This window comes from Equus caballus, chromosome 19 (assembly GCF_041296265.1).
Source record: "Equus caballus isolate H_3958 breed thoroughbred chromosome 19, TB-T2T, whole genome shotgun sequence".
Taxonomy (NCBI): domain Eukaryota; kingdom Metazoa; phylum Chordata; class Mammalia; order Perissodactyla; family Equidae; genus Equus; species Equus caballus.
Genome location: NC_091702.1, coordinates 2298167 through 2370255, shown reverse-complemented (window position 1 = coordinate 2370255; position 72089 = coordinate 2298167). Strand labels below are relative to the sequence as shown.

General features: G+C 36.0%; 3 pseudogenes; all 3 read right to left on the bottom strand.

Moving 5' to 3' along the window:
- Positions 1–22477: 22477 nt before the first annotated feature.
- Positions 22478–23434, bottom strand: LOC138919020 (olfactory receptor 7A5-like; annotated as a pseudogene).
- Positions 23435–48790: 25356 nt separating this feature from the next.
- LOC138919019 (olfactory receptor 7A10-like) lies at positions 48791–49761 on the bottom strand (annotated as a pseudogene).
- Positions 64503–65438, bottom strand: OR7A263P (olfactory receptor family 7 subfamily A member 263, pseudogene; annotated as a pseudogene).

Genomic DNA, 72089 nt, shown 5'->3' with positions numbered 1-72089 from the left:
AAGAATGAAAGTAGGCCACTATCATATGTCATACACAAAAATAGACTCAAAATGGATCAAAGACCTGAAGGTAAACTTGAAACCATAAAACTTCTGGAAAAGAATATAGGTAGTACACTCTTTGACATTGATTATAAAAGGATCTTCTCAAATACCATGTCTTCTTGGACAAGGGAAACAGAAGAAAAAAATTAACAAGTGGGACTTCATCAGACTAAAGATCTTCTGCAAGGCAAAGGAAACCAGGACAACCCACCAACTGGGAGAAAATATTTGCAAGTCATATATCTGACAAGGGGTTAATCTTCATAATATATTATAAAGAACTCACACAACTCAAAAATGAAAGTGAAACTACCTGATCAAAAAATGGGCAGAGGATATGAACAGACATTTCTCCAAAGAAGATATACAGATGGCCAATAGGCACATGAAAAGATGTTCAGCATCACTAGTTATCAGGGAAATGCAAATCAAAACTATACTAAGGTATCACCTTACACACATTAAAATGGCTATCATCGCTAAGACAAAAAGTAGCAATTGTTGGATAGGTTGTGGAGAAAAGGGAACCCTCATACACTGCTGGTGGGAATGCAAACAAGTGCAGCCACTATGGAAAACAGTTTCAAGATTTCTCAAAAAATTGAAAGTAGAAATACCATATGATCCAGCTATCCCACTACTGGGTAGCTATCCAAAGAACTTGAAATCAATGATTCAAAGAGACTTATGGACCCCTATGTTCATTGCAGCACTATTCACAATAGACAAGACATGGAAGTAACCCAAGTAACCATCAGCAGATGATTGGATAAAGAAGATATGGTATATATACACAAGGGAATACTACTCAGCCATTAAAAATAAAATTATCTCATTTGCAATATCATGGGTGGGCCTGGAGGGTATTATGTTAAGCAAAATAATCCATAAAAAGACAAACACCAGATTATTTCACTCATATGTGGAAGGTAAACATACACATGGACAAAGAGAACAGTTCAGTGGTTACTGGGGGCTGGGGGATGAGAACAGAGGGTGAAGGGGAGCACTTAAGTGGTGATGGACAAGTAATAATGTACAGTTGAAGTCTCACAATGTTGTAAACTACTATATACTCAATAAAAAATACAAAGGAGTAACACAATTTGAAAGACTGATAGAACTGATCACACAAAATTAACAATACTTTCATACATTTGCCCCAATACATTTATATACGCAAAAATTAACCAAAGGGAAAACAGCCAGTTGGTGAAAAAAAAACACCCATTCTTTTTGAATAAATACAAGCAAGCAGGAATAAAATCACCACGACCTCACCATGCAAAAGCAAATGCCTCCCACAGATCATTTACAATAAAGTACATGTCTAACAAACCCACAAATCCATTCCTACTAATTCTCTGTTTCCAAGAGACGAACTTAGAAATCAAGTGAATCCAGTTCTTGTGACTCCCTCTACATAAACTCTCCTGCCTTCCAGAGGTCCAACCTAGCAGAGCTTCATCAAAACCCTGAGTTTAAATTTTGTCAAAAGTTTAAGACTGAGAATCCTCTGGTTCATGTCCATAGGATCTTCAAACATTAACTTGTGGTGGAAACACTGTCCCTCATATCTCCAGAAAATTGCTATTCCATTCTTCAGAACATGGGAGAATTGTGTTCCTGTAATAGAAAATCTTGGGCACAAAATTCCTTGCCTTCCTGATACATTTGCCAAAACAACTTGCAATTCCTATTTATATCACAAGTTAAGAGCTGATATTTCATCCTTCATTATGAAACATTTGCTAATTACAAGAGATCTATTTAGATCATTTTATGCCAAATTATCTGAACTTACCAGCTTATAGGGTCTTTCCTATTTAATTTTTACAAAAGTGTGTTCTATGAGATAGTATGTTTATGAACTCCAGTCTATATTGCAGAAATGGTGCTCAGAGAGATTTAGTGATCTGTCCAAATTTACAAGTTAGACATGGGGTCTTGATTGGAATTCTGTCAGAATGCTTTCAGTTCTGAAACATCAGGCCATTGGTTCTCAATCAGAGGTGACTTTGCCCCTGAGACACTTGACCATGTTGAAGGAATATTGCTAGTCACCTAAAATGCACAGGACAACACACAACATAAATACTTATCCAGCCCCAAAAGTCAATAGTGAGAAGGTGAGAAAAGTCATTCAAGACCAGCACTTCCGTGACTTCAAACTGCAGGTGAGTCACCAAGGAACCTAGTTCAAATGCAGATTCTGATTCAGCAGGTCTCCTTCGGTGCAAGAGACTCTAAATTTCTAAGAAGCTCCTGGGTGATGATACTGAAGATCCTAATCTGTGGACCAGTCTTTGAGTAAAAAGGCTGTGGTACTGTATTAGAGTCAGGTGTAGGTATTTTTAGGACTTCACCAAAATTGCCTCTTCAGGTAATTTTTTAAAAATTTGTTGAGGTAACATTGGTTTATAACATTGTATGCATTTCAGGAGTACATCACTATATTTCAACTTCTGCATAGCCTACATCATGTTCACCACCAAAAATCTAATTCCCTCCCTCATGGTACAAGTGTCCCCATTTGACCCATTTGCCCTACCCCTACCTGACCTCCCCTCTGGTAACCACCACTTTGTTCTCTGTATGTGTTTGCTTTTTTATTATCCACACATGAGTGAAATCGTATAGTATTTGTCTTTCTCTGTCTGAGTTGTTTTTGCTTAGCGTAATACCCTCGAGGTCTATCCATATTGAAAATTGCAAGATTTCATCTTTCTTATGGATGAGTAATATCCCATTGTACATACAAACAACACGATTTTTATCCATTTGATAGTTGATGGACACTTAGATTGTTTCCAGGTCTTGGCTACTGTGAATAATATTGCAATAGACATAGTGGTGCATATATATTTTTGAATTAATGTTTTGCTTTCTTTCAATAAACACCCAGAAGTGAAATAGCTAGATCATATGTTAGACTAAATTCTTTGTGGAATTTCCATACTGGTCTCCACAGTGGCTGCAACATTTACATTCCCACCAGCAGAGTATGAGAAGCCCCTTTTCTCCACATCCGTGTTACTTTTCAATTTCTGGTGGTTTGTTTAGCTTTTTTTAATGATAGTGATTCTGACAGGTGGGAAGTCATATCTCATTGTGGTTTTGATTTGCATTTGCCTAATTAGTGATCGTGAACATTATTTCATGTGCCTATTGGCCATCTGTATATCCTCTTTGCAAAAATGTCTGTTCACATACTCTGTTTATTTTTTAATCAGGTTGTTTTTGTGTTTTTGAGTTGTATGTGTTTTAAACCTGTTTTTGATATTAACCCCTTATCAATATATGATTTGCAAATATCTTCTCCCAATTGGTAGGTTGTCTTTTCATTCTGTTGATTGTTTCTTTTGCCATGCAGAATATTTTTAGTTTGATTTGCCCCATCTGTTTATCTTTTCTTTTGTGGTTTGGGTTTTTGGTGTCATATCCCAAAATTCATTGCCAGGATGCATGTCAAGGACATTTTTTCCTACTCTTTCTCCTGGGAGTTCTATGGTTTCATGTCCTATGTGGTCTTTAATCCACTTAAAATTATTTTTTTTGAATTGTGTAAGATAGGAGTTCAATTTCTTTCTAATGTATATGGATATTCAGGTTTTCCTGCTCCATTTATTAAAGACATTATCCTTTCTTAAACAAGTATTCTGGGCTCTATTGTTAAATACTGGTTGCCCATATATACATGGGTTTATTTCTGGATTCTTGATACTGTTTCACTGGTCTTTGTGGTTCTTTATATACCAGTACCATATTGTTTTAATTACTATAACTTTGTAACCAAATTTGAAATCAGAAAGTGTGATGCCTCCAGCTTGGTTGTGTGTTTTTTTTTTTCCTGAGAATTTCTTTGGTCATTCAGGGTCTTTTGTGATTCCATAAAAATGTGAGGATTTTTAAAAATATTTCTGTGAAAAGAGGCATTGTAATTTTGATAGTGATTGCATAGAATCCATAGACAGCTTTAGGTAGTATGGACATTTTAAGAATATTAGATTGTTCAATCCATGAACGAGGACAATCATTCTACATATTTGTGTTTTTTCATTTTATTTCATTAATGTCTTCTAGTTCTATTTGTATAGAAATTTCACTTCCTTGGTTAACTTTATTCTTGAGTACTTTATTGTTTTTGATGCTATTGTAAAGATAGTATTTTCTCTATTTCCTCTTTAGATTGCTCATTTTTGGTGTATAGAAATACAACTGATTCTTATATGTGGATTTTCTGTTCTAAAACTTAACTGAATTTGTCTATTACTTCTAACAGTTTTTGGTGGGGTCTTTATGGCTCTCTACATAAGATATCATGTTTTGAATGGGGACTGTTTTACTTCTTCCTTTCTGGTTTCAATGTATTTTATTTCTTTTTCTTGTCTAATTGCTCTGACTAGGATGTCTAGTACCATGTTGAATAATAGTGGTGAGAGTAACATCCTTATCTTGTTCCTAATCTTGGAGAGAAAACTTTAAGCTTTTCACTGCTGTATATTTTGTTGGCTGTGTCTTGTCATATATGGCCTTAATTATTTTGAGATGTGATTATTCTATTACAAATTTGTTGTGACAGTACGTTATGAAAGGATGTTGAATTTGCCAAAAGTGTTTTCCACATCTATTGAGCTAATCATATCTCTTTAAACTTTAATTCTATCAATGTGATGCATCATATTTATTTCTTTACGTAAAAGGAAACATCCTTACATTCTAAGAATAAATTTCACTTCTTCATGATGTATGGTCTCTTTATTTTTCTATTAATTTTTGTTTGCTGGTATTTTGTTGCAAATCCTTGCATATATATTAATCAGAGATTTTGGTATGTAGTTTTTTGCTTTCTTTTCATTTATTTTTAAAATTATTTTTACAAAGATTGACCCTAAGCTAACATCTGTTGTCAATCTTTTATTTTCCCTTCTTTTCACCAAAGCTCCCTAGGTCATAGTTCTATATTCTAGTTGTAGATCCTTCTAGTTCTGCTATGTGGGACATCAACTCAGCATGGCTTGATGAGTGTTGCTAGGTCCATGCCCAGGATCCAAACTGGTGAAACCCTGGGCCACAAAATCAGAACATGCAAGCTTAACCACTATACTATGGGACTGGGTCATCTTTTTATTTTTTATTGTGGTATAATTGACATATAATATTAGATTAATTTCAGGTATACAACATAATAATTCAATATGTGTATACATCATGGAATGATTGCAATAAGACTAATTATCCTCTGTCTCTATCGAAAGTTACATTTTTTCTAGTGAAGATAACTTTTAAGATTTACTCTCTTAACTTTCAAAGATTAAAGACAATATTATTCACTGTAGTCACCATGTTGTACATTACATCCCCTTGATTTATTTATATTGTAATTGGAAGTTTGCACTTCTTGACTCCTTTCAGCCATTTTTCCACCCCTTAATCCACCACTCTTCTGGCAACCACCAATCTTTTCTCTGTTTCTATGAGTTTTGCTTTGTTTATTATATTCCATATATAAGTGAAATCATACAATACTTATCTTTCTCTGACTGATTTATTTTACTTAGCTTAATACCCTCAAGGTCCATCCATGTTGTTGAAAATGGCAAGATTTCATTCATTTTTATGATGGAATAATGTTGTTATCGAGCAAGGGCTTGATGCTTGACACACAGAAAAGCCAGTAGTATGGCACTGGCTTTGGAGAAAAGAAAGAGCTTTATTGTGAGATTGTCTGGCAAGGAGACAGGAGCAAATCTTTCAAGTCTGTCTCCTTGATCCAAAGTTCAGGGAGAAATTTAAGGGATTGGGGGCTATTAAGCTGCAGTTGGGCCCACGTAAACTGAGTGGCTAATTTTGAATCATTCCATATAATAATCAAGCTAGTTGGCTGCTGGAAGCCACGTTTTCCTTATCAAAGTACTTCTCACTTCCAGTGGAACATTTCTGAAAATTCTTGGTTTCAGCCTCATCCCAAGGCTATGGGTTTCCCCCTGGCACATGCAGAGTGCTGTCTCTGTTATTGAGCAAGGTTAGATCAACAACCTGTTTTAAGGAAGCAAAACTAGCTTAAGCTGGCCAATGCTTTATGTGCTGTTTCAGTATTCCATTGTGTGTGTGTGTGTGTGTGAGAGAGAGAGAGAGAGAGAAAGAGAGAGAGTATCTATATCTCATATCTTCTTTATCCATCCATCCATTGATGGACACTTAGGTTGTTTCCATATCTTAGCTATTGTAAATATTGCTGCAATGACCATATGGGTACATATATGTTTTTGAATTCATGTTTCTGTTTTCTTTTGATTAATACCTAGAAGCAGAATTGGTTGATCATATGGCAGGTTTATTTTTAAGTTTGTGAGGAAACTCCATACTGTTTTCCATATTGGCTGCACCAATTTACATTCCAACCAACAGTGTGCAAGGATTCCCTTTTCTCCACATCCTCACCAACACTTTTTATATCTTGTCTTTTTGGTAGTAGTAATTCTAACAGGTGTGAGTTGATATCTCATTGTGGTTTTGACTTAGATTTCCCTGATTAGTTATATTGAACATCTATTCATACGCCTCTTGGCAGTCTATATGTGTTCTTTGGAAAAACATCTATTCAGATCCTCTGCTCATATTTTAATCAGATTCTTCATTTACTGGTGAATTGTATGAGTTCCTTATATATTTTGAATATTAACCCCTTGTCAGATATATGATTTGCAAAAATTTTCTCCCATTCATTAGTTTGCCTTTTCATTTTGTTGACGTCTTTTGCTGTGCAGAAGCTTTTAAGTTTAATGAAGTCCCACTTGTTGCTATTTGTTTTTGCTGCCTTTGCTTTTGGAGCTGTATTAAAAAAATCATTGCCAAGACTGATGTCAAAGAGCTTATCACTTATGGTTTTTTCTTTGAGTTTTATGGTTTCAGGTCTTACATCAGATCTTTAATCCATTTTCAGTTAGCTTTTGTGTATGGTATAAGATGATAATCTAGTTTCTTTTTTTTCTTTTCTTTTTTTTTTTTTTGCATACGGTTGTCCAGTTTTTCCAACAACATTAATTGAAGAAACTGTCTATTCCTCATTGTATGTTCTTGCTCCTTTGTGATAAATTAATTGCCCACATATGAGTGGATATACTTCTGGGCTCTGCATTCTGTTCCATTGATCAGTGTGCCTGTTTTGATGCCAATACCATAATGCTTTTACTACAGTAATGTAGTATTGTTTGAAATCAGAGAGCACGATGCCTCCAGCTTACTTCTTTCTTGTCTATTCAGGATCTTTTGTGGTCCCACCCAAGTTTTAAGATTGTTCTATTTCTGTGTAAAATGCTATTTGAATTCTGGTAGGGAATTGCACTGAATCTGTAAATTGCTTTGTGTAGTATGGACATTTTTACAATGTTAATTCTTTCAATCCATGTGTCCAGAATATCTTTCCATTTATTTCTGTCTTCTTCATTTATTTCATCAATGTCTTATAGTTTTCTGTGTACAGGTTTTTCACCTCTTGGTTAAATTTATTCCTAGGTATTTTATCATTTTTTGATGCAATTGTAATTGGAAATTTTTTTAAAAAATTCTCTAATAGGATTTGTTCATGTGTAGAAGTGCAACAGATTTTTTTATATTGATTTTACATCCTGCAATTTTACTGAATTTGTTTATTAGTTCTAATACTTGTTTGGTGGAGTCTAAAATGTTGTCATCTGCAAATATATACAATTTTACTTCTTCCTTTCTCATTTGGAAGTCATTTACTTCTTCTTCTTGCCTAATGGCTCTGGCTAGGATTTCCAATACTTTGTTGAATGAAAGATGAGATTGGGCATCTTGCCTTGTTTCTGATGTTAGAGAAAATGATTTTGGCTTTTCACCATTGAATTTGATATTAGTTGTGGGATTGTTACATATGGCCTTTAAATGTTGAGATATGGCCTCTCTATAAATACTTTATTGAGAGTTTATATTATAAATGGATATTGCATTTTGTCATTCATCTCCAACATTTACTGTAGTGTGTCATGATTGATTTGCAGATCTTAAACCATGCTTGCATCCCTGGAATAAATCCAACTTGATCATGGTGTAAGATCACCTTAATGTATTGTTGAATTCAGTTTGCTAATATTTTGTTGAGAATTTTTGCATATCTGTTCATCAAGGATATTGGCCCATAATTTCCTTTTCTTGTGGTATCCTTACCTAGTGTTCGTATTTGGGTAATGTTGGACTTATAAGATGACTTTAGAAGTGTTTCCTCCTCTTATACTTTTTTGGAACAGTTGAGAAGGATTGGTATTAATTCTATTTTTGATGTTTGGTAGATTTCACAAGTCAAACCTTCTAGTCTTGGACTTCTGTTTGTTGGGAGCTTTTTGATTAATCAATCAGTCTCCTTATTAGTAATCAATCTACTCAGATTTTCTATTTCTTCATGCTTCAGTCTTGGAAGGTTGTATGTTTCTACAAATTTATGCATTTCTTCTAGATTGTCCATTACGTTAGTGTATAATTGTTCATAGTAGTCTCTTATGATTCTTTTTATTTCTGTGATATCGGTTGTAATGTCTCCTTTTTCAGTGCTGACTTTATTTGAGCCCTGTCACTTCTTTTGGTGGTGAGTCTAGGTAAATATTTTTCACTAGTGTTTATCTTTTCAAACAACCAGCTTTTAGTTACATTGATCTTTTCGTTTGTGTTTTCAGTCTCTATCTCATTTGTTTCCACTATGATCTTTGTTATCTCCTTCCTTCTACTAGCATTAGACTTTATTTGTTCTCCTTTTTCTAGTTCCTTGAAATATAAAGTTAGATGTATATTTTTTGGCTGTTACTTGAGGTAGATCTATATTGTTGTGAACCTCCTTCTTAGAAATGCTTTTACTACATCCCATAAATTTTGGTATGCTGTAATTCCATTTTTACTTGTTTTAAAGTATCATTTTTATTTCTCTTTCCATTTATTCATTAACTCATTGATTATTCAGTAGCATGTTATTTAATCTCCATACGTTTGTGATTTTCCAGTTTTCTTCTTGTAATTAATTTCCAGTTTCATAAGATTGTGGTTGAAAAAGATGCTTGCTATGTGTTCAATCCTCTTAGATTTTTAAAAACATTTTATGGTCTAACATATTATCTGCCCTGGAGATTGTTTCACGTGCATGTGGGAAGAATGCATATTCTGTTGCTTTTGGATAGATGTCCAGTATATATCTTTAAAGTCCATCTATTCTAACTTGTCATTTATGGCCAATGTTTCCGTATTGATATTCTTCTTGATGAGTCATCCATTCACGTAAGTTGGGTATTAAAATCCTCTACTATTACCGTATTAGGGTTAATTTCTCCCTTTAGGTCTGTGGATATTTGCTTTATATATTTAGGTGTTCCCACATTGGGTGCATATATATTTGTAATTGTTAGATTATGTTGGATTGCATAATGCCTTTCTTTATCTGTTATTACAAACTTTGTTTAAAAATCTATTTTGTCTCAGTGTAGCTACAACAGCTTTCTTTTGGTTCTCATTTGCATAGAACATCTTTCCCCATCTTATCACTCTCAGTCATTCTTACATCTGAAATATGTCTCGTAGACAGCATATAGATGGGTCTTGATGTTTTACATATTCAGCCACTCTATATCTCCCAATTAGAGAATTGAGTCCATTTATATTTAAAATAATTATTGACAAGCCTATGCTTATTGCCACTTTTAAATTGATTTCTGATATTTTTGGATTTACTCTCTGTACTTTTCGTCTTCTCCTGATCTCTTCTTTTATGGTTTGATGACTTTCTTTAGTGTAATGCTTAGAGTCCATTCTCGTTACCTTTTGTGTATCTACTGTAGGCTTTTGCTTTGTGTTTACCATGAGTCTTACAGCTAACAACCTGTATTTATAAAAGTCTTTTTTAGGTTGATAACAACTTAAGTTTGAGCACATTCTAAAACTCTACATTTTTACTCCCCCCGTCATGTTTTATGATTTTCGTGTCACATTTGACATCTTTTTATTTTGTGTATTCCTTAACTAATCATTGTAGTAATAGTTATTTTTACTACTTTTGTCTTTAACCTTTATACTAATTTTAGATGTGATTCATCCATTTATTTTAGCATATATTTACATTTAACATATATTTACCTTTAGCAGTGAGATTTAGACTTTCATAAGTTTTGTTGCTACTAATTAGCACCTTTTCCTTTCAGCTTAAAGAAGTCACTTTAGCATTTCTTATAAGGCTGATTTAGTGGTGATGAACTCTGTTAGCTTTTCTCTGTCTGTAAAACTCTTTATTTCTCCTTCAATTCTGGATGCAAACTTAGCTGGCTTAAGTATCCTTGGTTATAAATGTTTTTCTATCAACACTTTGAATAAATTTTGCCTCTCCTTTCTGGCCTGCAAAATTTCTGCTGAAAAATCTGCTGATAGTCTTATATGTGTTCCCTTGTATGTTACAAGTTGTTTTTCTCATGCTGGTTTTAAGATTCTCTCTTCATCTTTAATTTTTAGCATTTTAATTATAATGTTTCTTGGTGTGGCTGTCTTTGGCTTCACCTTATTTGGAACTCTCAGAGCTTCCTGGATCTGGATATCTATTTCCTTCCTCAGATTAGGAAAATTTTTAATCATTGCTTTTTTTTTTTTTCAATTTTCTCTCACTCTTCTCCCTCTGGGACCCCTATTATGTAATTTTTATTACTCTTGATGTCATCCCATATGTCCCTTAATCTATCATCATTTTTAAATTACTTTTTTCTTTCTGCTTTTCCGTTTGAGTGTGTTCACCGTCTTGTCTTCATGGTCACTGATTCTTTCTTCTGCTTCATCTGGTCAGCTGTTCAACCCCCACAGAGTATTTTTCAGTTCAGTTATTGTATTCTTCAGCTCTGTGACTTCTGTTCGTAACTTTCTTATGTTTTATACCTCCTTGTTGAAGTTGTCACTGTGTTCATCCATTCCTGCTGAATTTGGTGAGCATCTTTAAGACCATTACTTTGATATCTTTATCAGGTAAGTTACTCATCTGTTTCACTAAGATTTTTTTATGAAGTTTTATCTTGTTCTTTTGTGTTTAACGTAGTCCTTTGTTTCCTCATTTTACTTGATTATATGTTTTTGTCTATGTATTGTGTGAATCAGCCACCAGTCCTGAAAGAGTGGCCTCATGTAGCAAATAAATCTTATTGTTCAGCCTTTCACTATCTCTTGGTTTTCTCTCAAATATTTATGAATGTCCAATTAGTTTGTTTCATTTTTAATAGCTCCCATTTGTTGAGGGTGCTCCAAGACCTATCAGAGTTCCAATTGGAAGAATCTCAGTGAGCACCTAGTTTCAGGCTAATTGAAATCAGACCTCAGGGGGCAGTTTTTAAAGTATGCAAGCGTATAGAGTCCTGTGGGGCTGTCATCATAAACCTTGCTGGCCTCTAGACTAGGCAATATGGAGGTATCTCCTGTGCAACAGTTGTAAAATTCAGGGCTTCACACAGATGTATAAACTTTTTTTGGGGAGATACAGGTGAGCTGCAGTAAGACACACAGAGAGTGCAAAGATGGCATCCCCCAGTCTACATTATCTGAGACCCAGCTGATCAAGGAGAGCCCCTTGTTCATCAGAAACAGACCCTGGGACACCAGATGTAAAACTGGGGCACAAGACATGTGTAAAAACTCCCCTCTAAAGGATACTGGTGCTCCAGATGCTGTAGAGTGAGTTTGTAGATAGTGCCCCCTTCTGAGGTCTCTGGAAAGGTTTACAGTGAGCTCTTAGATGTATATTAAATTAGAAACCTGCCCCTCAGACTGCTGATATAATGATAAACTTATAAATCTCTTTCACAGAAAGACTGATCTCCTGGTCCTGTTGCTTTTTCTTGTTCTCTGAGTGTGGTAGATGTTTAAGCACTCTTCTCTTGTTGTTTATAGTCCTTTGGGACCTGTGCACATAAGATCTGCTTGAATCCAGAGCCACGTGATATAGAATTGTCCCCTGGGAGCAGCTGCAAAAATTGGGGCACCAGACAAGTGTATAAGTTTCTTTCGTGGAGATACTAGCAAGCTGGGATAAGGCAGAAGGAGAGCATAAAGACGGCATCCGTGGCCTCTGTTCCCTATGAATACTTCCACAGGTCTCTATGAGTATTCCAGATGGAAATCCTGCTCCTCAGGTGAAAGCTCATGGACATTCAAATAGGCATCTTTAAAAAAAATTGTTGTGTGTTTCAATCTTCTATCTGTGCAGTGCCTTAAGGGGATTGTAGGCCAAGAACTGTCTCTCCTATTGTTAAAGTCCCATGAGACCCAGGAATGCAAGCCCCTCTGGTCTCCCAAGCCAGGTACTCAAGGCGTGTTCATGGACTACTGCCATAAAAACTTGGGCTTCAGATCTAAAAATGCCGGGGTACCAGATGTGTTAAAGTTCGCCTCCATGAGATACTTACACTGTGGAGTGTGACAGAAGGAAAGCACATGAACAGCACTTTCCAGCTCAATGAGGCAGTGAGAGAGCTCAGGGATAGTACCCACTGGACTTAGTGAGGTAGAGGGGGATGGCAGAGATGGTGTCCACCAGCTTTAGCAAGTCAGAAGGGAGATCAGTGAGGCAGCTCTGGTGAGGCAGAGGGAGAGTGCAAAAATGGTAGGCACTAGTACCTCCATCCCAGGAAAGAATCCCAACAAACCACTGCTGCTCTGGTAGATGCATTAAAATTAGCAAATAAATCTTTCACATATAGCCTGGGAACTTTTAAAACTTCTGCTTCTGTGCTTAGCAGTGGAAAAAGTGAGTCCATATGATGAGCCTTTTAAGAGTAGCTTTTCCATTTGCTATAGCCTTTGGTCTTGTGGAAGTAAGCCTAATGGTTTTAAAGTCAGATGTTTTGAGGACTTTTCTCTCAGGTGCAGATATTGAGTTGGGTTTCCTAATTTAGAGTACAAACCCTTCACTTCTCAGGGAGAAACTACAGATTTGTGAGATCCCTCCTGATTGTAGGTTGCTGCAGTGAGTGTGGGATTTTTGGCTAGAATGCATTTAAGCTTCTCATGCCTGCCTTGACATGACACTTTTGTTATTTGAAGTGAAGGAGCTATTCAGCTAGTTATCAGGTCTATTTCAGAGGGAATTCTTCCATATTGAGCTGTAGATTTGCTGTGTACCTGGGAGATGGTGAGTTCAGGATGAACCAATGTCATCACTTTGGACTACACTTTCTACTGTGTCCTTTAAATCTCTTTGTATAATTCATGCATTCTTTTCATTTTATGTTAATTCAAACATTCATGCTTTGAATTTCTATCCTCTTGAATATTTTCTTGTTTTCTTTCTACATAATAAATGAAATCATAAATGCATCTGTATGTGTACATATATAAGTGTGACTGTTCTTATTTGAATATAAAATGTATACAAACACATACATATACATACTCACAACTTTACTTTTGAATATTTTCTTTGGATGCAACAAATTATGTCCACATATTTCATTCTTTTCTGGCAATGTTCCTCTAAAGTTATGTTTAATGTACCACATTACCTCCTGAAGTAATGAAATTGAGGCTAAAAGAGATTGAATTTTTAACAATTACAATAAAAAGCCATTAAACTTTATTGTGCACTTTCTTCAATTATACACAAACGGAAACATGCAGTATGTCCAATAATTTTTGCATTGCTCCTTTTATTCACCAAATTGTACCTTTCAATTATATGCAGTTTATAATATGTAATTATACTGTAATAAATTACTTAGGAGGAAAACATCTAGAGGTGTAAGGGACAGTGTAAGATCTAGAGTAGATGTAGCTGATTCACACTGAGCAGTGGTAAGAGATATCACTTCTACCTGGGTAGAAAGAAAAGTGTGCCCTATGGATAAAGGAATGGTAGAAGTAATTTGAAGCAATTCACACTTGATACACTTTTTTCTATAAACTATAAAAATAAAACTGGATAATAAATAAAGTAAACTGACTATATGTTGGTTCAAGTGAGAAGAGCACCATGGCCACATACAACATCGCGGATGATCTTAGAGACGCAGACTCACAGCTGACTATAGACCAAAAGGACGCCAGAAGAGCTCAAAACAACCCCACACCATAGAATATCATTTGGTAATAAAGGCATTATATTAAATCATTTGCTTTTAGAATGGCTTGTTATGCAGTAATAGCCAAGTGATACATTAATCAAAGCAAACAGAAGTGAGGATAATTATAATAATCTGCTGCAAATTATTCTTGACATTTGCTTTTATATTTGAAGACAGAATCCATGGTTATTCAGTTATTTCAGTTTATTTGAGATAACCATATTTAGAACTCTCATTGGGAAGCATTTCCAGGTAGCCAAGAGTCGTTGAAAGAACATGCATGTTTCTGTAGGAAAACTGGTGACTTTAATTCATATGACAGAACAGGAACTCAACCTCTCTCTAGAGTCATTCTTTGATCACAAAAGATGAACACAATCCTGAGCATAATGGAGATATATAATGGATGATAATGTCAATGAACGTTCAGCATTTGTTTCATGGTTATGATAAAATTTAGAAGGGGAGATATTTCACTTAAAGAAATGAAAGAACTGATATAGGTAGCACTGGAAGTTTTCGAGCAGCATCATGAGCATAATTCAATTAAAAATAGCAAAACATCCACCAATCTTTCATTCATATGCATAAGCTCTATACTTCTATCTTCTATACTCCAATCTGTAGGTGTTCACCATGAAAAACTACTTTGCATAGTAACATAATATATGATTTTAAATTTTGCTTCATCACTTTGAAGGTCATCTGTAATCTTAAGGTCATATTAGGTTGAACTAATTATTAAATTTACCTTTCAATGAAGACTCGTCTTTGAAACATGTATTTGGAGATCTCATCAGGATGGCAGCATAAGCAGACTCTGAACTCATCTCCTCCCACAAACACAACAAAGTTACAACTATTTTTGGAAAAATTACCCTGTATAGAAAACTGAAAACTGGATAAAAAGAACCCCCATAACAATGAACTGTCCTGAATAAAGTGGAATGTGCAGAAATTCCTGCTGGAGAGGAAAAAAAGTCCACCTTCAGGAGCAGCAGAGTTTTCAGCTGGCCAGGCAGGAGCCACCCTAAGATATGCAGCCCTCCCTGGAGGAGTGACATCTAGAGCAGGGGCTGATACTGCTATAAGCATCCTTCAGATTCAGCACAACTGAGATGAATGTCTTATTATCTGGCATTGCTGGCTATTAACTGCAGCATGGATAACCCTAGAGAAGCTATCAGATGAAAGCTGAACAGACCAGGGTCTGAAAGGGCCCATGCACCACCTAAAATCACCAGAGAGAAGGCTGACGGTCCTTTGGTAAAATGAGACTCACCTGGTGGGCTCTGGGGGCATCTCAGTGAGAGAAGAGACCTCTCCAGAGACTGCAACATTGGTGGAGGCCATTGTTCTGACCTGGTCCACGTGTGCTGACACAGACCCAATGGGTGCCATTAAGGTTCTTCACTTTGCCTGTTAGCCCAGGGGTCAGCCACACCCACTAGAGCACAGATTTAATCCAGTTCAGCCAGGGCAGACAGCCCACCCTAGAGACCGGCCCCTCCCCCCAACAGCAAGCCCTCAGGCTACTTGGTCAGCATTGACTGGGTGCCTTGATCCTCTACTGGCAGGTGAATGTGTCTGCCTCTGTGGGGCACGACCTGTGTAAGGACCAGCTGAACTGTGGGGGACATTTGTGGAGAGGTGCAGGCCTCTGCAGTGGGGCATTGGGATATGATCCAGGGACTGGGAAGTGTGCATGGACCAGGACTATATTGACAGAGTGTATGTGGAGGGAGGCTTATCAGCAGCAGAAGACCAGTGCTTCACAAATAGACATTAAAAGTGTCAGCCCACCTTCCAATGTCTGAAACAATTGAGTGCTCCCATGCCTAAGGCTGGCCAAACACAGCTGCACACCTAAGAGAATTGACAACACCCTTGTAGGCCTGAGGCCTATTGCAACCGTAAGTGCATGAGCCTAGCAACAAGCTACACTGGATACCTACCCAATTAAGAGGAAAACTGCAACAGGAGTGTGCTGTCAGATTTTGTAACCAATGGTGCTGAGGCTCCACAAACCAGATTTACAAAAAGCTGACCAGAGAAAGAAAGACTAGACTCCCTGGGTACCTGCATTAGGGGCAACCCTGCCACAGCAGAAAGACATAAGTGGTGCACAAAAGGGTCACTCCTGGATCATTTGGACTGGTGACGAGAAGGAAGGATACTGCTGGGACTCATAAGGCATCTCTTACATAAGGACACTTCTCCAAGTTCCGGAGGCATAGCAGACTCATCTACTACATAGAAACAACCACAGAGAAAGAGGAATAATGAGCAGACAAAGGAATACTTTCCAAGCAAGGGAACAGGACAAAACCCCAGAAAAAGGACTAAATGAAACTGAAATAAATGACCCACCTGACAAAGAGTTCAAACAAACTCTCATAACGAGGCTCACAGATATCGGGAGAAGACTGAATGTACACAGTGAGCTCATCAACAAAGAATGGCAAAATATAAAAAATAACCAATCAGAAATGAAGAATGCAATACTGGAAATGAAAAATTCACTAGAGGGAATCAATAGTAGAGTAAAGGATACAGAAGAAAGGATCAGCTAGCTAGATGAAAGAGTAAAGGAAATCACTGAAGCTGAACAGAAAAAAACAATTAGAATGAAAACAGTCTAAGGGAACTCTGGGATAATATCAAGTGTGCCAATATTTGGATTATAGGGGTCCCAGAAGGAGAAGAGAGATGCAAAGGGACAGAAAATTTATTTGAAGAAATAATTGGTGAAAATTTTCCTAACATAAGGAAGGAAACAGACATCCAAGTACAAAATGCACAGAGAGCTCCAAACAAGATAAGCCCAAAGAGGCCCACACCAAGACACGTTATAATTAAAATATCCAAAATTGAAGATAAACAGAGAATACTAAAAGCAGCAAGAGAAAGTTCACAAGTGACATGCAAAGGAAAGCCCATGAGGCTATCAGCGGACTTCTCAGCTGAAAGCCTACAGGCAAGAAGAGAATGGCACAATGTATTTAAAGTGCTAAAAGGAAAAAACCTACAGCCAAGAATACTCTATCCATCAAGGTTGTTATTGAGAATGGAAAGAGAGATAAAGAGCTTCCCAGACAAGCAAAAACTGAAGGAGTTTATCACCAAGAAACCTGTTCTACAAGAAATGCTGAAGGGATTTATTTAACTGGGAAAGTGATGACCACGAATAGTGATTTAAAAATTATCAAGAAAACCCCCTCTAAAAAATCAGGTAATAAAATCACTGGTAAACTTAAAAATATAGTAAAGCTAACAGATCAAATACCAGTGAAGATAAAATGAAGGTTAAAAGATAAATGTACTAGAACTACCAATTTCAATGATGAGAGGGTAATGGATTGACACACACTAAACAAGATACTATATATGATTTCAAAAACATAAAATGTGGTAGGAGCAGAGTGAAAAAGTAGAGCTTTTAGAAAGAGGTCAATCTAAAGGGTCTATCAACTTGATATGGACTATTATATTCATAGAATATATAGGATCCTCATGGTAATCAAAACTCAGAAACCTATAATAACTAAGCAAATAAATAAGACAAAAGAAATCAAACATATTACTAATTAAAGCCATCAAGCCACAAGGGAAGAGAGCAAGAGAAAAAGAAAGGAACAGAAAAGAACTACTAAATCACCCAGAAAAAACGTAATGGCAATAAATTCAGATTTATCAACAGCTAGTTTAAATGTCAATGGACTAAAAGCGCCAATCAAAAGGCATAGGGTGGGCAATTGCATAAAAAACAAGATCCATGTATATGCTGCATACAACAGACGTACTTCAGACCTAAAGACCCTCACAACCTGAAAGTGAAAGCGTGGAAAAAGATATGCCATGGAAGTGGCAAAGAAAAGAAAGCAGGGGGTAGCAATACTTAAAACAGACAAAATAGACTTTAAAAAACTATAACAAGAGATAAAGAAGGGAACTACATAGTGATAAAGGGAACAATCCAACAAGAAAATATAACACTTGTAAATTGCTATGCACCCAAGATAGGAGCACCTAAATATATAAAGCAATTATTAACAGACATAAAAGGAGAAATAGACAGCAATGCAATAATAGTAGGGATCATTAACCCTCCCCTTACACCAATGGATAGATCATCCAAACAGAAGATCAATATGGAAACACTGGCCTTAAAGGACACATTAGACCAGATGGACTTAGTGGATATATGCAGAACATTCCATCCACAAACCACAGAATACACATTCTTTTCAAACGCACATGGTACATTCTCCAGGATTGTTCAGATATTAGGCCACAAAACAAGTCTCAATAAATTTAAGAAGATCGAAATAATACCGTGCATCTTTTCTGAGTACAAAGGTATGAAACTAGAAATCAACTACAGGAAGAAAATCAGAAAAGCCACAAACAGGTGGAGAGTAACCAAAATGCTACTGAACAACGATTGGGTCAATGAAAAAATAAAAAAAAATCCTGGAAACAAATGAAAATGAAAATGCCACATGCCGAAATCTATGGGATTCAGCAAAAGCAGTTCTAAGAGGAAACTTTATAGCAATTCAGGCTTACATCAGGAAACAAGAAAAATCCCCAATAACCAATCTAACAGTACTGGAAAATGAACAACAAATAAAGCCCAAAATCAGCAGAAGGAAGGAAATAATAAAAATCGGAGCAGAAATAAAAGAAATAGAGACTAAAAAAAAATAGAAAAAATTAATGCAACAAAGAGCTCGTTCTTTGAAAAGATCAACAAAATTGACAAACCCTTAGCTGGACTCACCAAGAAAAAAAGAGAGAAGGCTCAAATAAATAAAATCAGAAATTAAAGCTGAGAAAGTACATTGGACACCTCAGAAATACAAAAAATAAGAGAATACTGTGAAAAGCTATACAGCAACAAATTGGATAATCTAGTAGAAATGGATAAATTCTTAGAAAGATACAACCTTCCAAAACTGGACCAAGAAGAAGTAGCAATTTGAATAGACTAATCACCAGTAAGGAGAACGAAACAGCAATCAAAAACCTCCCCAAAAATATAAGTCCAGGACCAGATGGCTTCCCTGGTGAATTCTACAAAACATTGAAAGAAGACTTAATACCTATCCTTCTCAAACTCTTCCAAAAAATTGAAAAGGAGGGGAGGCTTCCTATCTCCTTCTATGAAGCCAACATTATCCTGATACCAAAACCAGACAAGGACAACACAAATAAAAGAAAATTACTGACCAATATCACTGATGAACATTGATGCAAAAATCCTCAACAAAGTACTAGCAAATCGAATACAAGAATACATGAAAAGGATCATACATCATGATAAAGTGGGTTTCATTCCAGGGATGCAGGGATGGTTCCACATCTGCAAATCTATCAAAGTGATACACCACATTAACAAAATGAAGATAAAAATCACATGATCATCTCAATAGATGCAGAGAAAGCATTTGACAAGATACAGCATACATTTATGGTAAAAACTCTAAATAAAATGGGTATAGAAGGAAAATACCTCAACTTAATAAAGGTCACATATGACAAACCCACAGCAAATATCATTCCCAACAGAGAAAAGCTGACAGCTATCCCTCTAAGACCAGGAATGAGACAAGGATGCCCACTGTCACCACGCTTATTTAACATAGTATTGGAAGTCCTAGCCAGAGCAATTAAGCAAGAAAAAGAAATACAAGGGATCCATATCGGAAAAGAAGTGAAACTGTCACTCTTTGCAGATAACATGATTTTATGTGTAGAAAACGCTAAAGAATCCACTAAAAAACTTTTAGAAACAATAAATGAATACAGTCCACTGGCTGGATACAAAATTAACATAGAAAAATTGGTTGCATTTCTATAGACTAACAACAAAGTAGCAGAAAGATAAATTAAGAATGCAGTCACATTTGCAAATGCAACAAAAGGAATAAAATACCTAGAAATAAACTTTACCAAAGAGGTGAAAGATCTGTACACCAAAAACTACAAATCGTTGTTGAAAGAAATCGAAGAAGAAACAAAGAAATGGAAAGATATCCTGTGCTCTTGGATTGGAAAAATTGACATAGCTAAAATGTCCATACTTCCTAAAGCAATCTATAGATTCAGTACAATCCCTATGAAAGTTCCACAGCATTTTTCACCAAAATAGAATCAAGAATCTTAAAGTTGATATGGAACAAGAAAAGACGCCGAAGAGTCAAAGGATTCCTGAGAAAAAAGAACAAAGCTGGAGATGTCACACTCCCTGATTTCAAAATATACTACAAAGCCATAGTAACCAAAACAGCATGGTACTGGCACAAAAACAGACACGCAGATCAATAGAATGGAATCAAGAGCCCAGAAATAAACCCACACATTTATGGACAGCTAATATTTGGCAAGGGAGCCAAAAGCATATGATGGAGAACGGACATTTTCTTCAATAAATTGTGTTGGGGAAACTGGACAGCCACATGCAAAAGAGTGAAAGTAGACCATTCCTTTTCACCATGCACAAAAATCAACTCAAAATGGATTAAAGACTTGGATGTAAGACCCGAAACCTTGAAATGTCTAGAAGAAAACATAGGCTGTATGCTCTTTGACGTAGGGCTTAGCAGCATACTTTCAAGGATCATGTCTGACCGGGCAAGGAAAACAAAATAAAACATGAACAAATGGGACTACATCAAACTAAAAAGCTTCTGCACAGCAAAGGAACCCATAAACAAAACAAAAAGACAACCAACAATTGGGAGAAGAAATTTGCAAACCATATATCAGATATGGGGTTAATATCCAAAATATACAAAGAACTCATACATGTCAACAACAAAAAAACCAACAGTCCCATTAAAAAATGGGGAAAAGATCTAAACAGAGATTTCTCCAAAGAAGATAAACAGATGGCCAACAGGCATATGAAAATATGCTCAACATCACTAGCTATCAGGGAAATGCAAATCAAGCTACAATGAGGTATCACCTCACTCTGGTCAGAATGGCTATAATCAACAAGACAGGAAATAACAAGTGTTGGAGAGGATGTGGAGAGAAGGGAACCCTTGTACACTGCTGGTAGGAGTGCAAACTGGTGCAGCCACTATGGAAAGCAATATGGAGTATCCTCAGAAAATTAAGAACAGATCTACCATTTGATCCAGCTATCCCATTGCTGGGTATTTATCCAAATAAATTGATAATGCAAAGGCATAAAGATACCTGCATCTCTATGTTCATTACAGCATTATACACAATAGCCAAGATTTGGAAGCAACCTAAGTGCCCATCAAGGGACAAACGGATAAAGAAGATGTGGCACATATATACACAATGGAATACTACTCAGCTGTAAGAAATGATGAAATCCAGCCATTTGTGACAACATGTATGGTCCTTGAGTGTATTATCCTGAGTGAAATAAGTCAGAGTGAGAAAGTCAAATACTGTATGAACTCACTTATTAGTAGAAGATAAAAACAATGACAAACAAACACATAGCAACAGAGATTGGATTTGCGGTTATCATAGGGGAAGGGAAGTAGGGCAAAATGGGTGATTAGGGTCACATGTGAGGTCATGGAGTATAATTACTTCTTGGGTCAGGACATGATGTAATCTACACAGAATTCAAAATATATTATGATGTACATCTGAAAGCTATATAATGTTATAATCCAATGTTATGCAATTAATAAAAGAAAAGAAAGAAAGAAAAAAAGAAACATGCATTTGATAATCATTTTGCTAGTGACTATGGTAGGCATTGCTGACACCAAGCTGAAAGAGAACAGGATCATAGTGAGGAGAATAAAACCCAGTGACCAGCCTCAAATCACAAAAGTATATTAGAGTTTACATTATCAAGAAGAGTAGTTAAGGCAATGTTGTACAAAGGAATGTTGGAAACAAAATTAAAAATTGTGATCTCAGATTTTCCTGTAGTATAAAATTATAAAAATTGCATTGGTATTCAAATGTAATTTTTTTCCCATAGGAGTAGTACAACTACGATAATTCTTTCAGTAAAACAAAAGTATTTGGTATGATACGTCATTTGAGAAAAACATTCTAAAGAAAATCCATGTTATTTAATTAAGTGATTCAGAATTTGCCAATATTTTTAATCTATACTTGGAATAAATTTGGGAAAGTAGGAGCACAATAAAGGGAAAAACTGTCAGATATCAGAGAGAGAAAAAACATAATAAAGTTAGTTACTTAAAATAAAATGAAAATTTGATGTCAAAGAAATAGTAATTCCCAAAAGTAAATAGAAAGTTCAACATCACTTTCATAGTATGATCAAATAATCAAAATTCCTGACTCTAAGACAGATTTAACCTCTGCACTCACGAGCACTTCTTCAGTCCTAGGACAGTTGGACCTTTTATAGTTTCCCTCACAAAGAAAATTTTCAGAGCTTTCTTTATATCATTATTTCTCAGGCTATAGATGCTAGGATTGAGCATGAGTGTGATCATCATGTACATCACTGAGGCCGTCGCGCTTGAGTGCGTGTTGCGGATAGCAGATGAGCTAAGGTACACTCCTAGGACTATACAATAGAATAAGGAGACAACTGACAGGTGAGACATACAGGTAGAAAATGCTTTATACTTCCCCCGAGCTGATGAATTTCCATGCATGCAAAAAAACTATCTCAGAGTATGAGTAAAGAATACAAGCAAAAGAATCACCACCCAGCAGGATAGCTGTAAAACACATCACCACATTATTATGAAAAGTTTCAGAACAGGCAAGTTAGACCATCTGATTGAGTTCACAAAAATATTGGGAAATTTCCAAGTTGGTGCAGAGAGAAAGCTGCAATGCCATCAAGCTTGTAACAAGGAATTCAGACTACTCATGATCTAGGAGGCCAGAATGGGCAGACCACAGAGCTGGGGCTTCATGATGACTCTGTGGTGCAAGGGGCGACAGATGGCCACAAACCAGTCATAAGCCATCAGATGTACAACAATGCAAAGAGCATGAAAAAATACATCTGCATGATGAAGGTTTTGTAGGTTATAATTTTGCTGTTTCTGGATGTTCCATAGCATTTGTGGGATAGTGCTGGAGGTAAAACAGATCTCTGGAAAGGATAGGTTAGAGAGGAAGAAGTGCATAACCGTGTGGAGGTGGGAGTCTGAGCTGACAGCCAGGATGATGATCAGGTTTTCAAACACAATGATCAGGTACATGCAGAGAAAAAGCCCAAATATAAGGGGCTGCTATTCTGGTTTCCATGAAAGTCCCAGAAGATATTCTGAAATTTGTGTATTATTGCCTCGCCATGTATACATTCTTAGGTTCCATTCTATCTTACACTCTTCTGAGCATCTAGTAAACTCTCAAATGCACCTGGATGAGATCTCTGAGAGAAAGGTCTGCAGGCGGAAGTCCAAAGTTCTTCCTGGAGAGTTGATGATGGAGAACGAAATTCTGTTTGCTGACAGGACAGCAAGAAGGAGTCAAGAATCAGTCTCCCAGCAAGACTTAGGAACCCAAAGAAACAACAATGTCCAGGCCAGCTTAAGATTGCACATGCTAAGGTCCTGTAGCAGAGAGGATAGTACAGCTCTTTATTTCTCATCCCATTGTTACTTGAGCCTCTGAGCACATCATTCCCTTGTGGGAATCTGGTCTACACACAAAGACAGTTATTCTTTCTGATTCTCTGGTCTCATGAGATCATATTAAAGGCCAGGTGTATCCAAGTTTTATTACTCTTTATGCATGTAATCAACCGCCTTCCAGAGGCTTAACCTGCTGCAACTAATTACAAGATTTCATTAATATTTTTTCCAGATCTAAGACTAATGAACCTGTCTTGACTAAGTGTCACGGGTCTCCAAAGTACTGACCTGTGTTGGGAACATCTCCTAATATCTCTAGAAAATTTCTATTTCCTCCTTTACCAAGGGAGAGAGGTGTGTTTCTTTGCCATAAAACAATGGGTCTTATAATTTTGGCTTCATGTTGCTTTTAATAAATAAATTAGAAGTTTCGTGTTTTCAACATAAATAAGGAGCTATCATTTAGTCCTTGATTTAAAAAAATGTTAGGTCATTATAAGACACATCTAGATATTTTTATGACCATAGATTGAGATTAGATTCTTATATTGATTGCCTCATTTAATTTCTACAAAAGTCCACTCCATGTGGTCAATACTATCATGAACATCACTCCATATTTGAAGAAATATGGCTCAGAAGGGTAAAATGATCTATCCCAAGTTATGACTGAGTAAGGCATAAGCTTTTATTGTAACTCCAAGCTATTTCCAGTTTTCATTCTCTAGGACAATGGTTCTCAACCAGCCGTGATTTAGCCTGCAGGGACACTTGGCATTGTCCGAAGACATTAATAGTTGTCACAAGTTGGAAATAACTACTGCTACATAGTGTGTTGAGACCAGGGATGCTGCTCAACATCCTACAATGCACATCTATACCCACACAAAGAATTGCCCAGCACAAATGTCAGCAATGAGATGATTGAGAAATACTATTCTACAAAATCACTGTGCATTTGAGTCACTTGTGGATTTTGTTCCAATGCAGATCCTGACTCAGGAAGTGTCATCTAGAGATTCTGAATTTCTAACTAGCTTCTAGTTGATGTTGATGCCACAGGTCCTGGTTTGTGGACCAATCTGATTATCAACATTAGAGTCCAGTGTTAGACACAGATGTAGGTATTCCGAGGACTTCTTCACCAGGAACCCTTCCAAAAACCTTAGATGTGACCTTATGAGGTCAAATGTTGGACTCAGTATTTCAGCTTCTGCACACACAAGTTTATACATGCTTCTTATTTCCCTCATGACAGAAAATGAAACTTTTAGGCATTTGACTATTTTTCTATAAACTCAGGAAATTTCATCTACATCATGGAGTGGATGTGAGAAGCATGCAGTATGTTAGAGCTCAGCTATAAATATTAAAAATACAGATATTCTTTCCCTCAAGATTTCTAAATCCAGGAAGATCAGCATCTTGGGACAGATCATCATTTGTAGTGGAATCTGATATGTGCATTGTAGGATAGTTTAAGCACCCAAGGCATTCACCCATCCCTCTCCAGCATCACAGAGCATTGCTCAATATACCCTTTGGGAAAATATTGCCCATTAAAAACCAAAGTTTTCACTTAACCATCTCAAAATATGCTTTGTTATAGCGTGTGGTAGCAATTTTGGCATAGACTATGAAAGAATATCTAAAATATGGCAGAGCCATACTATAAAGTATTATGGGTAAATCAAAATAATGAATCAAGTTGATGCTCATTGATTAGAGGGACAACACAAGGTATTATTGTGTAGGAAGTAAAGAAGGTGGCAAGTTGGAGAAAAAGATTGTCCTAAAACATAAAGAGCTCCTATCATTTGAATTAAAAGTATGTGAAGATGCATGTGCATATAACATGAAAAGAAAACTTTTAAAAGAAACGTTGAGGTTAAGGAAGAAAGAATAACAATAAGAATGAAATTAGATTTAGTTTAAGCATTTCAAAACAATTGTAAGAAAAAATAGGTCAAAAATCTGAAACTAACTTTCTATAAATAAAAAATATTAATAATTTAAAGATATAAACATGGGTCACTAATTCATGATTAAATTGCCAAAGACTTGAAGGTAAAATAAGTGTAACAGAAAGACTTGCATTTTTTACCATTTTTATTATTTTATTGAGGTCACATTGACTTACAATGTTCTACAGATTTCAGTTGTACATGATTATATTTTGGCTTCTGTATAGACTGTAACATGTTCACCACCAAAAGTCTATTTTCCATCCATAATCATACATATCTATTCCTTTACCCCTTTTTCCCTCCTCTACCTTCTTCCCCTCTGGTAACCACCAATCTGTTCTCCATATCTCTGTGGTTGTAACAATAGATGGATAGGGACATCATATAATTTTAAAAGGGACATTCCACCAAGAAACAGAAACACATTAACATATGCTCACTTAACATAGGAGCACCAAAGTGTATAAAGCAACTATTAATAGATGTAAAGGAAGAAATTCATTGCAACACAATAATAGTTGGGAACATTAACTGCCCACTTACATCAATGGATAAACAATCCAGACAGAAAGTCAACAAGGAAACATTGACCTTAAATGAAACACTAGACCAGATTAACTTTTAGAGAACATTCCATCCAAAGCAGCAGAATACATATTCTTCCCAAGTGCACATGGAACATTCTCAAAGGTAGATGATGTGCTAGGAAACAAAACAAGTCTCAATAAAGACTACCATTATATTTAGCATCTTTTCTGACCACAATGGTGTGGAACTAGAAATCAGCTAAAAGAGAAGAGTTGGAAAAGTCACAAATATGTGGAGACCAAACACTATACTACTGAACAACTATTGCATCAAATAAGAAATCAAAGGAGAATTTTAAAAAATACTTAGAGAAAAATGAAAATGAAAAAACAACATGCCATAACTTATGAGAGGTACCAAAAGTGGTGCTTAAAGGGATGTTGATAACAATATAGTACTGTCTCGAGAAACAAGAAAAATCTCAAATAACGGCCTAACACTATAGCTGAAAGAACTCGAAAAAGATGAAAAAATTCTGAAGTCAATAGAAGGAAAGAAATAATAAAATTCAGATCAGAAAAATATGAAATAGATATAAAATACAATAGAAAAAATCGATGAAACTAAGAGATGGTGCTTTGAAAAGATAGTCAAAACTGATAAACCTTTATATTCACTAAGAAAACAAGAGAACAGTCTCAAAAAACAAAATCAGAAGTGAAAGAGAAGAAATTACAACAGATACCACAGAAATACAAAGGATTCTAGGAGAATATTATGAAAGCTATATCTCAACAAAATGGAAAACCAAGAATTAATAGTTTAATTCTTAGTATCATAGACATCCACAAACTGAATCAAAAAGAAATAGAGAATATGAACAGACCAATCACAAGTAAAGGGATTGAAACAGTAATCAAAATCTCCCAAAAAAGAAAAGTCCAGGACCAGACGTTTTCTCTGGTGAATTCTACCAAACACCAAAAAAGAATTAATACCTATCCTTCTCAATCTCTTCCCAAAGATAGCAAAGGACAGCATGCTTCCTAACTCATTTCACAAGGCCAACATTACCCTGATACCAAAATCAGACCAGCGTAATACAAAAAAGGAAAATTGCAAGCCAATATTGCTGATGAACATAGATGCAAAAATCCTCAACAAAGCATATACCACAATCGAGTGGGATTTATTCCAGGGATGCAGAGATGGTTTAATATCCACAAATCAATCCATGTGATATATCACATCAACAAAATGAAGGTTAAAAATCAAATGATAATCTCAATAGAGGCAGAGGAAGCATTTGACAAGAGTCAATATCCATTTATGATAAAAACTCTCAATTAAACAGGTATAGAAGGAAAATATCTCAACATAATAAAGGCCCTATATGACAAACCCAGAGCCAATATCATACACAATGGTGAAAAACTGAAAGCTATTCCTCTAAGAACAGGAAGAAGACAAGCATGCCCACTCTCACCACTCTTATTCAACATAATATTAGAAGTCCTTAGCCAGATCAACTAGGCAAGAAAAAGAAATAAAAGGCATCCAAATTGGAAAGAAGGGATTGAACCTATCACTATTTGCAGATGACATGATTCTATATATAGAAAACTCCAAATATTCACCAAAAGACTTTTAGAAATAATTAACAAACACAGTAAAGTTTCAGGGTACAGAGTCAATATACAAAAATCAATCACCTTATTATACACTAACAACAAACTAGCACAAAGATAAATCAAGAATACAATCCTATTTAAAATTACAACAAATAGAACAAACTGCTTAGGAATAAATTTAACCAAGGAGATGAAAGATCTATACATTTAAAACTATAAGGCATTATTGAAACACATTGAAGATGTCATAGAGAAATAGAAAGATATTCCATGCTCATGGACTGAAAGAATAAACATAATTAAAATGGCCACATTATCTAAAGCAATCTGCAGATTCAATGCGATTCCAATCAGAATCACAATGAATTTTTTTTTTCACAGAAATGGAACAAAGGATCCTACAATTTATATGGAACAACAAAAGACCTTGAATAGCCAAAGCAATCCTGAGAGAAAAGAACACAGGTTGGAGTATCACATTCCCTGATTTCAAAATATACTACAAAGCTATTCTAGTCAACATGCATGGTCCTGGCACAAATACAGTCACACAGATCAACAGAACAGAATCAGGAGCCCAGAAATAAAACCAGACATCTATGGACAGCTAATCTTCAACAGAGGACCCAAAAAGATACAGTGGAGAAGGGAAAGTCTCTTCAATGAATGGTGTTGGGAAAACTGTACAGACACATCAAATGAATGAAAGTAGACATTATATTACACCATACACAAAAATTCACTCAAAATGGTTTAAAGATTTAAATGCAAGTAGTGAAATAATAAAACTCCTAGAAGAAAAGATAGGCAGTACAATCTTTGGCATAGGTTTTGGCATTATTTTTTTCAACACCATGTCTCCTCAGGCAAAATAAATAAAAGAAAAATGAACAAATGGGACTACATCAAGATACACTGCTTCGGCATGGCAAAAGAAGCGATCAACAAATTGAAAGGACAACCTATCAAACAGAAGAAATTATTTGCAAATCATATATCTAATAAAGGGTTAATTTCCAAAATATATAAAGAATTCCTACAACTCAACAACAAAAATTTAGCAACACAATAAAAAATGTGCAGAGGATAGCAATAGACATGTTTCCAAAGAAGATATACAGATGGCTAAGTGACACATGAAAAGATGTTTGACATTACTATTTATTAGGGAAATGCTATGTCTTTGCACCTCACACTAGTCAAAAAGGGTGTAATTAAAAAGGCAAGAAATAACAAGTGTTGGAGAGGATGTGGAAAAAAGAGAACACTCCTACACTGCTGGTGGGAATGCAAACTGGTGCAGCCACCATGGAAAACATTATGGAGATTTCTCAAAAAATTGAAAATAGAAACACCATATGATCCAGCTATTCCACTTCTGGGTATTCATCCAAAGAACATGAAAACATTGATCTTAAAAGATATATGTACCCTGTTGTTCAGTGCAGCATCATTCACAATAGCCAAGAGTTAGAAGCAACCCAGGTGCCCACCAATGGAGGAATGACTAAAGAAGATGTGGTGTACATATAGACATAATGGAGTACTACTTAGCCATAAAAAGACAGAAGTGTGCCATTTGTGATGACACGGCTGGACCTTTAGGCTATTATGCTAAGCAAAATATGTCAGCAAAACACAAATACCATATGATTTTACTCATATGTGGAAGATAAACAAACACACAGTTAAGGAGAAAATATTGGTGGTTACCAGATGACAAGGGGTAAGGGGAGGGTAAAAAGGGTAGGAGGCACATGTGTATGGTAATGGATGGAAAACAAAAATGCTTTTAAAATGCAGAGACGAAGTAATATTTAAAGTTATAATTTCATCTTGTATAAAGATATACAGGTTTGAATATGCTTATGAAGATACAGATAATTTTTAATCAAATGTAAAGAAGAATGTCTTCTGGTGATGGACAAAGGCGATGCAACTTTTAGCAATATATTTAATCACAAACACCAAAAGAATGAGTAAGGATTAACAGAGATGTGAAATCAAGTTGCAAATAGGTATAAGGAGTGATTTATTAGCACAAAGTATGAGAAGAACCTTCACTTTTACTTTTGTTTGAACCAAGAATTCACAAGTGAAGAATATTAAACCAACAGCTGAATTCTCTCAGTTAAAAGAAAGCAAATAAGGCACACAATATGACGGACTGGGCACACAAAATTTATAAACTTCCACACATTCTCCTAACAGATCTATACATGTGTAAATGAACCAAAAGGAAAACAGCCAGTTGGTGAAAACAAAAACCTCCTAGTCTTTTTTGAGTAAATGCAAAAAAAAAAAAAAAAAAACAGGAACAAAATCATTGTGACCTCACTATACAAAAGTAAAGGATTCCCACAGACAATTTACAGTAGATAACGTATATGGCTAACAAACCACAAACACATTATGCCTCACAGGCAATGAAATAACCAAAAAGTAAAGCTTGTTAGTGTATCCCTTTTCACATATATACTTTTTCATCATGTGAATACTCACAGTGAGAAGACACCATGATAGCTATGCCTCATGAAGTGCTGATAAAAGATAATATCTTCAAGCATCCCTTGTTCTGTAGCTTTCTCATCTATAGGTAAAAATAGTCAAATATGCCAAATCTTAAAAAAATTGCCCTCACTTCAATGTGTATCCCTCCTCAGTGACTACACTATTTATCCAGTGCTGTTAGTTGCAAAGATCCTTGGACTTATGTTCTACTTTTACTGGAAGGACTTTACACCTCCTATTCACTTTTCTAATTGAGCTTCCATTAATATAATTAATTATCAACATCAATCTCTGTGTTGCTGAATTCAACATTCGCTTTCTATCTTGGCATCATAAGTGTCTACATTAATGAATTAATCAAGAAAGCAAACAAAAACAATGATCTCTGTCCTCTGTGCTTGACAAGACTGGCTCTCAGGTGAGCTCATGTAAATATTCTTGGCTTTCATTCTCTCTGACCCTTTCCTACAGTGTCTCCAGGGCTCACTCACTCATCTAGATGGGGTCTGTGAGAGGAGGATCTCTGAGTAGAAATATGAACTCCTTCTTGGATGATTGATGGTCAATTGAAGCTCTATCTCCAGACAAGACAGCAGGAAGGAGTGAAACACTGGTCATAAACCAGACCTAGGGCTCTAAAAACAACCATTACTGAAGTTTAGTCCAATGTTGCAATGATGAGGGACTGCAACAGAAGAGATATTTACAGCTCCCTGTATCTGCTCCTTAAGTATATGTCCCTCTTGTTACTCAAACCTCCAAGAGCATAATTCCCCTTTGGAACACTGATGTGGTCAGAAAGGAAATTTTTCCCACTAATCCTCTGTTCCTTGGAGACCAGGTTAGAGGTCAGTAAAATCTAGTTTTTCTTACTCCTCCTTAACTTTCCTGGCTTCCAGACATCTACCTCCTAGTATCTTATCACATATCTCAACTTTAGTTTTGTTCAATGGCTAAGACAGAGTATCCTGTGAATTAGGTCTCTTGTATCCTCAAAGCATTGGCTTTTGATGGGTATACAGCCCCTGACATCTCCAGAAAATTGCTTTTCAGATATTCAATGTGAGGGAAAACTGTGTTCCATTGATTTAAAATCTTGGGCACTAAATTTCTTGTCACCATGACACATTTTCAAAGCAATGGGGAATTTCATACTTGTATGACAAGTTCAGAGCTATAATTTCATCAATCATTGTGGAATATCTGTTAATTACAAGAGATCTATGTGGAACTTTTTATGCCAAATGTCTTGAACTTAGCAAAGTATAGAGATTACCTGATTTAATTTTTACTAGAGTCCATTCTATGACGTAATTTATTTATGAACTCCATTCTACCTTGCAGAAATAGGGCTCCAAGGGGCTTAGTGATCTGTCTAAAGTTGCAAATTAAGTATGGCATGGGATCTTGATTGGAATTCTCTCAAAATGCTTTAAGTTCTGAAATAGTGGGCCAGTAGTTCTCAATCAGAGAGTTTGTTTTCCTGGTACACTTGGTGATGTCTGAAAGAATGCTGCTAATGACATAAAATGCACAGAACAACACACAACACAAATAATTGTCTAGCCCCAAATGTCAGTAATAAGAAGATGAGAAAACACTATTGAGGACCAGCACTTCTCCAACTTCAAGTGACTCATCAGGGATTCTAGCTCCAATGCAGATTGTGATTCAGCAGGTCTCTTCTGGTCCCAGAGACTCCACATTTCTAACAAGATCCCTGGTGATATTGATGCACAGGTCCTAATCTGTGGACCACTTTTTGAGTAAAAAGTCTGTGCTCCTGTATTAGACTCAAGTGTAAGTATTTTTAACATTTTTCCACCCAAAATCATTTCTACACATAATTTTGGGTAAAAACAAAGTGTGACCTCTCACTTCTGAGTCTGTGAGAAATTTTGTTTGTTTCTTCATCTAAGGGGCCTTGAGTGACACTAAATAGTATACTTCTGAAAATTACTTTGTAGGAGGCAGAATAAAGACCTCCAAATAATGTTCACATCCTAACCACAAGAACCTTTGAATATGTCATTTTGTATAGCAACAGTGTTAAAAGTTTCAAGTGGAATGAGGTTCCCAGTAAACTGAGCTTAATAAGATTAGCCATGATTATCCAAGTGAGAATAATTTAGTCACATGGTTTTCTAAATCTGGAAGAAATGGGCATTCTGAGTTGGAGTGAGAGAGAGATTTGAAAATGTTTAGCTGCTGCTGTAAAGTTAGGGGAAGAGCCATGAGCCATGGAATGCAGGTGGCCCCCAAGACTGGAACAGTAAACCAATCAGATTCTCATTTGGAGCCTCCAGAAGGAACCTGAGCATGCAGACCTCATTGTTTTACCCAATAAGACACACTTCAGGCTTCTGACATCCAGAACTATAAGATCATAATTTTTCATAGTTTTAATTGATTAGTGGGGTAATTTGTTGTAGCAGCAATGAGAATCTGATACAGATATTTACATAATAAAATTTTGTTGGAGGAAATGAAATTTAAACCTAATAATATAGGGGCTGGCCCTATGGCCCAGTGGTTCAGTTTGTGTGCTCAGCTTCAGTGGCCCAGGCTTTCACCAGTTAGGATCCTGGGCTTGGATATGGCACCGCTCATCTGGCCATGCTGAGGTGGCATCCCACATAACACAATCATAAGGACCTGCAACTAGAATATACAACTACATTCTGGGGGACTTTGAGGAGAAGAAGAGAAAAATGAAAGAAGATTGGCAACAGATGTTAGCTCAGGCACCAATCTTTAAAAAAAACAAACCTAATAATACATTTATTTAGCTTTCCTTGGGTAAAGTCATTTTGTGATGGTATCCCATCTTATGTAGAAGTAGAAATATAAAGTCATTTTGGAGATATTTAGCCCCATTAGCTGATACAGATAATTTCTCATTGTAGAAATGTAAATGTGGTTCTGACTTTGAGGCCTTTGAGGCACAAGGTAGAAAATGTAACTCAGTATTATACTTAAGGTCACCCATTTTACTTTTTTTTTCTTTTGAGGAAGATTAGCCCTGAGCTAACTACTGCCAGTCCTCCTATTTTTGCTGAGGAAGACTGGCCCTGAGATAACATCCATGCCCATCTTCCTCTACTTTGTACATGGGATGCCTACCACAGCATGGCTTTTGCCAAGCTGTGCCATGTTCACACCCGGGATCCAAACTGGTGAACCCTGGGCCACCGAGAAGCAGAATGTGCAAACTTAACCACTGCACCACTGGGCTGGCCCCCCATTTTACTTTAAATCTTGTTTTTACATTTTTACATTTTTAATGTCATGTTAATTTAAAACCTCTTTTCATTTCTGTACTCTCTAGCTTTCTTTCAAGTTTCCAGTAAACCTAAAATATCTGATTATAAATGCATCTGAGTATGTACATATAAGTGTGGGAGTGTGGTTATTTGAAAGAGAATGTATATAAACACACACACCTATACACACAGACACACCTTGAACATTTTCTGTGAACTCAACATAGTATTTCCAAATATTTCATTGATTCTTTTAAACACCCACATGATGTTGTTTATCTCATGTTACATTCAGAAATAAACTGAGATTTAGTGATTTTGAAATTTTTATAATCATATAACAAAATATTGAAAACCTATTTTTCACACTCTTGAATATATATAAACAAAATTGGTAGTATATACTCTCAATTTTTGTATGGCTCCTTCAATTCTACAAATTATACATTTTATGTTTCTCCAGCTTTAGCAAGATAGAATTGACATATAGCATTCTATAAGACATACAGTGTAATGATTTGATATGTGTCTGTATTGCAAAATGATTGCCACAATAAGGTGAGTTAGTACCTCTAAGAACTCCCATAATTGCACTTCTTTTCCCCAGTGGTGAGAACATTTAAGATGTACTTTGTTAGCTACTCTCCTGGAAATACAGTATTGTTCATTAGAGTAATCATGCTGTACATTAGATCCTCAAAAGTTATTCATCGTATAACTGGAAGATTGTATCCGCTGACCAATGTCTCTTCGTTTTCCCCATCTCTCAGCCTCTTGCAACCACTATCGTGCTTTGTATTTTTATTTGTTTGGCCTTTTAGATTCCACATATATGTGAGATCATACAATGTTTGTCTTTCACCATCTGACTTTTTCACTTAGCATAATGCCCGCAATGTCCTCTATGTTGTTGCAAGTGACAGAATTTTCTTCTTTTTGTGGCTGAATAGTATTCCACTGTCTATACATATCCCTTGTCCATTCATACAAAGGTGAACACTTAGGTTGTTTCCATGCTTTGGATATTGTGAATAATGCTGCAAGAAAGACGGGGCTACAGCCCTCTCTTCAAGATAGTGATTCATATCCTTTGGATATATACAGAGAAGGGGATTGCAGGATCATAAGGTTGTTTTATTTTTAATTGAGAAACCTCACACTGTTTCACATAATGGCTGTATTAATTTACATTACCACCAACAGTGCACAGAGGTTCCCTTTTCTCCACATCCTCACTAACACAAGTTAACTCTTGTCTTTTTTATAGCACTCATTCTAACAAATGTGAGGTGATAGCTTACATGGTTCCGGTTTTCATTTCCCTGATGGTTAGTAATGTTGAGCATTTTTTCAGGTAATTGGTGACAATTTGTACATGTTTTTAGAAAAATAACTGCCCATGTTCTAATTGGATCATTTGTATTTTGCTATAGAGTTGACTGAGTTCCTTATATATTTTGGATATTAACCCTTTATCAGCTACAGAGTTTGAAAATGTTTTCTCTCAATCCAAATGTCACCTATTCATTCTGTTAATGGTTTCTTTTGGTATGCGGTGCTTTTTAGTTTGATGTCATCCCACTTGTTTCTTTTAATTCTGTTGCTTCTTCTTTTGCTGTCATGTTTAAAAAATCATTGCCAGGACCAAGGTCTAGGAGATTTTTCCCTATATTTTGTTCTAAGAGTATTGTGATTTCACATCTTATGTTTAATCCTTTAATCTATTTTGAGCAAATTTTTGTGAGTGGTGTAAGATAGAGGTCCAATTTTATACTTTTATATGTGGTTATTAATTTCCAAGAACCATTTATTGAAGAGAATATTCTTTCCTAATTGATTATTCTGGACTCTGCTATTAAATATTAGCTGTGCTTGTATGCATAGGTTTATTTCAGGGCACATGAATCTGTTCCATTCATCTATGTGGCTCTTTGAATGACAGTACTATATTGTCTTAATTACCATAGCTCTGTAAGAAAATTTGAAATCAGGAAGCCTGATGTCTCCAGCTTTGCTCTTCTTTCTCAGGTTCCATCGGCTATTTGGGTTCTTTTGTGATTTCATACAAATTTTAGAATTGTTCTTTATATTTCTGTGAAAATGGCATTGGAATTTTGATATGGATTGCATACAATCTATAGATGACTTTAATAAGTATAGGCATTCAAACAATATTAAATCTTCCAATACATGAACATGGAATATGTTTCCAAGTCCATTTCCATTACATGTGTATCCTTCAATTTCTTTCATTAATACCTTATAGTTTTTTTTTTTTATAAATCTTTCACTTCCTTGGTTAAATTTATTAAGTATTTTATTGTTTGTGGCACTATTGTAAATGGGGTATTTTCTCTATTTTTACAGAAATATGGTTCATTGCTCATGTATGGAAATGTAACTGATTTTTCTAAATTCACTTTGTATCCTGAAACTTAACTGAATTTGTTTATTATTTCTAACAGTTTTTGGTGCAGTCTTTAGAGAATCTATATTTAAGACAACATTACCTTGAAACAGAGACCATTCTACCTCTTTCCATTTTGGATGCCTTTTCTTTCTTTTCTTGTCCAATTTCTCTGAATAGGACTTCTAGAACTATATTGAACAGGAGTGGTGAGAGTGGCAGCTTTATCTTGTTCCTGATCATAGAGAGAAAGCTTCAAACCTTTCACTGTTGAGTATGATGTTATCTGTGAATTGTCATATATGGTCTTTATTAACTTGAGGTATCACCCTTCTATACCAAATTCTTTCAGCATTTGTATCATGTAGGGATATTGGATTTTGGATTTCTTAAAATCATTTTCTGCATCGATTGAAATGTTTTTTTACCTTTAATTTTTTCAACATGATGTGTCTCTCTCTATTTTTCTTTTTGCTTATAGGGAAAAATCCTTGCATTCTAGAAATAAATACCACTAATCATGATATGTGATACTTTCATTGTGCTGTTAATTTTGGCTTAGTAGTATTTTATTGATAATTTTTGCATCTATGCTAATTGGGGCTAGTGTCATGTAGTTTTCTTTTCATTTCTTTTCTCTCTTTTTTGAGGAAGATTAGCCCTGAGCTAACTGCTGCTGATCCTCCTCTTTTTGCTGAGGAAGACTGGCCCTGAGCTAACATCCATGCCCATGTTCCTCTACCCTATATGTGGGATGTCTGCCATAGCATGGCTTTCCAAGCAGTGACATGTTTGCACCCAGAATCCAAACTGGCAAACCCCTGGCAGCTGAAGCAGAAAGTGTGCACTTAACCGCTGTGCCACTGGGCCAGCCCTACTTTTCTTTACTTGTAGCATCCTTATCTGGCTTTGGTATCAGGGCAACGTTGGCCTTATAAATTGAATTTTGGAGTGTTCCCTTCTCTTAAATTATTTGGCAGAGTTTGGGAAGGATTGACATTAATTCTTCTTTAAAAGTCTAGTAGAATTCACCAGTGAAATCATTTGGTCCTTGGGTTTTCTTTCTTGAGATTTTGTTTTACTCATTTGTCCTCCTCAATCTTTATTGTTTGGTTCAGATTTTCTACATCTTTATGACACAGTCTTGGTAGGTTGTACTTTTCTTGAAATTTATTTATTTCTTGTAGGCTGTCCAATTTGTTTTTGTATAGTTGTTCATAGTAGCCTTTTTGATCCTTTGTATTTTTTTCATATCAGCTGTAATGTCTCCTCTTTTATTTCTGATTTTATGTATTTCAGTCATCTCTATTTTTTATTTATTAGTCTAGCTAAAGGTTTGTCAACTTTGTTCATCTTTTCAAAAAGACAGCTCTTAATGTTGTTGCTTTTTTGTTTGTTTTTCTGCTCTCTATTATATTTATTTCTGTTCTTATCTTTGTTATTTCCTTATTTCTGATAAATTTGGGCTTAATTGTCATCTGCTTCCAATTCTTTAAAGTGTAATTGTAGGTTATTTATATTTATATAGTCTCTTGAATACTCATGATCCTGTGGCCTTGCATTGATGTCTGTGCATTTGAGGAAGAAATTACCTCTTCTAGTCTTTGTAGACTACTTTTGGCAGGCAAAGACCTTCAGTAGTCAGCCTGTCAGAGTTTCTGGGTGGGCTATCTGGTGCTATGTGCAGATGAGGTGCTTCTGTAGTCATTTAGTGTACAGGCTTCATGCCTGGATCAGCAGGTGGCAGGCTTGGTGTTGGGATCCCTGGAGTCCAGTCTGGCATCTGACAACATAAGGGGTGGCAGCTGGAGCCTGGAATCACTGGGAGAGTATTAACTCTTGAGACTGCAAAAATGGGGATGAGACCTTCTTCTGTGTGGTCAGGCCTGGATCCTGGGTCCAGAGTGTCAAACAGATGCCAAAGAACCCTGGAATGGACTTGACACTTCAGTCCATGGAGGTTATCTAGTCCTGGGGATGGCTGGGTTCTTTAGTTTATGAGTGTTGTCCTGGAGGATGGTGACACGTATTGCTGGGCCAAGTCTTGTAAGTTGAGTATCAGAGTCCAGCCTGTTGTTTGGGTGCTCCAGGAGCCTATGTTTGTGGGATCCTGCCTGTAGCCTGAGGCCATGATTTCTGACCTGATGCTGGAGCAGGCTGAGAGCTTAAGTGTGCATGACCTGCTTGGATTCTAGGCTCACAGGAGCTAGCCTGGTACTGGTATCGGCATTGAGGTGAAGTTGGGTGCTCACTTCACTTTCCCCACTTAGAGAGTGTCTCTCTCTGCAGAGGACTGTTCAGTCTTGGGGTGAGGGTGACATGGGTAATGTGAAATTTTCCTTCCTACTTTCTTAAATGTGTATTTTTTATTGTTTTACTCTACCAAAGTAATATAACTCCTTATCAGGAATCCTTAGATCCTGTGAAGGTATTTAGGTGAATAGATACCTATTCGATTTGATATTTTTGGTAGGGGACAGGTGCTAGAAATTCCTATACTGTCATCTTGTTGATATAACCCTAGGAAAATGCCTCTCTTCGCTCTATTGCCTGCACATTTTAAATATACACAGTTTATTTTATGTTGTTATTCTGAAATAACTTGGTGGAAAGGAAAAATCTGGAGATGCATGACTCAGCATAGAATCTAGAACACAGGTCACAGAGTCACACTGAGCAAGTGTGGGTGATATGTCTTCTAATTAGAAAGAAAGCAAGGTGTTATATATGGTTATAGGTGCAGTGAAATTAAATTAAGGCAATTTTCATTTTATAATTTATTTCTTTCTATGAATTAGATAAACCTGTGTACATTAATTAATAAAATGACCATAATTTGGTTTAAGACAGAAGACAATTACAGCCATGCAGAGATTCATGCGTTAGTCTTAGAAACACAATGTAGAGACTCCTAGCTGATAATATACTTATGAGGAGCCCACAGACATCAGAACAACTCCCCACCATACCATCATATGTGATAATAAATACATTATGTTAAGCCATTTTATTATAGGTTTGCTAGTTATGCAGCAATTGCTAACAGAAACAATGATCAAACTTTTCTATAAATAAATTGGAATTTCTGATTTTTTTCATGTCAAAGTTTAGGAATAAATTATAAAAATAAATTAGGAAAAATGGAGAAAATGAAGGAAATAGCTGTTGGATATCAAAAAGAGAGGAAAGATTAATAAAGTGAATAACTAAATTGTACAGAGAAGTTGACAAAATGAACATTCCAAGAAATAAATAAAAGGTCCAAGTTCTACTTCCATAATCTGATGAAAGAATCACAACTACCATCTCTAAGGCATTGAGCCCTGCAATCATAGGCACTTCTTCAGCCTTATGAAAATTGGCCCTTTTTTACTTGCCATTCCAAAGAATATTTTCAGAGCCCTCTTTATGACTTTGTTCCCCAGACTATAGATGAAAGGATTCAGCATGGATGTGAACATGGAGTACGTCACTGAAGTTGTTGCACTCAAGTGTAAACTGTGGGTAGCAGCTGAGCTAAGGTACACTATTAGGCTCATGCTAAAAAATAAGGAGATAAGTGAAAGGAGATTCACAAGTGCAACATGCTTTATACTTTCTTTCAGCAGATGAGATTCCACATATGCAGGAAACTATCTTGCAGTAAGAATAAAATGTACCAATGCAGGGACCACTACCTAACATCATGGATATAAAATACATCACCACGTTGTGAAGAAAAGTGTCAGAATAGGCAAGTTGGACCTTCTGGTTAAGTTCACAAAAGAAGTGGAGTATTTCCATATATGTACAGAAGAACGATTGCACTACCATTAAGGTTTCTGACAAGGAATTGAGACACTCATGATCCAGGACATCAGATGCAAGAGTCCACTGAGCTAACAGTTTATGTTGACCATGTAGTTCAAGGGGTGGCACATGTCCATCACAGCCCAAGAGATAGATGTCTGGCCCTGAAAAATTATGGAAAAACTCTAGGTGACGCCATCTGCATAAGTTATAACTTTGTTCTGCATCTAATGTTTCACATCTTTGGGATGGTAGTGGAGGTAAAACAGATATCCACAAGGGAAAGATTGAGAGGAAGAAGTACATGGGTATGTGGAGGTCAGTGTCAGAGCAGATGGCCAAGATGATGAGCAGATTTCCAAACAAAGTGATCAGATACATGAACAGAAAAAAACCCAAATATGAGAAGCTGCAGGTCTGATTCCGCTGAAAATCACAGAAGAAGAAACCCTGAAATCCTTGTATTATTGTCTTGTTTCATGTGGTTGGATTGACTACCAAGAAAGAGGAAGAAGATAGCACTACTTTTCACATAAATGACATTACTCACATAATTGGAAAGCTACAATTTATATGTTGCAGTCAAGAAATTAATTTCACTATTTTGTGTATGGATCTGTCGTCTTTAAGAGATTCCCTGTTCGTTTCTGATTATGCATTTTTGTTCCATTTTCAGTATTTTCCCAAAGAAGTTATGCATTCTACTGTTTTATTGAGGATATCTTTCATGCATTTGATGAACATGTATTGAGCGTTGACCATGCCCCAGGCACTGTCTAGGCAATGATGAGTATAGAGTACTGAAAAACAAAAGCTGCTACAATCCAATGACAATGAAATAACATAAGCAAATAAAAATGTTATATAATATGTCTGATGGTGACGTGCTATGAAGAAAACAAAAGGAGGTATACAGGAAAGAGTGGATAAGACGTGTTATTTTTAAATTGGTGCTCAGAGAAGACCAGTAAACAAGATGACATTGAACATAAACCTCATGTAAGAGAGGGCAGGAACCAGGAATATATGTAGGGTAGTGTTTGCTTGGCAGAGTGAACAGTCATTGCAAAGGTAATAAAGATTATACCACTTTCAGCTGTTCAAGTCTAAAAAAGGAAGACAATGTGAGAAGGGGAATATGCAAGAGAGAGAGTGATCAGAGATGGTGTCAGACGATTTCAAAGGAGCAGGTGGCCTCCCCGCTCATTAAACTTCAAGACAAAGGAATTTTCTCATCCAAACTATGTGCCCCTTAAACTTTATAAATCTGGTTGCAAAGACACCCTTTAAATTGAAATAGATCTCCTTAATATCATATGTTGATTGAATTCTGCCCTCTCCATTGTAAGGCTCACCTTGGAATATATGAGACCATGTACTCCTGCTCTGAGGACTTTCCTCATTCCACAAGGTACAGGCACACACACACGCACACACAAACACAAGCACATACCAAACCATTTCTTCCTGGACTGTGTTCTCACCATGACTTTATCACCTTCAGTCTCAGGGAGTAGGCTAGGAGTTGATATAACTCAAGATGGCCAGATAAATTATCATTTTACTAAGAATGTAGAAATGGTATCTGAAATTATTATTAGTAATCTTCCCATGGACAAATAAAATTGAGAACAGATTGGTATTCTCATTTTCTGCTCAATATTTTTTAAAAAGTAAATAATACGTTCAATAAACAGAAGAAGAGAGAGAGATAAGAGAGGGAGATGAAATGAATGTAAGTGGGAAAAAAGATCTAATAGTTCAGGTGGTCCTGAGAGACCATGAGGAAGAAAAAGCATCTTTGGTTCTTGCAACATTCCAACTCATTATATCTCCCTGATGCTCAGCAAAAATGCTAAGAGAGCAAAAATAAATTTGGCCAGAGGACAAAAGTAGTGACATTATTATGAACTCTCCAAGAAAAAAAATTGCTATGGAATAAACCAACACTTCACCAAAAGAAATACACAAAGTACAACAGAAATTGGGTTTGCTATATATGAAGCAGAAGAGTTGTTTGTCTGTGACTATTCCATATTTATTTGACCAATTGGAACTTATATGATCTTATAGGATGTGAGGAAATTCACTTTTACTTTTCTTATTTGGTATCTTTTCTTGTTTTTCCTAGGATTCGGGTTTTGGTCATTTTTTGACAAATGCAATGGACACAGTCTAGTCCTGATTCTGGTCTTTGTATAGCATGCTAGGTCCTGTTCAGACCATACTCTCTAAAATTCTGCACATGCCAAGGCAGTTCATCCTATTACTCTGATTAACTTTCTTCATAAGTTTTATGCTTGAGTACATATGTCATATACACATTTATGTTACTGTACTGTGACTTCACCTTTATAACATAAGTTCCAAAGGAGCAGGGCCATCACTTTAATCGTTCACTGTAGTTTTTTTAAAAAATAGTATGTGAATATATGTACACTTATACAGTGAGAAATTTAGGAAAATGAGGAGACATGAATAAAAGTATTGGCAGAGAGGGGGCTGGCCCAGTGGCATAGTGGTTAAGTTTGTGTGCTCTGCTTCAAAGGCCTAGAGTTCACAGGTTCAGATCCAGGGCATGGACCTAGTACCACTCATCAAGCCACACTGTGGTGACATCCCACATAAAATAGAGGAAGATTGGCATAGAGGTTAGCTCAGGGACAATCTTCCTCACCCAAAAAAAAGGTGTGGCAGAGATAATGAAACCAATTTAATAGAGTGGTTTCATGCAAATGTATTATGCAGAATTGAATGGAGCATCAAAAACTAACTAAAATTACAGTAATTGAGCAATATTAACATGGATCGATAATTAATTTAGCAAACACCTTGACATCAGAGAATATAACATCGAATGTACCTATAACTCTCTGGCATGTAGCAGATGCTCTGTTACTATTGGTTGAATTAATCAGAAATTAGGTCTCAGTACATATAGACATTTAATATATGCCAAGGTGTATTTCAGTTTAGAGGGTAAAGGTTGATTATTTCATGAAACCTGGCATAAATAGCTATCCATCTGGAAGAAAATTAAGCAGGTTCATATGTCACTCATCTTTCAAAATTCAGAGGGATTTAATCCCTCAGTGTAAAGGGAGAGAGTACATTCTAGGTGACTGTGTAAAAGAAAAAACTACATATAAAGATTTAAGCTGGCAAATCCATCATAATTAAGACAAAAAATCAGAAGTAAGAAGATAGACATGCTGAACTATATAAAAGTTAAAACTTTTTAAATAACAGTTGACATTCTGGACCAGATCATTTTTTTTTTATGGTGGGATCTGTCTTGTGCATTGTAGGATGTTTAGAGTGTCCCTGGCCTCTGCTGACAGCTCTGCTTGTGACAGCCAAATTTGTCTTTGGACGTTGCTCAATGTTCCCAGGAATAACAATATTGCCTCTGGTGTAGAACCAGATTTTTAAGATAATCTCAAAATATTTCTATATATATCTTAAAATAGCAATATTTGAGAAAGAATATGTAAGGCTTTCAAAGTGTGGATAGCATAACCACACCATGAAATGTTATGCAGACATCAAAATAATAAGTCAGCATTGTACTAGATGATTGGAGGTAAGTCTATGATGTGTTATAGGATTGAAAGAAGAGTGAACATAGACAAAAAGAAAACTACACTAAAACATAAACAATAGTTATAGTGAGCACAAAATACTATTCATACATTTGTATACAAGTGTCTGAACCTGTGTGTGTGCATAACAGAGGAAGACAAGTTTTAAAAGAAACTAAAACATATGGAATAAAGGTTGTCAGAAAGAATAAAATTAGGTTAAATATAATGTTTTCAAAACAATTATATAAAACAAAATGGAATGACAATCTAAACTTTATAATGACACAAAATAATATTAACTAAGTGATATCAAAATAGGTCATTAATTCCAGATAAAATTTCAAAATACTTGGAAATAAAGAATACAATAGAAGGGTATTTAAAATTGGGAGGAGGCAGTATATATGTTTTAATTTTATCCTATATAAAGATATATAGATTCGAATATGCTTCAAATATGGAAGGTAAATGTGATCGATCTTTAGTCATGTGTAAATAAGAATGCCTTCTAGATGAATATTGAAGACGATGCAACTTTTTGAAATAAATCTAATCACAAAAGGTAAAAGAACCAATAAGAAATAACAGAGATGTTAAAACAGTTTGGTAATCTGTATAAAGAGTGATTTATTAGCGCTAAGTATACAGAAGAACAGTCACTTTCATTTCTGTTTTTAGCAAGGATTTGCAAGTGAAGAATATAAGAGCTAAATTCTTTCAGGAAGAAAAATAAAAAATAGAAAAGCAATGGAGAGAACTCAATATGACTAGAGATGGATCTGACCCCGTAGTATTAAGAAACACTCAGAATTCTCCACATACACATCTACACATACATAAAAGAACTCAATGAGAAACAGCAAAGTTGGTGAAAAAAATTTCAATTCCTTGATTGAAAGAATGCAATCAAAAACAGGAATAAAAACACTCTGACCCCATTATACAATTGTAAAGTACTTGTACAGACAATTTGCAATGGAGAAAACAAATAACTAACCCACAAATATATTCAACTTCATAGGCAATAAAACAATTGTAAAGTAAAGCTATTTAGCACATCCTTTTTCACTCATTAAATAAAATTTTAATGTGAGTACCCAGAATTAAAGAAGATACTTTGAAATAAATTTCTCATAAATTGTTGCAAAGTTATATCTGCAAGCAATACATTGGTCTGGACCTTTTTCATCAATATGAAAACACCTTTGAGTATGCCCCACTTTAGAAATAAAAGGAAATGCCCTCACCTCCCTGGACATGCGTTCACACTTAATATCATATTTTCCTACTCCCTTTAACTGCAAAACTCCTTGGATATGTTCTAATTTTACTGGAAGCATTTGATGCCTCCCATTCCCTCCTCTAATTGGGCTTCCATCCCTTAACTGTCAACAATCACCCATCCATTGCTGAGTTCAAAGTTCACTTCTCTTTGTAGCATGATAAATAAATTCATAAATTAGTTCATCAGTCAAGCAAACAACCATAGCAATCTCTTGGCTCTGGCCTAGGCTGGTGGCTCTCAGGTGACCTCAGATATATGCACTCAACTTTGATTCTCTCTGACACTTTCCAGCAACATCTACTTGGCTCTCAGACTCACTTGGCTGTGAATTCTGAGAGGAAGATCTCCCTGTGGAAGTCAACTTCATCCTGATGGTTAATGATGGGGACTGAAACTCTCCACTCACAGAAGGCACAGGAAGGTGCTTAGCATTAGTCTCCTAGCCAAACATAAGACTCCAAAAATAGCAACAATGCCTTGTCCAGCCCAAATTTGCACATGCTGAGGTACTACAACAGAGGAGATATTTACGGCTCCCTGTGTCTGCTCATTAGGCACATTTCCCTCACGTTATTCCCTGTGGACACGAGTTTGGACATGCACCAGTTTGCACCCCTACCAGCAGTGTATGAGTGTTCCCTTTTCTCCACATCTGCTACAACATTTGTTGTTTTTGTCTTGGTAACTATAGCCATTCTGACTGGTGTAAGGTGCTATCTCATTGTAGTTTTGGATAATTAGTGATGTTGGGCATCTTTTCATGTGTATGTTAGCCATCTGTATCAGCCATTAAAAAAGACAAAATCATCCCATTTGTAACAACATGGATGGATCTGGAGGGTATTACAGTAAGTCAAATAAACCAGACGGAGAAAGACAAACACCTTATGATTTCACTTATATGTGGAATATAAACAAACACATGGATGAAGAAAACAGTTCTATGGTTACCAGGGGTAGGGGGTGGGTGGTAGGCACAGGGGGTGAGGGGAGTACTTGCGTGGTGACAGACAAGAAATATGTAAAACTGAAATTTCACAATGTTGTAAACTATTATGAACTCAATAAAAAAATTTTCTCCAAATTTAAGACTACATATCCTGTCTGGATTAGAAACATTGAATCTTTGAAATATTGACTTGTAGCAGAGACACAGCCCCTGATATCTACAGAATAAGGCTATACTCTTCTTCATCAAGGGGAAGAATTTAACTCCTTTGATATAAACCTTGGGCACTACATACTTTTTCTCAATACATTTGTCAAAACAAATTAGCAATTTCATGCTTATAATACAAGGTAAGAGCTGTCATTTAGTCCATAATTATGAAATATTTATTAATTATAAGAGATAGATTTACATTTTTGCACTGTAATCTGAATTTGGAATAAGGAAATAAATAGATTTTCCCCATAACATCCAGAAGGAACCCAAACCTGAAAAAATCTTGATTCTAGCCCACTTCAGGCTCCTGACCTCCAGAATTGTAAGAGTAAAATTATATTTGTTTTAAATTGCTAGTGTGGTAATTTTACTTTAGCAATAAGAAGTAAATGCATTTATGCAATTAAATTTTGTTTAAGAAACTGAAATTAAGTTTCTCAATTCAATCATTTATCTTCCACTGGGTAAGGGTATTTTGTGTAATACCATGTGACGTAGAAGAAGAAATTTAAAGTCATTTTGAAGATATTCATCCTCTTTAGCTGGTAGAGAATTTCTCATGCACAATTGTAAATGTGCTTCAGACTTTGACACTTTTGAGGCACTAAGGTAGGAAAAGTAATTCATCACTTAAATTTATGTATTACATTTTCTTTGAATGTTTGTGTCTAAATTCTTTTAATTTCATGTTAATTCAAACATTCATTCTTTTCTTTTTCATTTCCTCCAACTTTTTCTCATTTTATTCACACATAAAATATGATTATAAGTGTTTCATTAAGTATTGTTAAATTATTAAATTTAACTATTAATGTGTACATATGTGTGTGAGTATATTTGTCTGAAATAAGAATGTATACAAATACAAACACACATGAATATACACCCAACTTTAATTTTGAGCATCTCTTTTAGACTGAACAATCATAGTGACATATTTCATTTATATTTTGTGACATTCACCTGAAGTTATGTTTACCATTCCACATTACCCTCAGAAACAAGGAAAGTGATTCTCAGGGAGATTGAATTTTTAACAATTACCAAAAATAAAGCCACTAAAGCTTACTGAGTACTTTCTTGAATTATACACAAATTGAAAGATACAGTATATTTTATATTGTATAATTTTATGCCTTCTTTAATTAGTTAAATTGTACATTTTAAATATGTACAGTTTCTAGTATGGAATTATCTCGAGTAAATTAGTTGTAAGAAAAAAAATCCTGGATTATCAAGCATGAATCAAAGAGGGATCTAGAGCACTGGCAGCTGATTCACACTGAGCAATGGTAGGAGATATCGCTTCTACCTGAAAAGAAAGAAAAATGCCATTTACAGATAGAGAAACAGTAGAAGTAAATTACAGCAATTCACACTTGATGCTCCTTTTTTTCTGTAAAATAGAAGATAAAAATACACATAGAAATAGAGTTAACAGATCATCTATTTGTCCAAGACAGAAGAGCACCATGGCCACACACAACATCATGGATGAGTCACAGAAACAATGTAGAGATTCACAGTTCACCATCACCCCATGAGGAGACCAACAGAACACCAAACAATTTCTCACCATCCAATCTATTCATTTGCTTCAAAGATGGCTTATCATGCAGCAATAACTAACTGATACAATAATCAAAGCTAACAGAAGTGAGGACGATTATAATAATCTGCTACTGCTTATTCTTTGAATTCATTCTTATATTTGAAGACAATATTCATAGATATTTCAGTTCATTTCAGACAACGGTTTTAAAAAGTGTCTCACTGGGCATCTCTCCAGGTAACAAGGAGGGGTTGAAAAGACATGCATGTTTGTGCAGGGAACCTGTAGACTCTAATTCACATGACTGGACAGGAATTCATGCTCTGTCTTGTGTCATTCTTTGATCATAAAGGTGCATATATTCTTGAGCATAATGGAAATATATAATGGATGATATTGTTAATGTTCATTCATCACCCCTTTAGTAGTTATGATAAAATTTATCAGTGGAGGGATATTTTATTTAGAACAACTAAAGGAGTCATCAGCAGCACTGGATCTTGTCTAGAAGAAACAGGAAGTTAATTCAATAAACAATATTTTTTAAAGCCAGTCAATTCTTCAACCATATATATAAACAACCTTACGTATGGACACCAATTCTTCATGTACTAATAAGTAGATGTTCAGCATGAAAAAGAAATACTTTTGCATAGCAATACATTGTATGAAAACTAATTTTGCTCCATCATATTTAAAGTCATCTGTGACTCGAGGGTCATATAGGTTAACCTGTTCATTAAAATTCATCTTTCAATGAAAATTCCTCTTGGAGATGTGTATTTGATGATCAGTGCTCCATAGGTACTATGGTTGGCATTTTGGACACTGAGCTTAATAAGAGAACAGATTCCTAATGAGGAGAATAAAACTCAATGACCAACTATAAAACACCCTATTTGTTATCATCCACATTTTCAGAAAGAGCAGTTAAGGTAGTGATATACAAAAGATTGATGCACATATAAGTGAAAGACTGTGGTTTCAGATTTCCTTCTACTGTAAACTTTTATAAATGGCCTTAGTTGCCAAATGAGGTTTTTACCATAGCAGCAGTACAACTCATGATTATTCTTTTAGTAAAACAAATGGACAAAAATTTGGTATAATATATGTCCTTTGAGAAAAAATTATAGTTAAAAATCCATGCTGTCCCATTAGGTAAATGGGAATTTTCACATATTTCTAATTCAAGGTTGGGAATAAATTTCAGAAAGTAGGAAAACAACAAAAGGACAACAGTAGACATCAGAGAGATCAGAAAGCTTAATAAAGTGAGTTACTTAATTTCAATAGAGAAGATTAAACAAACCCCGGGAAATACATAGAAAGAGTAAATTCTTCTCTCACAATCTGATGAAGGAATTGAAGTTTCTGACTCTGAGGATTAGATCTCTGCAATCATGAGCACTTCTTCAGACCTAGGGCAAATGTCACTTTTATAGTACTCTTCTCAAATAATTTTTTCAGAGCCCTTTTTATGTCTTTGTTCCTGAAACTGTAGATGAAGGGGTTCAGCATGGGTGTGACCACAGTGTACATCACTGAGGCTGCTACACTTGACTGTGAGCTGTGGGTAGCAGCAGAGCTAAAGTGCACTCCTAGGCTTGTAGAATAAAATAAAAAGACAGCTGAGAGGTGAGACACACAGGTGGAAAATGCTTTATACTTCCCCTGAACTGATGAGATTCCACGTATGCAGGAAACAATCTTAGAGTATGAGTAAAGGATACCAGCAAAAGGACCACTACCAAGCAGGACAGTTGCAAAATACAGCACCATGTCATTAAGTAGTGTGTCAGAACAGGCAAGTTGGATCATCTCCTTGAGTTCACAGAAAAAGTTGGGGATTTCCAAGTCTGTGCAGAAGGACAGTTGCAACACCAATAAGGTTTGCAACAAGGAATTCAGGATACTTATGGTCCAAGTAACCAGAACCAACTGTCCACAGAGCTGAGGGTTCATGATGATCATGTAGTGCAGGGGGTGACAGATGGCCACAAACCGATCATAGGCCATCATGGTCAGGAGAAAGTCATCTAATCCTGCAAAGAATATGTAAAAAAACACATCTGATAGAGGCAGCCTTCATAGGTTATGACATTGCTCTTTGTCTGTATATTCATTAGCATCTTTGGGATCGTGGTGGAGGTGAAACAGATGTCAGCAAATGACAGGTTGCAGAGGAAGAAGTACATGGGTGTGTGGAGGTGGGAGTCTGAGATGGCAGCCAGTATGATGAGCAGGTTTCCAATCACAGTGATTAGGTACATGGTGAGAAAAAGCCCAGATATGAGGGGCTGTAATTCTGGTTCCTCTGAAAGACTGAGAAGAAGAAATTCTGAAAAACGTGTTGCATTCCCCAGTTCCATGTGTTGGGAGTGACTAGCAGGAAATAAAAATAAATAAATAAATGACTAATTTTCACACAAGCAAACAGTAACCTAGGAAAAATGCTACATTTGTATTTTAGAATCAATAAATTAATTTCAATATTTTCTACATGGTCTGGTCTCCATTAGGCATCCATAGTGCTATTTCTCTTTAGCAATTCCTTTTCACTGTCTACTTGTTCCTCAAGCATAATGTATACTACTGTTTTATTGAGTATCTTTCATGCACTTGATGAATATATATAGAATATAGACCATGTTCCAATCACTTTCCAGACAATAGAATGCTGAAAAACAAAAGTGCCTACAATCTAATGAAATAAAATAAAAATAAGAATATAACAATGTGACGGTGCAGAGGTGATGATGGAGAGGAAAGCATATATAAAGAGGAGAGTGGACAGGGGATGTTATTTTATATTGGACTTCAGCCAAGACCTGTAAACAAGGTGATGTTTAAACAGACCCCTGAAAGAAGAGTGAGTGGGAGATACAACATTGTCTGGGGAAGTGTGTGCCTGACAGAAGGAACAGTCAGTGCAAATGTCCTGAGGAAGGTGGTGTTTTTAGAGAATCAATGCTCAAAATGAGCCAGCGTGTGGAAGGGAATGAGCAGGGCAGGGAGTAATGAGATGGTGCAGAGAATGATGAGGAACAAGGTGGCCTCCCTTCTAGACACAGGGAGCCCCTTGTCGACACACGCAAATCTTGCACTTTATTAATATGGTTGTAAAAGCATCCCAAGAATTTTAAAGCATCCCCTCATTAGTACCTTATCTTGATTTAATTATGGCCCCTATATTGCAAGAGTCACCTAGGGGTATATGAGTCCAGGTACTCCTCCTGTGAGGATTGCTCTCAGTTCACAAGGCTCATGCACACATGCAGACACACAGAACAGCACACCTAGGCCTCCTCATCTGTGCTACTTCTGTGTACTTCCCCCCTCCCTCACTGTTTAGGCTCTGAGTGGATATAACTCAAGCCGTCCTGATCCAGTATCTATCCCATAAAGAATTTAAAAATGGTATCCAGATAGTCATATCATAAGCCTCCCATGGGCAATAAACTTGGAGCTCCATAATGGAATTTCCAGTTTCTACCCTGTGTTGAAAGAAACAGAATCAATCTGTTCAATAAACATAGAGGTAGAGAAAGAAATGAAATGGGCATGAGGAACAAAAAAGATCTGATAAGCTCAGGTGGTCCCTGAGAGACTGTGAGGGAGAAAAAGCATCCTTGGTTCTGGCACCTTTCCAATCCCAGTTGCAACTGTTTTTGCCGAGCAAAAATAATGAAAGAGCAAAAGTAAATTTGTTCTAAAGGCAAAAGTAGCGATAAATCTATGGTGTGAAATGCCTTACAGATTGAATACCTGGAAACTAACCAAAGAAAATAAACCAATACTGCACAAACAGATATACACAAAAATAAAACAAAAGTGGGATATTTTTAATATCAAGGAGTAGCAGAGTTACTTTTTCTGCGCCTATTCTATAATTATTTGACCACTTGGTTTTTCTATGTTTGAATAGAAGATAAGACAAGCCCTGTGTCAGTTCTTTTATGTGGCAACTTTTCTTTGTTTTTCTTGTACTTTTGGGTATTGAGCTCGTCTTTGATAAATCCAATAGGCACACTCTAGTCCTGGTTATGGTCATTATCCAACACGCAAAGACCTCCTCAGACAATGCTCTATATAATCTTGAATTGCCATGACAATTCCAACCTTTTATACTGAATAACTTTGTTCATATGATTTGTGCCTGAGAATATTATGTCAAACACACATTTATTTCATTGCACTCTGTCTTTGACATTATATTGCAAATACCAAATGAGAAGGAACTCACCTGGTTTGTTTATGTTTACATTTTCACATTGTATGTAAATATATGCACACTTATATAGAGACAAATGTAAGTAAATGTGAAGTTATAAAAAAAAAAAGAATGGCAGGTAGAAGGAAAACAGAGTGGTCAATATGGTTTCAAAGCAACTGTATTAAATAAAATTGAGTGTAGGATCAAAAACTAACCAAAATAAGATATTAAATGACAATAATTTAATGATATCAGCATAGGTTAATAATTAAATTGGCTAAGGCATAGACATAAAAGAATATAGTATACAATGTTTCTAGAAATTATGACAGCTTGCAGTTGCTCACTTATTATTGGTGAAATCAGGAATTAGGCTTCAGGATATAAGTACATTTACTGCATGACAAGTTTGTATTTCAATTTATTTGGAAAGACTGGATTGTTCAGTAAAAGCTGGGAAAAATGGATATCTAAGTGAAAGAAAATGAAGGTGTCCCCCTCCCTCAGTCATATTACAAAGAAATCAAGGGATATCCATACTCAGTATAAGAGTATCCAACACTTTTCAGTGAAAATCTAGAAAACTACATATTGAAGTCTACTGGTCATCTAAATAAAGAAGCTTTGTCGTCTTAATAACAGTAAGAAACTCAGATGTATGAAGACAGACATATTAATAATGTTAAAATATTTTTATGGCATAAACGTTTTTCAAATTGTTGGTTGACAATAATTGTCAAATGTCACTTGAAAGGCTGAACATGGTACTGTAACATGCATATAATGTATAGGCATATAAAATTAATAGGCCAATCACACTGGTAATCAACTATATGACTCTTTATGCAAACTCAGTGACAGTTTAGGAAACAACCAATAAATTCTTTCACACCCATCAGCCTGGGAAAACACCTAAAGAGCTATTACAATGATTGAGGTTAGAACTTTTAAACAGGTATGAATGGAGTACTCCAACTTTTCTGGCAGAATTGTAAAGTGTTGCAACATTGGGGAAACAATCTGATGATACTTATAATTATTTTAAAAAACAGGTATTCTTTAACTCAGGGTATCTCATTGACATTCTGAGCCAGATCATTCTCTGTGATGTGATCTGTCTTATGCATTATAGGATGTCAGAGCATCCTTGGCCTCCATCCACCTCTTTTCTGTGTGACAGCCAAGTATTTCTCCAAATATTTCCCAATATCCCCTGGGGGACAAAATCACTTTCGGTTATAACCACACTTGGAACTTAATTCCAAAATAATTTTGTAGCATAGATATAACAACGTAATGATAAAGAATATGAAACACATGCAAGAGTAGCACAGTCACACTATGAAATATTCTGCAGCCACTTAAATAAGGAGTTGTCATTATACTAGTTGATTGGAAGCAAGTCCATGCGGTATTAGTAAGAACGATAAGAGGAGAGGAAGTTAAAAAAAAAAAAAGACTGCACTAAAATATAGACAGAATTTATGTTGTGCATAGGATTTTATTCATGCATTTGTATAAAAGTATATGATACTGAATCAGGAATTTTAATTGAAAATAATAACATGGAAAAAAGTCAGTGAAAACGAATTGAGGTTAAGTATAGTTGTACCAAAACAACTGTATGTAACAAAATTGAATGAAAATCTGCACCTATCATATAAAGACATAAAATATAATAATAACATCAAGATAAGTCACTAATTAAAGATTAAATTGTCAAAGAGTTGGAAATAAAATAATATAACAAGGGGTTTTCATATGTGTGTAGGGAGAAGCAGTAGCTAAGTTATAATTTCATCTTATATAAAGATATATGGATTAAAATCTTTTTATGAAAGATATTGGTTATCACTAGTCATAAGGTAAAAAATATTCTTCCTAATGATAAATGCCTTCCAAATGCCTAAGTTGATGTGAGTTTTAGAAATAGATACAATCCCAACAGCCCAAAAGCAAAATATGAAATACCAAAGATGTGAAAACAAGGCAGAAATATGTATAAAGAGTAATTTATTACTGGAAGTTTGTACCTTTTAACCCCTTCATCCATTTCAGCCACTCGCTTAACTTCCAACAGTAAAATAATTAAGTCCTGGGGATGTAAAGCACATCATGGTCCCCAGAGTTAACACAGTGTTGTGTGCTTGAAAGCTGCTAGACAAGTAGATCTTCAAAGTTCTTTCACCAGACAAAACAATTTTGTGACTATACAGGTTGATGGGAGTTTACTAGACTTGTTCTGATCATTTTGCAATATATACAAATATCTAGTCATTATGTTGTATACCTGAAACTAATATAACATTATATATTAATTATGCCCCTATAAAATGTTCAAAATTATGCATGCAAAAATAATAAAATATAATTGACTCCTATAAAAGAATGATTTATTATCCCTATGGACGTAAAACTTTTACTATCATTTTTATTTAAAGCAAAGATTCATAAACGAAGAGCATTGAAATCACATCTCGATTATTTCAGTGTAAAAATAAAAAATAAACAGGCAATGGAGAGAACATGAAATAACTGACTGCTAGATTTGATCACACACAATTTATAAACTCCAATACATTCCCCACAAATACATCTATACATACATTAAATAACTAAATGTCACCAGCCAGTTGGTGACAGAAAGAACAATTCTTCGTTTGACAGGATGCAATCCAAATGAGGAATAAAAACACTATGACCTCACTATACAAAAGCAAAGGCCTCACACAGACAATTTACAATAGAGCAAGTAAATCGCTAATATATGCCTTCACAGGCAATGAAATAATTGTTAAGTAATGCTCTTTAGCATACCCCTTTTAACCTATTAAACAGCATTTCTAATGTGAAACCCCACAGCAAGAGAGTATACTGTGAAATGTATGTCCCATTGATGCTGCAAGGTTGTATTGGGGAGCATTCCTTGGTATGGATCATGCCCTCACTTCACTGTATGTCCGTCCATATCAAATACCCTGTTTCTTTACTCCAGTTAACAAGACTCACGCACTTATGTTCTACTATCATTTAAGTGTAAAAAATGACATTTTCCTTGCTAAGTTAGACGCCCCCCTCTCTTTTCAGCATCATAAGTAAATACTTAATTTATTAATCAAGCAAGAAAACAACCACAAAGATCTCTGGGCCCAGGACTAGGTTGCATTGGCTTTCAGGTGACCTGAGGTAGATGATATTGGCTTCAGTCTCTTTGACCTCCAGCAGCATCTACCAGGCTTTCCCACTCACCTGGATGGGATCTCTGAGAGGAAGTTCTCCTCTTGGAAGTCCAAATTTCTCCCTGGATAGTTGATCATAGAGACTGAGGCTCTATCTTCAGATATGACAGCAGCAAGGGGTCAAGCACTGGTTTCTCAGGAAGATTTAGGGTGAAAAAGAAACAACCATATCCTGTCCAGTCCAAGCTTGCACACACTGAGGGACTGTAAAAGAAGAGATATTTACAGTTCCCTGTATCTTCTTATTGGGCACATTTCCTTCCTGTTACTCTAACCTCTATGTACATGATTTCCCTTGGGGACACTGGTCTGGACAGAATGGCAATTATTCTTGCTGATTAGCTGATCCTAGGAGAATAGGCTTTCAGTCAAGTGAACTCAGATTTATTACTCCTTCTCCATGAACTCTCTGTCTTCCAGGGGTCTAAACCTCTCAGTGCCTTATCACAACCCTGAGTTCAAATTTCCTCAAAAGTCTAATATTGAGGAATTTGTCCTGATAGACCTTTGGATCTTCAAAGCATAGACTTGTGGTGAGGACAAAACCCTAATTTATCTAGAAAACTACTATTCTCCTCTTTACGAAGGGGGATAATTTTGTTTTTTAATATAAAAACTTGAACACTAAACTCTTTGGTTACATAATTTTGACAACATAATTAGGAATCCCATACTTAAATCACAAATACAGAGATGCCATTTCGTCCCTCATTATAAAAATGTTTTTTAATTATGAGACACATATTCTAGTTCTGTACATTTAAAGTATGGTCTGATTTAATTTTTCCAAAAGTTAAATGTATGAGGTAATACTTTTATGAACTAATTCTGCATCGTGGAATTGTGCATCCTATAATGCACAAGACAGATCAGAAGGATTCTATGTTCTGCTTAAAGGTATAAACCAAGTGAGGGATGGAGTCTTGATTGGAATTTTGTCAGGATGCTTCTAGTTCTCAAACACTGGGGCAGTAGTTTTCAACCAGAAATAATTCTCCCCTGCAAATGCCTGGCAATATCTGAATGGACGCTGCTAAACACCTGTAATACACAGGTTAGCACCTTGCACAAATAATTATCCAACCCCAAATGTCAGCAGTAAGAAGGTGAGAAACCTGTTCTACACCAGCAGTTCTCCAATCGTTGTGCATATACCAAGTTTGTACTTCAAATGGGAATTCTGATTCATCAGTTCCCTAGTGCGCCCAGGGGCTCTGTATTTCTAACAGGTTCCTAGGTGGTACTGATGCTGCAGTTCCTGGTCTGTGAATCAGTTTGAGTAGGAAGGCTGTGTTCCTGTGTTAAGTCAAGTGTAGGTAGTTTTAGGTCTTCTCCACCAAGAAACTTCTGAGTACGTAATTTTGAATGATAAGTTTTTCACTCATGCTATAGGGAGTCATAAATTCTGTTTCATTTTTTTATATAGGAGCTCTTGAGTGACATCAAATAGTATATATCTGAAAAAGACTTTGTAGTAGGTAGAATGAGGGCCTTAAATGATGTCCACATTCTAATCCCAAGAACTTTTGAATATTACAAAAGTTAGCTTACAAAGCAAGGGGAATTAAGCTAGCAGATGAAATAAGGTGGCTAATTGCTGATCTTTTCTTTTAAAAATGATTTATTTATTTTAATTGAGGTCACATTGGTTTATAACGTCATAAATTTCAGGTGTACATCATTATATTTTGATTTCTCCATAGACTATGTCATGTTCACCACCCAAAGACTAAAATTGCCATCAATCATCGTACATGTGTGCTCTATTACCCCTTTCACCCTCTACCCTCCCCCACTTCTTCTCTGGTAACAACCAATACAATCTCTGTAACTATGTGTTTGTTTGTTGTTGTTGTTGTTTACATATTCCACTTATGAGTGAAATAATATGGTATTTGACTTTCTGCATCTGATTTATTTCACTTAGCATAATATGCATAAGGTCCATCCATGTTGTTGCTAATGGCAAGGTTTCATCTTTTTTGTGGCTAAGTAGTATTCCATTGCCACATCTTCTTTATCCATTCTTCCACTGATGGGCACTTAGGTTGTTTCCAACTTGGCAGTTGTGAACAATGATGCAATGAACAAAAGGGTGCAAATGTCTTTTTGACTTAGTGTTTTTGTGTTCTTTGGATAAATATCAAGAATTAGAGTAGCTAGATCATATGTTAGTTCTGTTCTTTAACATCTTTTCATGTGTCTGTTGGCCATATGTATATTTTCTCTAGAAAAATGTTCATATCCTTAGCCCATTTTTTAATTGGGTTACTTGTTTTTGGTTCTTGAGTTGTATAAGTTCTTTTTATGTTTTGGATATTAACCCCTTATCAGATATGTGATTTGCAAATATCTTCTCCCAATTGTTACATCATCTTTATGTTTTGTTGATTGTTTCCTTTGCTGTGAAGAAGGTTTTTAGTTTGATGTAGTCCCATTTCTTCATATTTTCTTTTGTTTCCCTTGCCTGAGGAGGTATGATCTTCAAAGAGATACTGTTAAGACTGATGTCAAAGAGCATACTGCCTATGTTTTCTTCTAGGATTTTTATGGTTTCAGGTCTTACATTCAAGGTTTTAATCCATTTTCCATTAATTTTTGTGTAAGGTGTAAGATGGTCTACTTTCATTCTTTGGCTTGTGTCCATTCAGTTTACTCAACACCATTTATTGAAGAGACTTTCCTTTTTCCATCACATGTTCTCGGCTCCCTTGTCAAAAATTAGCTGTCCACAGATGTGTGGGTTTATTCCTGGGCTCTTGATTCTGTTCCATTATTCCGTGTGTCAGGTTTTGTGTCAGTATGATGCTGTTTGGATTACTGTAGCTTTGTATTATATTTTGAAATCAAGGCATGTGTTGCCTCCAGCTTTGTTCTGTCTTCCCAGGATTCCATTGGCTATTCGGGGTCTTTTGTTGTTCCTTAGAAACTTTGGGATCTTTTTTCTATTTCCATGAAAAATGTTGTTGGGACTGTGATAGGGATTGTATTGAATCTGTAGATTACTTTAGGAAGTATGGACACTTTAAATCTGTTAATTCTTCCAATCTATGAGCACAGAATATATTTCCATTTCTTTGTGTCTTCTTTGAGTTCTTTCAACAATGTTTTCTAGTTTGCATGTACAGGGCTTTCACCTCTTTGGTTAAATTTATTCCTATGCATTTTATTCTTTTTTATTATTGTAAATGGGATTGCATTATTGATTTATTGTTCTGTTATTTCATTGTTATTTCTATATACTTATAGAAATACAAGTAATTTTTGTGTTTTGATTTTGCACCCTGCAACTTTACCATATTCATTTATTATAGCTAATAGTTTTCTGGTGGATTCCTTAGGTTCTTTTATATATAAAATCACTTCATCTGCAAATAGTGACAATTTGAATTCTTCCTTTGCAATTTGGATCAGTTTTATTCTTTTCTTCTACTGATTGCTCTCGATAAGACCTCCAGTAATATATTAAGTAAGAATGGCAAAAGTAGGCTTCTTTGTCCTGTTTCTGTTCTTAAAGGGATAATTTTCGGCTTTTCACCATTGACTATGCTGTTGGCTGTGGGTTTGTCACATATGGTCTTTATTATGTTGAGGTAATTTCCTTCTATACACAGTTTATTCAGAGTTTTTAGTAAATAAATGCTGTATCTTGTTGAATGCTTTTTCTGCATCTATTGAGATAATAATGTTATTTTTACTCTTCATTTTGTTAATTCGGTGTATCATGTTGACTGATTTGCAGATGGTGAACCATCCCTGCATCCCTGGATTAAATCCCACATAATCATGTTGTATGATCTCTTTAATGTAATATTATGTTTGACTTGTTAGTATTTTGTTGAGGATTTTTGCATCTATGTTCATCAGTGATATTTGCCTATAATTTTCCTTTTTTAGGTGTATTCCTTAACCTCTTTTTATCTAGATACATATTTTTAGTACTTTTTTCTTTTGACTTTCATACTAAGTGTATGGATGGTTGATCCACTATTTTTACTGTATATGTGCCTTTATCATTGATTTTTTCTTTGATATTTTTCTTATTCCTATTTGTAATATTTTCTTTTCCACTTAAATAAGCCCCCTTAACATTTCTTTTAAGGATGTTTTAGTGGTGATAAACTCCTGTAGTTTTTCCTTGCCTGGACAACTCTTTTGTGTGCATGTGAGGAAGATTGGCCCTGAGCTAATATCTGTTGCCAATCCTCCTCTTTTTGCTTGAGGAAGACCATTGCTGAGCTAACATCTGTGCCAATCTTCCTCTATTTTATGTGGGGCACCCCACAGCATGGCTTGACAAGTGGTGCTAGGTCTAAGCCTGGGATCTGAATCTGTGAACCCTGGGCTGCTGAAGTGGAGCTCATGAACTTGACCGCTATGCCAACGGGCTGGCCCAGCCCAGACAACTCTTTATGTCTTCTTCCATTCTTAATGATAACCTTGCCAGGTAGAATATTCTTGGCTGCAGTTTTTTTTTTTTTTTTTCTCTTTCAGCACTTTGAATATATTGTGCTGTTCCCATGTAGCCTGTAAGATTTCTGCTGGGAAGTCAGCTAGTAGCCTTAGGGGTTTCTTTTGTATGTAATTTGTCGCTTTTCATTTGGAGCTTTTAGGATTCTCTCCACATCTTTAACTCTCAACATTTTAAGATGTCTTAGTGTGGGCCTCTTTGGGTTCATCTTGTTTGGTGCTCTCTGCTTCCTGTACCTGGATGTCTCTTTCCTTCCCCTGGTTAGAGAGGTTTTCATCTATCATTTCTTCAAATATGTTCTCTGTCCCATTGTCTCTCTCTTCTTTTTCTACACCTGTTATAAGGATGTTAGTATAATTGATCTTGTCCCAGAGGTCCCTTAGACTGTCCTCATTTTTAAAATTCTTTTTTATGTTCAGCTTGGGTGATTTCCTCTACTCTTTCATCCAGATCACTCATCCATTCTTCTATGTCATATATTCTGCTATTGATTCCTTCTAGTGAATTTTTCATTTCCATTACTGTATTCTTCATTTCTGATTGGTTCTGTTTATAATTTCCATTTTTTTGTTGAAGTTATTACTGTGTTCATCTATTCTTCTCCCAAGATCAGTGAGCATACTTAAGATTATTAGTTTTTCCTCTTTAGCACTAGATTGTCTCTGTTTTGTTTAGTTATTTTTCTGAGGGTTTGTCATGTTCCCTTATTTGGAATACCTTCCTTTATCCCCTCACCTTGCCTACTTCTCTGTGCTTATATATATGTTTTAAATCAGCTATATCTCCCAATCCTGGAAATTTGTCCTTATGTAAGAGATGCCTTATTATGGGGCCCAGTGGTGAGCTTCCCTCTCATCACCTGTTTCAAATATTCCAGGAGTGTCCTATGTGTGGGCTACATGTACCATTTTTTTTGTGGAGAGGTTGTTCTTGCTGCAGGCACATGAGTAGGCTAGGCTTACCCCCAGGCTGGCTGGTTGTAAGGCTCAGCCGTATATGGCTGCAATGATTGTTTTATTGGGTGGGGCAAGTGCTAACATGGCTGGCTGCAAGGTCTAATAGCACACAACTACTGCTGTTTTTTCTCTAGAGTTAGGCTCCCAGTTGGGCTGGTTGCTAGGCTCAGGGCCTCACAATTGCTGCAGGCCTCCATTGTGGCTCTTTGTGGAGCACAGCTGCTGTTGTTTCTCTCATGAGTGCAGATGGGTTGGGCTGGCCCCAGATGTGGCAGCTCACAACCTTTTCAAGCATTTAAAGGCAGGAAAGATGCCCTGTGTGGCTTATTGAGATGGCCAGCATCATAAGTTTTCTTTGGCTGACATGCCTGAATGCCTATGGGCCCACACACCTGTCAACATAGGCCCACCATCCATGCAAGCCCCACCTAGGTGAACTCACTTGTCCTGCTGCAGAAATCACACACACCCTGCCTATGTGGGTGCACAAATTTGCTGTGGGCTTGCTTGTGGACAGGAATTGTCCCTAGGGTGGGCTGACTGTGCTTGATTGAATCTGTGCTCTAGTGGGTGGGGCAAAACCTTGCACTAACAGGCTAGAGGAAGGAATCCAATAGCACCTTCCAGTGTCTGTGTCAACATGACTGAACTAAGTCGCAATAATGGCTGTCACCAGTGTCTGGGTCCATGGGGGGTGGTGAAACAGCTGACTCCAGCCTCTCTGAGATTCACTCAGAGCTTAGAAGTTGAGTCACTTTCACCAAAAGACTATAGAATTTTATTGTGTTTTTGTGTTCATTTCCAGAATGGGTGACTCTGTGAGTGAGATCTTTAAAAGCAGGTTTTTCTTTCTCTGATGTTTGATAGTTTTTCTGGGGATGTTCCTCATTTGTTTTCAAAGCCAGGTATTATAGGATCTTGCCTTGGTTGTGCTGAATCTTAAGGATGGAATGCCTATTGTGGCACAGAACCCTTGCTTAGATCCCTCCACTCCTCTAGGGAAAGCTTTGTACCTTTGAGATTGCTCCTGGCCACAAAGTGGCACAATTAGGATGTGTTTTTTCCTCAGCAAAAGTATGTTTTTGCCTTTTCCACTCTGTCAGTGTTGTCCATTGTTGTGATGGCCCTTTTTATCCAGTTTCCATATCTCTTGCAGACGAAATTTTTCCACAGCTAGTTGTATATTTGTTGTGTCCATGGTAGGAGGTGTGTTCAGAGTCCTCCTATGCCACCATCTTCCCAGAATCTAAAGCAATTGTTGGCTTTGATATAAGAAGATTAGCCTGGATTATCCAGGTTGGACCAATGTAATCAAAGTGTCCTCTAAGCATGGAAAGAGAGGAAGAAGAATTGGAATCTGATAGACGTTTGAAAATACGATGTAGCTGGATGTGAAGATGGAGGAAGGGCCATGAACTGAGGAATGCAGGTGGTCACCAGAAAGTGAAATAGTAAAGGGAATGCATTCTCTCCTGGAGCATCCAGAAGGATCACAGTCTAGCAGATATCATGATTTTAGCACACTGAGACCCATTTCAACCTTCTGGCATTCTAGAATTTTAAGACAGCAATTTGTTTGTTTTAAGCCACTAGTGTAGCAATTTGCTACAGCAACAAAATAAATGTAATACAGGCATTCATCCAATCAAATATTGTTTGTAGGAAGTGATTGCAAGCCTTTCAATTTATTCAGTGAGCTTCCCTTATGTAAAGAAATTTTGTGTTGAAATCCTGTCATGTAGAAGAAGAAACTTAAAATAAATTTTGAGGTATTTGGCCCCCTTACCTGATACAGAGATTTTCCCACTGCATAAATGTAAATATGGTTTTATTTTTGAGGTCTTTGGTGATTTAAGATTGGAAAAATAGTTCATTATTAAAATTAAGGTCACTCATTATACTTTAAATCTCTGTGTCAAAACTTCTACATTCTTTCTGTTCTATGTTAATTCACATGTTCATTCTTTTCATTTCTATCCCATGCAACTTTCTCTCAGATTTTCTTTCAACACAAGAGATGGGATTTAAATAATTCTACATGTGTGTACATATATGTATGTGAGTGTGTTTATACAAAAATTATACAAATGCACACACACATATACAATGACATACTCTTGAACTTGAACATTTTATTTTGACTCAACAAAGTATTTCTACACATTTTATTTATTCCTCCAACATTCATCTGAATTTAGGGTAAATCTCACATTATCTTCAGAAATAAGGAAATTGGGGCTCAGGTGATTACATTTTGTTATGATGGCATAACAAAGCAGTTAAACATTACTGTACATCTTTTTGAATTATATGTAAAAGGAATCATGTACTATATACTCAATTTTTGTATGATTCCTTTATTTAAAAAAATATGCTTTAAATATGTGCAATTTATTTTGTGTAATTATACTCCAGTGAATCAGTTAAGATTTTAAAATTTTTGCTGGTGCATGGCTCAGGGTAGGATCTAGGGCACATGTAGCTGAGTCATGCCTAAAAGTGGTGAGAGATATCTCTTCTAACTGGGAAGAAAGAAAAATGTCTTATATGAATATAGGAAGAGTGGAATTAAAATAAAGTAATTAACATTTGACAAACCCATTTTTCCATAAACTAAAGACTAATCTTCAGATATAAAAGGAGTGGAATGAATGAAACTGGATTAAGACAGAAGAGCACTACAACTGCACACATTACGGATTCTCCTTAGAAACACAATAAAAGACTGCCAGCTGACAATAAGCCTGTGAGGAGGTCATCAGAGCTCAGAATAACTTCTCATCATATGTTTTAATTTGAGAATAAATGCATTATATTAAACCATTTGCTTTTAGTATGACTTGTTATACAGCAACAGCTAACTGATACAATAATCGAAGTGAACAGAACTGAAGGAAATTGTAATAATCTGTTACTTCACATTCTAGACATTTGTTCTGATATTTGAAGATAGCATTCATGACCACTCTGTTGTTCAAGTTTACTTCATATAATTCTATTAAAATGTGACTCTATTGAGGTTCCCCAATAAGGAACCAGAGAGGTTGAAAGGCTATGCAGATTTGTACAAAACCCATGACTCTGAATCACAGGATCAGACATGAATTCAAGGTCTCTAGTGGGTCATCCTTTGATCCTTTATATATATATATAATCATTTGTATATATTACATTACATAAAGGACATATATAATAGATGATGTTGATATTGTTCATTCACTGCCCATTTAATGTTTATGACAAAATTTAGGATGAGGGGAGATATTCATTTAGAGCAATGGAAGGAAATATATTTGTAGGTGATAATGGAAGTTCTCAAGCAGAATTAGGAAGTAATTCAATAGAAAACACAATTACACATAACAATCCTGAACTTCAGTGATAAACTGCTTTACACATAGATACCAATATTACATACTTTAATAAGTAAATGTACACAAGAAAAATAGTTCACATAGTAATAAACTTATAACTTAACATTTTGCTTTGTCATACTTAAGGTGATATCTGACTGTAAGACCATATTAAGTTAAACTATTTATTGAAATTTTTCTTCCCACATGGATTACAATTGGAGACGTGTATCTAATTATCAGTTTTACCAATGACTGTGGTAGTGTGAACACTGAGCTAAATAAGAGAACAGTGTCCTACTGAAAGAATAACACCCAATGATCTGTTAAAAAACATGCTAAAATTAAAGTCCATATTTTCAAGAAGAGCAGCTACTGTAGCGATACGAAGGAATGATGTACAAAAGAGTGATAAACTGTGGTCTCATATTTTCATCTCCTATGAAATTATATATATATGGCCTTGGTTGCCAAGTGTAGTGTTTTTGTCCCCATAGGAGTAGCACAAGTCATAATTATTCTTTTTTAATACAAAATAAAAATTACTCAATATTACATACTTCATTTCAGAAGAAATTATTCTTAAGAAATCCATGTAGTCTCATGAGGTAGATGAGAATTTCCAAGTGTTTTTTCTGAGGTTGGAAATCTATTAGGGAGAATAGGAAAAGAACAAACAAAAAGACCCAGTTAGGTATCAGATAGGAGAAAGGTTAATAAACTGAGTTATGCAAATTGTATAAAGAAGTTGAAATCAAAGAAGCAGAAACTTTAGGAAATAAATAGGAGTAAATTCTACTCTCACAATCTGATCAAAGAAACACAGTATCTGGCTCTGAGGCTTTAAGCCTTGCTATCATGTGCATCAGTCCAAAGACAATTGGTCCTTTTATAACTTCCTCTTTAAAGAATATTTTCAGAGACATTTTTCTGTTTTCATTCCTGAGACTGTAGATAAGGAGGTTAGCATGGGTGTGGTCACAGTGTACACCACTGAGGCTATTTACTTTGAGTTTGAGCTGTAGGTGGTAGGAGAGCTAATGTATACTCCTAGGCTTGAACAATAAAATAAGGAGAAAACTGAGAGGTGAGATTCAACAGTGGAAAATGCTTTGTGCTTCCCCTGAGCTGATGAGATTCCACAAATGGAAGAAAGTATCTTAGTGTATGAGTAAACAATTCCAGCCAGGGGACCACCAATCAGTAGCCCAGTTCCAAAATACGTCACCATATTATTAAGAAAGGTGTCAGAATGGTTGATTGGCCCACCTGTTTGATTTCATAGGAAAAGGGGAGTTGTGTGTCTGCGCAGAAGGACAGCTACAAACCATTGAACATTGTAACAAGGAATGAAGAATACTCATAGTCTAGGACACAAGAAGCAGCCATTCACACAATTGTTTGTCCATGGGGATAACATAATGCAGTGGGTAACAGATGGCCAAAAATCAATCATAGACCTTTACAGTCAAAGTATAGTTGTCGAATCCTGCAAGGGGTAGGAAAAAATACATCTGAGTGATGCAGCCTGTGTAGGCCATAACTTTGTTCTCTGTCTGTGTATTCACCAGCATCTTTTGGGTGGTGATGGAGATGAAACAGATATCTACAAAGAACAGGTTGGAGATGAAGAAGTATATGGAGGTTTGAAGATGAGAGACTGAGCAGATGACTAGGATGATAAGCAGGTTTCCAAACATAGTGATCAGGAACATGAAGAGGAAAAGCCCAAAAATGAGGTGCTGAAATTCTGATTTCTCTGAAAATCCCAGAAGAAGAAATTCTGAAACTCCTGTAAGGTTCCACGATTCCATGTGTTGGAGGTGACTACCAGTTCACAGAAGAAAATGAGTAAATTTTACATGAACAAGCATTAGTACCCTAGCATAAATGCTACCAATTATATTTTAGAGTCAAAAAATTAATTTTAATATATGTGTATGGTTTGGTCCCCTTTTGGACATCCCTAGCACCATTTCTCATTAGAAATTTCTTTTCTACTTGCTGTTCTTCAAGCATAATGTATACTAGGTCTTACTGAGTATTTTTTTTATTTCTTTGAGGAATCCATATTAAGTGTAAACAATATACCAGGTATTGTATAGGAAATGAACATAGGGTGCTGAAACACAAAAGTTCCTACAATTCAATGATGGAGAGAGAATATAAGCAAATAGAAATAATCAAATAACATGTAATCTGATAATGGGATCTATGAAGAAAAGGAAAGCAGGTATAATGGAGAAAGAGGATGGGGGCATTATTTTTTTAAAAGTATTTTTCTTTTTTTTTTGAAGGTTTTCTTTTTTAAGGTATGCTTTTTCTTGCTTAGGAAGATTGGCCCTCAGCTAACATCTGTTGCCAATCTTCTTCTTTTCCTCTCCAAAGCCCCAGTACATAGTTGTATATTCTAGTTGTATGTCATTCCAGTTCTTCGATGTGGGATACTGCCACAGCATGGCCTGAGGAGCAGTTCTAGGTCTGTGGTCAGGATCTGAACCAGTGAACCCTGGGATGCCAAAGCAGAGTACGTGAACTTAACCACTCAGGCATGGGGCCAGTCTATGCCTCCTTTAATTCAGCATATTTCACATTTCAACATGTGCAGTTTATTGCATATCCTTATACTCCAATAAATTATTTAAAAGGAAAAAATCTAATAATTCATGACTCAAGGTAGGATCAAGATCACAGGTAGCTATTTCACACTTTAACGGGAGTGGGAAATACATGTTTTAACTGGGTCAAAAGCAAAATATCATGTATGGATATAAAAAGAATGGGATTAAATTAGACAAATCACATTTGAAAGCTCACTTTTTTGGTAAAGTAGATTAACCTGCGTTTATAAGTAGAGTAAATTGACAGAAACTAGTTCAAGACAGAGATGCACTACAGCCTCAAACAACATCATAGATGAGCTACAGACACACAACATAAAGACCCAGAGCTGACTACAAACTCATGAGTATCCAAGCCAAGATCAGAACAGCTCCCTATCTTATAATCCCATTTGATAATAAAGGCATTATGATAAGTCATTGGACTTCAGAAAACTTGTTGTGCAGCCATAGCTAACTGATACAATAATAAAAGCAGACAACACTGAGTGTTATTTTAATAATCTGCTGCTTTTTATTTTTGGCATATGTTCTGATATTAGAGACAGCATTCATGATTATTTCAAGTTTACTTCAAATATCTGTATTAAAAAGTGGCTATATTGAGGTTCTGTTCCAGAGAACTTGAAGAGGCTGAAAGGACATGGATATTTATGTTGAAAAAATGCAGACCTTGAAACACATGACTGGGGAGAAATTCATGCTTCGTTTTCAGTCATCCTCTGACATGAATATTGAAGAGATTTCTGAGCATGAAGGAGATATGAAATGGATGACCTTGATACTGTTCATTCACTGTCCCTTTAGTGGTTATAACAAAATTTAGAAAAGTGGAGATATTTTGTTTAGAGCAATAGATGAATCACAATTTTAGGAAGCTTAAAGATTTTCAAACAGTGAAAAAGAATATGCTTCCATAAAAGACGTAAATATACCAACTACTCATTCACCCAAATGCATAAACTGCTGCACACATGGATACAAATCTTCCATAGTTCAATGCAGTAGAGGTACTAGATGAAGAAGAAATATTTTGCATGTAATAAAATAGGTGATTGACAATTTTTCTTCCTCATATTTAAGATTATCTCTCACTCTGCACCATATTAGGTCAATTTGTTTATTCAAACTTCTCTTTCCATGTAGAATCCACTCAACGGTATATATTTGATAACCATCTTTTGTCAGTGACTATGATAGGCATTGTGGAACTAAGTGCTGAGCAACAGAATAAAACCAGGAGACCAGTATAAAACACATAGCATGTTAGAGTCTACATTAACACTAACAGAAGTTAATGTATTAAAATAGAAAATATTTATAGACAAAGTAAAAACTGCGGTTTCAGAATTTCCTCTGCAATAAAATTATATTTGTTGTCAAGTGTACATTTTCCCACATGAGTAATATGATTCATGACTAGTCTTTCAGGAAAGCTAGAGAAAAATTACTTGGAATGATATACGTCATTTGAGAAAAATATTTTTTAAGAAACCCATATTGCCCTATGAAATAAATAAGAAATTCCAAGTATTTTGGAACCAAGTTTGGAAATAACTTTGAGAAAGTAGGAAAATGGGAAATAGAGAAAATTGTCTATATATCATACAGAGCATAAAGAGTAATAAAGACAGCCGCTTAAATTATATAGAGACATTGAAGTCAAAGAAAAGCGTATTTCAGGATGTAAATAGAGCAAGTTCTAGTCTCATAATCTGTTCAAAGAATATAAATTTTTGGATCTGAGCTTTGAGCTCTGCAATCAATGGTGTTTCTTCAGCCCTATGACAATTGACTCTTTTACAGCTGTTATCCCAAAGAATATTTTTAGAGCCCCTTTTATACCTTTGTTCCTCAGTCTGTAGATAAAGGGGTTCAGCATGGGTGTGTGCTTCACTGTGTACCACAGTGTACTTTACTGAGGCTTTGCACTGGTGTGTGAGCTGTTGGTAGGAGCTGAGTTAAGGTACACCCCTAGACTTGTACAGTAAAATAATGAGACACTGAGAGGTAAGATGCACAGGTGGAAAAGGCTTTATACTTACCCTGAGCTGATGAAATTCCACATTTGGAGGAAACTATCTTAGAGTAAAGGATACCAGCTGGAGTTCCACCACCCAGCAGCACTTTGGGAAAATACATCACTATGTCATTAAGATGGCACCAGAAGAAGCATGCCAGACCTCCTGAATGAGTTCACAGAAAAAGTGGGGGATTTACATGTCAGTACAAGACAGCTGCAACACCATTAAGCTTTGTAACAAGGACTTAAGGACACTCATGATCCAGGACACTGGAACCAGCAGTCAACAGATATGGGAGTTCATGATCACTGCTGTGCAGGGAGTGGTAGATGCCCAAAGCCAGTCAGAGGCCATGACGAACAGGATAAAGTCATCCAACTCTGCACAGAATATGAAAAAATGTATCTGGGTGATACAGCCTGCATATGTAATTAGATTTCTCTATGTCTGTATATTCACCAGCATCTTTAGGACGGTGGCGGAGGTGAAAAAGATGTCTACAATGGACAGCTTAGGAAGGAAGAAGTACATGGGAGTGTGGATGTGGGAGTCTGAGCTGATGGTCAGGATGATAAGCAGGTCTACAAACATAGAGATCATGTGCATGGAGAGGAAAAGTCCAAATATGAGGAGCTGCAGTTATGGTGCCTTTGATAATCTCTGAAGAAAAAATTGTGAAATCTGTGTATCATTGCCTGGTTCCATGTGGTAGTGGTGATGACAACAAATAATATATATTTATGTATTTATTTATATATCTCATGACTAATTTTCACACAAAGGGTAATACCTACATAGTAAAATTCTACACTTTTTATTTTTCAACCAAGAAATCAGTATTATTTTTTTGGTAAAGATCTGATTCCCTTTAAAGAATGTCCTCTGACATATCTGATTAGGAACTTCTGTCCCACTCAGGCTATTTTTGAAGATGGTGTATGTTATCCAGTTTTGCTGAGAAATTCTTTCATGCATTTGAGGAAGATGTTTTGAGTGCTGCCCATCTTCTAGGCAAAGGCTATAGAGTGCTGAGAAAGAAAAGTCCAAACAATCCAGTGATGGAGATAGACTGTAAATAAAGACATAAAAAAAAATCCTATGCCATGTCAGTTGGTGACAGGTACTGTGAAGGAAATAAAGCAGGCAGAAAAGAGAGTGAATGGGGTGTTATTTTTTCTTAAAGACCTGAAAACAAAGTGACATTTTAATAGAGACCTCAAGAAAGACTGAGCAGGACACACAAGTTTGTCTGGGGGAAGTGTGTGCCCTGCAAGGGAAAGCACACTGCAGAGATCCTGAGCAACACACTTGTTTCAAATGCTGAAGACTCAAAGGGAAGCCAGTGTGGAGCTTTCTTTGGTGACTAATGATCAAGAGGGAGAGTGATGAGAGATGGCATCAGAGAATGTTGAGGAACAAGTGGCCTTCCTGCTACAGAGGGAACTTCAAGTCACAGGGAGTCCCTCTTTCACACGCTGTTCCTTGTACTTTATTAATTTTTTACAAGGTATTCTATGAATAGAGATGGATCCCCTCTTTATTTCCATCTTTTGGTTAACATTCTGGCAACTTTATTTTAAGAGTCACATTTTGGAGTATATGAGCTTTTGTACCAATGCTCTGAGAACCAGCAGTGCCCCAGAAAACTCAAAGACACACACACAAAGCACACCATGGCCTCCTGGAATAGTGTTTCTAACATGTTTTTCTCACTCCCAGACACAACAATAGAAAAGGGATAATGCAAGGCAATCTGTCAACATCAAATTATCCTTACCCTAAAGAATATAGAAATAGGACACAAATTCAAGTTGATAAGCCTCGCGTGGACATATAAACATAGACATCCATTTTAATATGAAAATTTTGTGTCCTGTATTTAAGGAATCACAAAAAAGCAGTTCAAAATACTTATAGAGAGGAAATAAAAGGACACAAGTGGTAAAAAGATATAATAAGCTCAGAAGGTCCCTGAGAGATTGTGATGAGGAGAAATCTTGTTGGTTTTGGCAGGCTTCCAATCCCAGTAATATCCCCTTAATGCTCAGAATAACTAATAAAGCAGCAAAAAAAGTCTATAAAAGAGAAAGGAGTGATATCATTACAATGTCAAGACACCTTAGTGATGGAACATCGCACTAGAAAAATAAGCCAAGAGAATAAAGCCACCATTTACAACAGAAAATATACAATATACAACAATAGAAGGGTAATTTTAAAGAAGAAATGGTAAAGCGCTTTTCTAAATGATTTTAAATGTAAAACCTTTGAAATTAACAAAACGTTTTGAATCTCCAAACTACCACAGATAAGCTTTTTGAACTTGAGACAAGATATGCATTCTAGATGTTAATATCCTCACTCAAATAGTGGGGATGGTGGTATCCATCCTTCTAAGGTGGTACACAGATTTACTCAATATATGTAAAAAGCTTACATCATTTCCATTACTAAATGAATGATTATCACTGGTCATGAGTTTTGGCTGATTTTTTCCCTGCATGTCAAATGTTTCCATTGCCTCCCCCCTCTTGGTAAGGAAGTGATTGCAAAGTAAAGCTCATTATCATATGCCTTTTGCATATTAAATAACATTTTTATGTGAATACCCAATGTGAGAGATGATACTGTAAAATGTATGTTTCAAGAATGGCTTTTGTAAGGTAATATGTACATCCACAGGACTGGGTCTTTCTAGTAAATAAAGAACATGCTCAAATACAGCCCATTGTAAAAGCTAAAAAAATGCCCTCGGTTCACTGCTCACACCCCCACACTTAATCATCTATTTTCCTATTCCAATTACCTGCAAGCTCCTCAGATATGTTCTAATTGTATTGCGGCACTTAATGCTTCCCTTTCTTTCCTCAGTCTTATCCAACTAGACTGGTATTCCTCCCATTACTTAACTGTCAGCAATGATCCTTTATTGCTGAGACCGACAGGCATTTCTCTTTTTAACATATTAAATAACAATTATAAATTAATTAGTCAACCTAGTTAACAAATATGATAATCTCTCAGCTCTGGGATAGACTGGTTAGGCTCTCAGGTGTTCTCAGATAAATGTTTTCTACTTGTATTCTCTCAGAACATTCCCTGAAGTACACACTGGTCTCTCAGTCTCACCTGGATGCAGTCTCTGAGAGGAAAGTGTCTGTGTGAAAGCCCAAATTCCTCGCTGGATAGTTGGCGATGAAGACAAAAGCTTTGTTCCAGACTGGACAGCAGAGAGAAGTGAAGAATGGGTTCCTCTGCCATACTTAGCATTTCAAATATAACAACTGTGCCCTGTCCAGCTCAAGGTTGCCCACACTGAGGGAGTGCAGCAGAGAAGATATTTAAAGCTTCCTGTATTTGTTCACTAGGCACTGTTTCCATTGTTATCCCACCTCTGAGAACATCCTTTGCCTGTGAGGCATTGTGCAGGAAAGAAACAAAATTTTCCTGCTCATACACTGTCCCAAGAGGCCAGGTATGGAGTCAAGTGAATCCAGCTGGCCTTACTCCTTCTCATGACAGAGTTCTAAACTCCTTGCATCTTATCCTAACTTTGAGATAATATTTTTTTTCCAAATCTGCAACTGAGGAACCTGTCGACTAGCATTGACTTGTGGCAGAGAACAGCACTTGATATTTCCGGATAATTGGTGTCCTCCTCTTCAACAAGGAAGAGATGTGTGCTCCTGAGCTACAAAACCTTGGGGAATATAATCCTTGGCTTCGTGATGCTTGTGTCAAATCAAGTAGCAGATTCATGCTTGTAACTCTAAGAGCTGTCATTTATTCATTTTCTTTAAAAATATTTGTAAGTTACAGG